The sequence below is a fragment of the Zingiber officinale genome, chromosome 5A, assembly GCF_018446385.1.
Source record: "Zingiber officinale cultivar Zhangliang chromosome 5A, Zo_v1.1, whole genome shotgun sequence".
In the NCBI taxonomy this organism is placed as follows: domain Eukaryota; kingdom Viridiplantae; phylum Streptophyta; class Magnoliopsida; order Zingiberales; family Zingiberaceae; genus Zingiber; species Zingiber officinale.
The window spans coordinates 65,157,841-65,229,929 of NC_055994.1; the positions used below are offsets into that span (position 1 = coordinate 65,157,841).

General features: G+C 37.7%; 1 protein-coding gene across 2 annotated transcripts; it reads right to left on the minus strand.

Annotated features, from left to right (window-relative positions):
• Nucleotides 1-25,003: 25,003 nt before the first annotated feature.
• Nucleotides 25,004-58,848, minus strand: LOC121980534 (sister chromatid cohesion 1 protein 4-like). Of its 2 annotated transcripts, none has more exons than XM_042532611.1 (14): nt 58,253-58,848; nt 50,881-51,139; nt 44,659-44,756; nt 44,519-44,568; nt 42,445-42,512; nt 40,821-41,923; nt 40,301-40,708; nt 39,964-40,105; nt 39,136-39,272; nt 27,572-28,644; nt 27,287-27,320; nt 25,916-26,030; nt 25,701-25,830; nt 25,004-25,463 (listed from the first exon to the last, which is right to left on the minus strand). In XM_042532611.1, the coding sequence occupies exons 1-14, from the start codon at nt 58,374-58,376 to the stop codon at nt 25,365-25,367; spliced, it is 3,840 nt and encodes a 1,279-aa protein (XP_042388545.1). In that variant the 5' UTR covers nt 58,377-58,848; the 3' UTR covers nt 25,004-25,364. The 2 variants fall into 2 exon arrangements, with proteins under 2 accessions (XP_042388545.1, XP_042388544.1); XM_042532610.1 differs by having other exon boundaries at nt 40,301-40,738.
• Nucleotides 58,849-72,089: the final 13,241 nt, after the last annotated feature.

Genomic DNA, 72,089 nt, shown 5'->3' on the forward strand with positions numbered 1-72,089 from the left:
ACACTTCCAGTGTGATGTAAATCTGCTGTCTCTGTCTGAAATGATGGTTCGTGGGACTCCATGTAGTCCGACGATCTCGGAGATACAACCGAGCTAGCTTCTCCATGGAGTAGGATATCTTGATAGCTAGAAAGTGGGCTGATTTAGTCAACCTGTCAACTATTACCCGGATGGCATCAAAACCATTTGTGGTTCTGGCCCCACCATGAAGTCCATCGAGATATCCTCCCACTTCCATTCTGGAATCTGTATAGGCTGCAGAACTCCTCCGGGTCGCCGATGTTCCGCCTTGACCCTCCGGCAGGTGAGGCAGATGCTAACATATCTGGCGATGTCTCGCTTCATCCCGGGCCATCAAAAGCGTTTCTTCAGGTCTTGATACATTTTGGTGGAGCTGGATGCATCGCGTAAGGAGTCCTGTGAGCCTCATCTAAAATCTTCCTGCTCCTCGATCTGGAGCACGGAGTCTATCACCAAAATACAACACCCCCATTATCGGACACTCAATTCTCTACTTTCGATTCTGCTAGCCCTTGCTTGATTTTCCGAATCTCGGGGTCCGATCTGACTGAATATCACCAAGCAAGGTAGACTCTAAGGTCATAGTAGAGGCTGTCCCGATGAGCTCGAGACCGAAATCCACGATCTCCTACGTAGGGGCGTGACATGGTCAGAAGAGATAATAAGGTAGGATTTGGCTAAGTGCATCCGCTACCTTATTGGCTTTCCCCGGATGGTAGAGGATGTCTATATCGTAGTCCTTGACCAGCTCAAGCCATCTGCGCTGTCGCATATTCAGATCCTTCGAGTGAAGAAGTACTTCATGTTGGAGCAATCTAGTGACCCTAAGTAATGTCTCCAAATTTAAGAGGTCTATTGCTGCATTTGAAGGCATGGTGAGTAGTAATTCTTCTCATAATCCTTGAGTTGTCTGGAGGCATAGGCAATCACCTTGCCGTTTTGCATCAATATCGCTCCTAGTCCCAACTTAGAGGCATCACTATAGATGTCAAAGCCGCTGGTGTCGTCTGGTAGAGCCAAAATAGGGCACTGGTCAATCTCCTTTTTAGCTCGCTGAAGCTGTTCTCACAGAATTTCCTTCTGGTAAGAGCTGTCAGTGGGGAGGCTACCTGGAGAAATCCTCTACAAACTTCCTGTAATATCCTGCTAATCCTGAAAGCTCCCGATTTCACTGGCGTTCTTGGTCGCTTCCAGTTACTTACTGCTTCTATCTTGCTGGGATCCACCATAATACCATCCTTTGAGATGATGTGACCCAGAAAGGACACCTGATCCAGCCAAAATTCACATTTCGTGAACTTGGCGTAAAGCTGGTTCTGCTGAAGTGTCTGCAATACTAGTTTCAGGTGCTCTGCATGTTCTTCCTGAGTTCCTGAGTAGATAAGAATGTCATCGATAAACACAATAACAAACTTATCTAAATACTCCCTGAATACTCTGTTCATGAGATCCATGAATGTAGCTGGAGCATTGGTCACGCCAAAGGGCATGACCACGAACTCGTAGTGTCCGTATCTGGTTCTGAATGCTGTCTTTGGTATATCCCCTTCTTTAACCTTTACTTGATGATAACCTGATCTGAGATCTACCTTAGAGAACACTGATGCCCCCTTCAGTTGATCGAATAGGTCATCTATTCTGGGAAGAGGATACCTGTTTTTGATTGTGACTTGGTTCAGTGATCTGTAGTCTATGCACAGTCGCATGCTTCCATCCTTCTTCTTCACGAACAACACAGGCGCTCCCCATGGTGAGTGACTCGGGGTATGAAACCCTTGTCAAGCGGCTCTCAGATTTGCTCACAAGTTCCTTGATTCTGCTGGAGCCATGGTATGGTGCCTTGAAATTGGATTTGTCTGGGAATAAGCTCTATCTCAAATTCAATCTCACATGCGGTGCTAAGCACGGTAGCTCTTGGGGAAGGCTACTGGTAGTCAGCGACTCGGACCTCGCTAGCGTTGGTCCTGTCTGCCGAGTCTTGACTACGTGTGCTAGGAATCCGTGCATCCCTGAATCCAGAACTCGTGCCTTCATACCGAGAGAAACCTCTTGGCCTTTCTCCTTGGTTCCCCGACGAATTCGAACTGTGCTTCCGCTTCAGGTTGGAATACGACTTTCTGTTTACGGCACTCGATAGAGGCACCGTATTTGACCAAAAAGTCCATTCCGAAGATAATGTCATAGTCGGTCATTTCTAGCACTATCGGATCGCAAAAGAGCTCCCATGCGCTATAATGACCCAGACCGCCTGAGCCCGTGGGCCATGATCTCTCCTCAAGGTAGCGTCGTCAAAACCACCATGAGTATCTCGAGGTACCTCTAATTTTTCGGAGAACATCCCGGCTATATATGAATGGGTTGCCCAAGATCAAATAAAGCAGTAGCACTATCTTGAAAAATGCTAATCGACTGTGACAACCGTCGAGGCATCGCTCGTCCTCTCGGTGAGTCGTAGATCCTCGCATTCGCTAAAGCGGAGGGGCTTCTAATGCCGGCCGATAAGTGGACCTTCTAGAGCGGCCTGCATCGATGTAACGAGCTGACCGCTGCATACGGAATCTGTGTGGTGAGGAAGACCGGTCTTGTTGGATCGCTTTGCTTGCCATGTCCTTCTTGTCCACATTCAAAGCATCCTCGTGTGCCCTTACGACAAACTCCAAGATGGAATTTCCCACAAGTAGCACACTTTGGATATCTGGGCTGCTTGCTGGCTGGTCCTCCTTTTGGGTAACCTCCTGATTTGCGCTTGTTGCTGGAGTTCCCTTTCCGGTTAGAGCCGTGAGAGCTATGGCCCTGCTGTTTCCGAGTGCATGAGCCTCCTTGACCTTTAGCTTCTGTGAGGACTTGCTCCTGCTGCTGATTAGCCCTGAGGGTGGCTATCTCCTGCTGCTGTTCAGCTAGCTGTAATTGAGCCACTAATGCTGTAAGATCTGGAGGAGGCACTGAACTGCCTGCCTCTTGCTGGGGCTCACTGGCTAGTGCCCTTCTAGATGGGCGTCCTCGTGCCATTTCTAATGACATAAGGAACATATGTATAACTAATACTATCACGGTTATATAGTTTCTGATATCATGTTTAACCTATCACATACTAACGAGCAATAAGCATATAACATGAACTGTAACTATAAGCAAGAAGCATATACCATGAATTGTCACTATAAACAAGAACAATAAAGAGAGTAGAGGTATTCTTACTTGGAAGCTGCAGGTGCAATGCTGATGTGTGTGTAGGAAGTATGGAACACTGCTCTGATACCACTCTGTAACGACCCGCCTTCTACTACTAGGCTGTAAGGCGAATCGCCACAGTTTATGCTAAGCTATACTGTGCGGAAAGCTGGGCTAATTAAAAATTTTGCTAATTATCTGATTAATGTTAACTCTGACCCTAACATTTGCTAAGCTGTTACTTTTCTTGATTCTATACTTGCTAAAGGGTGTAACTCGGAGTCGTACACATGCTAGGGGAGGGATTTACAACTGGTAACACCCTCCGGACCGGTCCACAGACCGATCTGCTGATACTGGTACGGTCACAAGACCCTGGACCGGTCGGCTGTCCGATCCGCAGCTACATCGCTTCTGTCCCCAGCTGGATCGGTCGGCAGACCGATCCAGGTGTGGCTGGATCGGTCGACAGACCGATCCAGGCACTCGAAATCTCCTGGGACGCTACTGTCTCGTGCTGGATCGGTCTGCTGACCGATCCAGGAGGATACAGTAGCGTACTGTATTCGTCTGGATCGGTCGGCTGACCGATCCAGTGGCACTGCTCAGGCACTGATCGGTCTGGAGACCGATCAGTGTCTGATTTCGGCCGGGAACTCGGATTTCAGGACTCCGGTGTGCCAAAATACAATCCAACAACTACCTACTGCATAATAAACTGTTCTGATAACATGTAGTGACAATTCTAAACTGGTTCATGGCATTTCACTCACTAAAACACATTTTAACAACTTAACGTGCATGAAAACGACAGTATCAAACTAATAAACTGAAAGTGCTGAAAGTAAATGCTAAAGAGTTCTAATGTATAAATAAAGCTCGTTAGATCCCTAAGATCTTTCATTCCAGTTCCACACACACACACCATCTCCGCATTGACCTCCAGCCTCCGCTACTGGTCCACTTTTCCTTTACCTTTATCTGCAGTATAAGAAAAGTAGTATCTGTAAGCTTTCGCTTAGTAAGAAACCATCTACCTCACAAAATCATGCATTCGATGCAATATGCTTTTAAATCATGCTATTTGAAAATATGCACTGAACTTGCTAAGACATGGAGTACTGAGGTCATAAAGCATAACATATAAGCATGGCATGTGATCATACAAGCATAACGGTTAAGTCTAATCATGGCATACTAGTATCTAAGCATGATAACATGAACTAAACATAAGCTAACTAACGGAAACTAAATCTGTAACTGGAAACAAACTCAACTAGCATAACTGATTTTGAGTTTTGAAATCTAATACATAATAAGTGAAAATAATAAACATACTGTTGGGCCCGGCATCCCTAACTAGACCCGGGTTTGCAAGTCCCGAATTTAGTAGGGTCTACTAGGTTATCTAAACCTAGCGACTAGGTTATCTGAACCTTACTAGGATATCTGATCCAGTACAGTGCCACTGAAAATAAAATACTGATATCTATAGCTAACTGATATAACATGCTGTTTCTAGGTTATCTGAACCTAGAGCTAGGTTATCTGAACCTAGAGGCGACTGTGGGAGCCCACCCATTGGATATCTGATCCATATAAGATATAATAAGCTGAACTAAACTAAGGTACTGTTTTAAGTGCTCCTAATGCACTTAACTGAGCTATTAAACATAACTGAAGTGGTATTTAGCTACACCAACAATTTACCGAACACTTGGCGTGCTTCAACTCTCTCCTCTAATCGGGAGATCACCTCTAGGCACCCGACAACGTCTAGAATCTCCAACTAAAGGAGAACAACGCGTCCGGCCCGTCCAGAGGTGGTCAACTAGATCCCTACATCCTCGAGGAGGGTTTAAACACACCCTACGTGCCGAAAAACCTGCATATAGCTAAAACCAATGCGTAGAAAACCAAACGGAGCTATTATACCGCAGGTGAGGGGTCTCTTACCTCTTGATCGTAATTTCTTACGATTCTAATCGCTAGGAATTCCGGTGGAGACGACTTCTCGACGTTTCGCTCGCGTCCACGTGCTCTACTCGCGGAGGGGAACGTCCTTGTGTTGAAATCGTCGCCGGAAAGTGATCTTGGGACCCTAGGAGAAGAACCCTAGGTTCTCCTTGGTGTGGCGCCGAAAGAAGGAGAGGAGGGAGAGGAGTCGGCGTTGAGGGTTTGGAGAGGGAGAAGGTTGTCGAACCAAGCAAAAATAAACCAAACCCACTTAAACCTTCTATTTATATTAAGTGGTTAATTCGGCTAAACCCAACTTAAATATAATCGTTCCCCTCCTCTTTCAGCACAGCCCTGCTGGGTCAACTGGTTATGACATTGTCCCTCTAAATCATAGGTTTCGGGTTCAATCCCCGCCTAGGCCGTTTTACGCTTATATTTCTTTTTGCTACTTCCGCTACTCGGAAAATTCCGGAAAAATATCTAAAAATTCCAGAAAAATCCTAGAATATTTCTAAAATAAATTTGGGAATTTTTTTCGGGCTTTACAAGAAGTTCAAGATATGGACCATAGCACTGAAGCCTTGATGGAAGTCGAACTGGAATCACAAAGTGTTGTGGATGATGAGAATATTCCACAAGGAGTTGAGGAACAACAACTAGTTCAAGTAGACATACCTCTTCGGAAGTCTGATAGGGTACGTCGTCAGCCTGAGAGATACTCATTTCTTTTGTCTGACCATGATGACGTTATGCTCGTTGAGAATGAGCCTACCTCCTATCAGGAGGTTGTGATGAGACCAGATTCTGAGAAGTGGCTAGAGGCCATGAGATCCAAGATGCAATTTATGTACATCAACCAAGTATAGACTTTGGTTGATCCACCTGAAGGGGTCAAACCCATTGGGTGTAAGTGGGTCTTTAAAAGAAAGACTGACATGGATGGACTTATATATAAGGGTCGTCTGGTAGCTAAAGATTTCAAACAAATTCATGGTATTGACTATGATGAAACCTTTTCTCCAGTAGGGATGCTTAAGTCCATTCGGATCATGCTTGCTATTACAGCATACCACGATTATGAGATCTGGCAGATGGATGTCAAAACTGCGTTTCTGAATGAAAACTTGCTCGAGGATGTGTACATGACACAACCTGAGGGTTTTGTTGATCCACAACATACTGCAGAGTATGCAAGTTGCATAAGTCCATTTATGGACTAAAGCAAGCTTCTCGGAGCTGGAATCTTTGATTCGATGATGCGATCAAACAGTTTGGTTTCATCAAGAATGAAGATGAACCCTGTGTCTACAAGAAGGTTGTTGAGAACACAGTTGTCTTCCTTGTATTGTATGTGAATGACATACTACTTATTGGGAACGACATCCCTTTGCTGCAATCTGTTAAGACTTGGCTGGGGAATTGTTTCTCAATGAAAGACTTAGGTGAAGCAGCCTGCATTCTAGGCATAAAGATCTATAGAGATAGATCTAAGAGATTGCTTGGCCTAAGTCAGAGTACATACATTGACAAGGTATTACTACGGTTTGCCATGCAAAATTCCAAGAAACGATTTCTGCCGATGTCACATGGTGTGAGTCTTTCGAAGACTCAAAGTCCCTCTTCTAGAGAGGAGAGAGACCGCATGGATAAGATCCCTTATGCTTCAGCCATAGGATCTATCATGTACGCCATACTATGTACTCGTCCTAATGTTTCGTATGCTTTGAGCATGACGAGTAGATACCAGTCAGATCCAGGTGAGTGTCACTAGATAGCGGTCAAGAATATTCTTAAGTACTTGTGAAGGACTAAAGAATATTTCTTAATATATGGAGGTAATGATGAGCTAGCAGTAAAGGGTTACAGTGATGCCAGCTTCCAAACTGACCAGGATGATTATAGATCGCAGTCTGGGTTCGTGTTTTGCTTGAATGGTGGTGTTGTGAGCTGGAAGAGTTCGAAGCAGGACACAGTTGCTGATTCTACAACAGAGGCCGAGTATATTGCTGCATCAGAAGCAGCAAAGGAGGCAGTTTGGATTCGCAAGTTCATTGCTGAGCTTGAGGTGGTTCCTAGCATAGTCGATCCTATAGAGCTCTATTGTGACAACAATGGATCAATTGCACAGGCTAAGGAACCTTGCTCACACTAGCGGACCAAACACATACTACGGCGCTTCCATCTCATTCGAGAGATCATCGATAGAGGAGATGTGAAGATTTGCAGAGTACCCACAGAGGCTAACGTCGCTGATCCCTTGACCAAGGCTTTGGTACAGAGAAAGCATGATGGTCACACTAGGTCATTGGGCCTTAGAGCCTACACTGATTGACACTAGTGCTAGTGGGAGATTGTTAGTTAGAGCCCTAGAGCCAATCATATGATGATTGTTGTATGGACTCGTTGTATCATATTCTTGTATATAAATAAAGGTATTTCTTTATGGTTATTATACTTACTTGTATTGGTGTCAAATAACTAAGTATAATAGCGTCCTTGAGTAGAAGGTTCTTATCTATATCAATCGATTGGTTGAATCGATAGTGAGATGATATAGAGAACACTACTCCTAATCATTCCTAGTCAAGTATTAACATTTAGGGACAATGTTAATGTGATGAGACTAGCATGTAGGTCAACTTGATGACTTGATCTCACAAGTCATGGATATATAGATATCAAGTTGACACATGGTGTTACGCTCCGCAAGTGTACGGAAATGTCGCAAGTAATATAAAAGATTATCATATCCACAGGGACTGGAATAAGCACTAGAAATGTCTCAATGCGAATTAGCCAAACAACTATCCAATTGTTTCAAATGCAAAGTGAAGGTAAACAAATCTAATATTAAAGATCAACAAACAAGAGTTTAGTGTTTTGGGTTATGATAAAGGGAGATTCTAGGAGTTTCGGTTTCTTTGTAAGATTTCTTGAATGTAAATGGTTCACCAATTCTTATCCCTCAATTGCCAAACACTTGTAGAAAGTTGTCGGTTCTCTCTTGCAATAGATAACCGGCTAAGGACTGAGAAATGTATCTAAATATGATCAATTAGACGTGAACCTACGTTGTCCTTACACAGAAGCGCACCTATTACTATGCCTTCCTCGGATATCAACATAGAAGCCCACAACTTATTAATCTATCAAGATACAAAAAACTAATCACAAAATCCATCCTACTCTCTTGAATATTCCTATTTCCTCTTCAAGATTATCTCTCAAACGTCCTTACACGGGCTTGCACCTGTCACGTGGATCCCTCGGATGATCGAGTGAGAGTTTATCTTTACAAAGTCCACAAGAAATCCAAACAATCAATTAAGAATGAGAATTAAGCACAAATCACCATTTATCATTCAAGATCTAATTGATACAAGCAAGACAATGTCATTGAAACAAGAAAATGGCAAATCCATATGAGATTACATCAATCCATCATACAAATACTCCCTTAATCCTAGAATACAAGATCTACTCCATGAATCGAGGAAGAATACCCGAAGAAATAAAGATTACAAGCATTTCTTAAATCCCAATCAAGAAACCAAGAAAAGGGAAGGAGAAAACTTATCTACGAAGAAGTCTTCGGATCCAATCCTCGCTCCGGAGTCGAAATCATCAAGAACTCCATTAGAATCGCCTGAAATCCTCCCAAGAATGGGAGAAACCACCAAATCTTGCATTCTCCCAAAGGAGAGATCCCTTTCAATTCATGAAGGAAGGTTTAAATAGAGGAGGAAATCGGGCGCCACACTCACGACACGGCAGTGTGAGATTCACACGGCCATGTCTAGTTCCCTCTCTGGTGCACAGTCGTGTGATTCCACACGGCCCCCTACTGTTCTCTGGAAGTGCTACACGGTCGTGTGGTGCACACGGCCACCACCGCTTGGTCTCTGGAAACTTCGCACGGCAGTGTGATGCACACGCCACCACCGCTTGGCCTCTGGAAACCCACGGCTGTGTAGATCCATACGACCATGTAAGGCATCTGCTCTGATTTCTTCAAATCAAGACACGGTCGTGTGAGATTCACACGGCCATGTCCTCTTCCTTCTGTTAAGACTACACGGCCATGTGTGGTACACGGCTATGCTCTTCAATTTCCAAGCTTGCCCGAGGGCGCATAATCTTCACCAATTTCGACTCCTATACAGAAAATGCACAAAAGCGGATCTCCGACCCAAAGAGTAAATATGCTAAAAGGAAATGGAAGTATAAAATGCATAGATCAAGCATGCTCAAAGTATGTAAATGTGCGTAAAACATGCATAAAAGAGTATATAATCTACGCACATCACCAGGACTTAAACCTTTGCTTGTCCTCAAGCAAAATGCTGCAGTCTAAATTCATATGTTCTACAACACATTCATAAAACCTAGCGCACTTTCCTAATTCTATCAAAAAGTTTCATTAACAAGAATGATCATGGAAACAAGTAAAGTATGGTTCAAGCATAAGAATCTTGTGCACAGTGTAAAAGTAACTCAACACCCTTCAAGTTTTCAATCCATGTCCTAGTCAAGTCGTCATCAAATTTGAATTCCTAATGTTTCCAGTGAAAGACAAGTAACCAGTGATAGGCACTTACTCACCATTCACTTGGTTCATATTTCTCAACTAACCCAAGGTCTCAAAGGTGTGCTCAATCTCAAGGGAAGCTAAGCAGTCATTTCCCCAGTAACCTAACCCGGTCTCAAAGGGGTGACTTGCTAGATTCTACTCATGACAACTGTTTTTTTATATCCTTTTTTTTTTATATAAGTGTTTGCATTGTGCAAAACTTATTCACAAATGTACTTTTAGCACATATGTTGGGATATTTTGATTTTTCCAAATAAGCTTTAATGATTTGAGCCTCATCCAGTAACCAAAATGAAAGTTGAGAAATCACCATGGAAACCAAGTACTAAGCAAACAAGATGAATCATGACTATTTCAATGACATCAACTATTCAAGCATCAAGCACAAGTGTAGTGAAGATAAAATCCTTAAGGTTGAACCAAAACTAAAACTCATCACCATAAGATTCTTAGCTTATTAATGCTTCCCAAGATAGAAAAAAGAACTACACAAAGTTTACTACTAGCATTATTCGAACATCATGAATCAAGACAATAATCGTACTAACATTTCACTTGAATCCAAGAAAGCATATAAGTGAAGATTTGATGTTCTCAAAAAAAATTTTTTTTCCATGATTATTTCAAAAACAAGCAAAATAAAGCAACAAGCAATGAAAATAAGAACCAACATGAAAAACTAACAAAAACTAAAAACTGAAAACCAAAAACATGAAAAACTAACAAAAACTAAAAACTGAAAACCAAAAACATGAAAAACTAACAAAAACTAAAAACTGAAAACCAAACTAAACAGTACATGACACCCCCCCAGACTTAAACTTTTCATCGTCCCGATGAAATCAATATGGTGGAGGAGGTGGAAAATTAGGAAAATCAGGGAAGGAAGATGCAAAATCTTTAACAAACCATTTAACTTCGTTTCTGAAAAAATTATGATACTCAAACAATTTATCAATATCATCCTGCACAAATCTCATAAAACCTCTAAGATCTTCATGAAATTCCATTTTAGCCCTATAAACATTCATCATTTTAGAAATCTTATCACACAATTCTCTTTCACTCTTGAAACAATCTTGTAGCTTTTTAAATAGTTCCTCCTCCATAAGCTTCTTATCTTCAAGAAATTCATTAGTTGAATCTAAATCACTATGAATATTCTTTAAAGCAAAATTAAGTTCTTGAAACATAAAACTATGAATCTCTTGGTTACCCTTAGAAACATTTCTTGGAGTAAAAGTTGACAAAGCTCTAGATTGTTGCCTAGCTAACTTTAAACACCAATTCTCTTTATTATGAATTGTAGTAAAATCATGATTGGGCAATTTTAAAGGGAAACCATTTTAATGACTAAACTAAATCCATGCTCTTCATGCTTAACCATTTTCATTGCTAAACATGAATTGAAATCCAATGTACAAGAACTCTCCACCACCTCTAATTCACTCAAATCACATCCTAATACTAAGGCCAATTGAGTAAGTAATCCCCCCAAAATAATAGGTGTGGTAGAATTTGATTTCCCTAATTTTGCCAAATGTCTAAGAAAGAAATAACCAGAATTAATTTGAACATTTTCGACCATTGCCCACAAACAATACAAATCTATAAGTCTTACTAATCCCTCTTTGTTCTCCCTTCCAAATATAGTGTTTTTCATGACTAAGTAAGCATATTTAAAAATAGGATTGATAATTTGGAAAACTCTAGAATTATGAGGATCAAATAGCGGTTGTTCAGAAATTTGTTGCCAAAAATGTGAATTCTCAAATTGGGGCAAAATCACACACACATCATTCTTTGGCAATTCATAACAAGTATTAAAATCTCCCAACGTCCATTCATAACTTTCATTAAACAAACGAAATTTACACTTCCCCCCACCTTGAACATTATCAACCTCTATTGAGCTTAAAAATTCAAAAATAATTCTAGGATAAGTAGGATATTTCATGTTCACTAAACCACTCCATCCTATCCTTTCAAATAGCCAAACTAAATCATCCTTAAACCCCAAAGTTTCTAAAATTTCAACATCAAGAAACCTAGTGCCTAAAAGAGGTCGTTTACATAAAGAAGAATATCTATACCGTTGCTCATCACTAGAGAAAACAATACCAAAGTCATTAGAAATACCTTTAAAGCAAACATTCCTCTCCTTTCTTGCAACCACCTTCTCCTTCCCTTTTCTTGTGGCCGAAATATCCTCAATCACGTTTTCCATAGAAGAAAATCAAATCTCACGGCCGTGTGCCGCCCCACACCCCGTGCCCTAATTCCTTAAGAAGATGTAGATCAGGCCGTGTGATATCACACGGCCATGTTCATTTCTCGTCGCACGGCCGTGTCTGTGACACGGCCCCGTTCCCTTTCTTCTCTGGATTCCAGACACGGGCCGTGTCCGAGACACGACCTAAACCTCTTCTTTCACGGGTTTCTTCGCACGGCCGTGTCTGGGACACGACCTCTCCATCTTTCTCCTCGGGATTCTTTACACGGCCGTGTTTGGGTGACACGGCCCAAGCACTTCCCTTCCCTGCAACCTTTGCCTGGCCGTGTATAGCACGACCGGGCTTTGTTTTGCACCTAACCTGAAAACAAAATCAAGAACAAGTAAAAACCAACAAAATGAATTTATACTAGCTAAAAGAATTCAATCTGGAGGGCGGGGTTCAGAAAAATACAACCTTTGTACCTCTTCTATTTTCGTACCATGAATATATTTTTTCAGACGTTGACCATTTACCTTAATTATCCCAAAATCTTTGTTCCAAATATCTACAGCTCTAAAAGGGTAAACCTTCTTTACCTCATATGGACCCGTCCACCTTGACTTAAGCTTCCCAGGAAAAAATTTTAATTTTGAATTGAACAACAAAACCAAATCTCCTACATTAAAGTCTTTACGAAGAATGTGTTGATCGTGCCATTTCTTCGTCCTTTCTTTGTAAGATTTAGCATGCTCATATGCATCCATCCTTAATTCATCAAGTTCGTTCAACTGAAGCTTCCTTTTCTCCCCTGCTTCCTTTAAATCCATATTCAAATTTGCAATTGCCCAATAAGCCTTATGTTCTAGTTCAACTGGAAGATGGCAAGGCTTACCATAAACTAATCGAAATGGGGTCATCCCAATAGGAGTTTTATAAGCAGTTCGATATGCCCATAAAGCATCATCTAATTTCAACGCCCAATCCTTTCTTGAAGTGGATACAGTCTTTTCCAATATGGACTTAATTTACCGGTTAGATATCTCAGCTTGCCCATTAGTTTGAGGATGATAAGGTGTTGCTACTTTATGCTTCACTCCATATCTTCTAAGTAAGTTTTCAAACTGTTTCTCTATAAAATGTGATCCTCCATCACTAATGACTGCCTTTGGCACCCCAAACCTTGGAAAGATAATACTCCTAAATAATTTGATAACTGTTTTCGCATCGCACGTAGGAGATGCCACAGCTTCTACCCATTTGGACACATAATCTACTGCCACAAGAATATACCTATTCCCATATGAAAGAGGGAAAGGTCCCATGAAATCAATTCCCCAAACATCAAATAACTCAACCTCAAGAATGTAATTTAACATCGTTTCATTTCTTCTAGTTATATTCCCAGTTCTCTGACATTGATCACAAGACTGAACAAACAACTTAGCATCCTTGAATAAGGTTGGCCAATAAAATCCTGCTTGAAGAATTTTCGTAATCATTTTTGAACTACCCAAATGTCCTCCATAGGACGAAGAATGGCAATGAAACAAGATATCTCTAACTTCTTCTTCAGATATACATCTTCGATAAATCACATCATTGCATTTCTTATACAGGAGAGGTTCATCCCAAACATAATTCTTAACTTCTGAAAAAAACTTTTTCCTTTGTTGATGAGAAAAATCCGGAGGTAACACTCCACTAGCAAGGAAATTCACAAAATCTGCGTACCAAGGAGTTTTCACACTTGATAAGGCTAATAAATGTTCATCCGGGAATATGTCATCAATAAGCAAATCAAAATCCACCTCATTTTCTGACTTTTGAGATATTCTAGACAAATGATCCGCTACTACATTTTCAGCTCCTTTCTTATCCCTAATCTCAAGGTTGAACTCTTGCAAAAGTAAAATCCACCTGATTAACCTAGGTTTAGCGTCTTTCTTTCCAAGTAGATACCGGATAGCTGCATGATCAGTATATACTATTACTCTTGATCCCACTAGATAAGATCTAAATTTATCAATAGCAAATACCACTGCCAATAATTCTTTTTCTGTAATAGAATAGTTTACTTGGGCTGCATCAAGTGTTTTACTTGCATAATGGATCGCATGTAAAATCTTATTTCTTCGCTGTCCCAAAACTGCTCCTACAGCAAAATCACTAGCATCACACATTATTTCAAAAGGAAGATCCCAATCAGGTGCTTGAATGACTGGAGCTGTTGTAAGAGCACTCTTGATTTTATTGAAGGCTTCAATACATTCGCTATCAAAACAAAACTCAACATCTTTAATCAACAGATTAGTTAATGGCTTGGAAATCTTTGAAAAGTCCGTAATAAAACGTCTATAGAAGCCAGCATGTCCTAAAAAACTCCTAACTCCTTTTATATTGATGGGTGGGGGTAATTTGTCTATTACTTCCACTTTTGCTGGATCTACCTCAATACCACGCTCTGAAATTTTATGCCCCAAAAATATTCCTTCCTTAACCATAAAATGACATTTTTCCCAGTTCAACACTAGGTTTGTATCTTCACACCTTTTTAGAACAGTAGAAAGATTTGACAAACAAGAATCAAAGTCATTCCCATAGACTGAGAAGTCATCCATGAAAACCTCCATAATTTTTTCTATTAAATCTGAAAAAATTGCCATCATGCATCTCTGAAAAGTGGCTGGAGCATTACAAAGCCCAAATGACATCCGACGATAAGCAAAGGTACCATAAGGACAAGTAAAAGTAGTCTTCTCCTGGTCTTGAGGATGAATTGGAATTTGAAAAAAATCAGAATATCCGTCCAAGTAACAAAAGTAGGAATGTTTAGCCAATCTTTCAAGCATTTCATCAATAAATGGTAAAGGGAAATGATCCTTCCTTGTTTCTTTATTCAACTTCCGATAATCAATGCACATTCGCCACCCCATCATTGTCCGTGTTGAAATTAGCTTATCTTCTTCATTCTTGATAACAGTCATTCCTCGTTTTTTGGAACCACGTGGACTGGACTCACCCATTCACTATCCGAAATTGGGTAAATAATCCCTGCATCAAGAAGTTTAATCACTTCCTTCTTTACTACCTCTTTTAAATTTGGATTTAGTCTCCTTTGATGCTCAATTGAGTTCTTGTACCCCTCTTCAAGTAAAATTCTATGCATACAGAGAGATGGACTAATCCCTTTTATATCATCAATTGTATATCCAATGGCCTTTCTATGCAACCTTAACTCATCTAACAGTCTCTTTGTTTCAAACTCATTTAACTGAGCATTAATTATAACTGGATAAGTAGAATTCGGCCCAAGAAATTCATACTTAAGATTTGGTAGTAATGGTTTAAGTTCAAGTTGAGGTGGTACTATTTCTGGTAAAACTGACTCTTGTTCTATCAACATAGTCTCCCCCTTAGCCAAGCTTTCTTCTAACAACTCTTCATTGTCTAAAGACAGATCATCCTCCTTATGATCACCAAGACATACCCCCTTTTCTGTTGAAAATACTTTTTCACCAAACATTTTTTATAATGATTCACAACACCAAGGAAATAATGTTTGGAAATCATTTTGATTCAAGATAAGCCCTTTTTCAACATCATCCTTTTCTCTAATGATATCCATTGTTAAGAATGAGCTATCTTGCTCTGCCCAATCATTGGAATTTTGCGTAATTCTGCCAACTATCTCAAAAGTTTCTTCTAAACTTTTTTTCAAAAATGATCCTCCAGATGCTAAATCCAGTTGATTCTTATTTGAGAAAGAAAGCCCAACATAGAACAAATGCATAATTAACCATTTCTCAATTCCATGATGTGGACATAACTGGAGAAGAGAAGAATATCTTTCCCAGGCTTGGTATAATTTTTCTCCATCCAATTGCTTAAAATTTAAAATTTGACTTCTCAAATAAGTAGTTTTCCTTGGAGGGAAATATCGGTCAAGGAATTTTTGCTCTAACTCATCCCATGTTCTGATACTTTGAGACTTTAGAGAATTGTACCATCTTTTTGCAGCATCCTTCAGACTAAAAGGAAAAGCAAGCAGCTGAACAATATCAGATGAAACTTCTTCATATTTCAAAGTATAACAATATCTATAAAACTCCATCAATGGGAATAAGGATTTTCAATCTCCAATCCTCCAAACTGAGTTTTCTGAACCATGGAAACAAAAGATGGTTTGAATATAAAATTTCTTGCTTGTATGTTAGGGTAAACAATTGCTCCCATTTGTTTTGCAGACTTCGGAGCTCCATAATCTTCTAGTGACTTGCTCACCATGTTTAGATATTCTTGTTCTTCGATTTGCCTTTGCAGAATTCTTCTTTTATGGAAAGTTCTGTCAATCTCAGGGTCAAAAGGAAAGAATTCCCCTACAAAGTTAGATCTTCGCATACACAAGAACAAGATAGCAAATGACAATTCAATAGAAAAAGAAAAATAAAAGAATAAAAATACAGAATTGAATTTGTACAAAAAGAATTAACAAGAAGTAAAAGTTATACAAGAAAGTAAAAACAGAAATCTAATGATTAGTTACAACTATGCAATATGAAAGGAAAACAAATGTTATGTTTAGTCTAACTCAATTGATAATTCCTAATATTATAGCGCAGTCCCCGGCAACGGCGCCAAAAACTTGTTACGCTCCGCAAGTGTTGCAAGTAATATAAAAGATTATCGTATCCACAGGGACTGGAATAAGCACTAGAAATGTCTCAATGCGAATTAGCCAAACAACTATCCAATCGTTTCAAATGCAAAGTGAAGGTAAACAAATCTAATATTAAAGATCAACAAACAAGAGTTTAGTGTTTTGGGTTATGATAAAGGGAGATTCTAGGAGTTTCGGTTTCTTTGTAAGATTTCTTGAATGTAAATGGTTCACCAATTCTTATCCCTCAATTGCCAAACACTTGTAGAAAGTTGCCGGTTCTCTCTTGCAATAGATAACCGGCTAAGGACTGAGAAATGTATCTAAATATGATCAATTAGACGTGAACCTACGTTGTCCTTACACAGAAGCGCACCTATTACTATGTCTTCCTCGGATATCAACATAGAAGCCCACAACTTATTAATCTATCAAGATACAAGAAACTAGTCACAAAATCCATCCTACTCTCTTGAATATTCCTATTTTCTCTTCAAGATTATCTCTCAAACATCCTTACACGGGCTTGCACCTGTCACGTGGATCCCTCGGATGATCGAGTGAGAGTTTATCTTTACAAAGTCCACAAGAAATCCAAACAATCAATCAAGAATGAGAATTAAGCACAAATCACCATTAATCATTCAAGATCTAATTGATACAAGCAAGACAATGTCATTGAAACAAGAAAATGGCAAATCCATATGAGATTACATCAATCCATCATACAAATACTCCCTTAATCCTAGAATACAAGATCTACTCCATGAATCGAGGAAGAATACCCGAAGAAATAAAGATTACAAGCATTTCTTAAATCCCCAATCCAAGAAACCAAGAAAAGGGGAAGGAGAAAACTTATCTACGAAGAAGCCTCGTCTTCGGATCCAATCCTCGCTCCGGAGTCGAAATCGTCAAGAACTCCATTAGAATCGCCCAGAAATCCTCCCAAGAATGGGAGGAAACCACCAAATCTTGCCTTCTCCCAAAGGGGGAGAGATCCCCTTTCAATTCATGAAGGAAGGTTTAAATAGAGGAGGAAATCGGGCGCCACACGACCCCACGACACGGCCGTGTGAGATTCACACGGCCATGTCCAGTTTGTTAGGATCCTTCGTACGGAGGCTAGAGAGGGGGGTGTGAATAGCCGACCCCAAATCGTCGTTTCTTTCTACAAAACGTGTTAGCGCAGCGGAAAATACAAGGAAGAAACTAAGGAGAAGAAAAACAAACCGATGTAACGAGGTTCGGAGATGAACTCCTACTCCTCGGCGTGTCCGTAAGGTGGACGAAGCCTACCAATCCGTCGGTGGATGAGTCCCCGGAGAACCGGCTAAATATGAGCTCCTTATGGGTGGAGAAACCTCGCCACAACTACTTCTTGCAACAGCAAGAATGGAGTACAACCAATAGAGAAAGAAAACAAGAACAATATAAATGTAAAAACACTCGCTTGCCTTCTCCTCTTCGACTGGATGAAGCAGCAGCTTCACAAGACGCCTACAGCAGCAGGGACCAGCCGATGAAGATGAAGCTCACACGAAGCTCGAGCTCAGCAAAGCTCAATACACAGCAGTAGCTCAGTAGGAAGAAAAAGGAGGAAGCAGTAGCAGCAGAGAAGCCTCGATCTCCTTTTATAACCTGCAGAAGACAGCGAAGAAGAAGCCAGAAGCTAGCCGTTGTGTCGCAACGGCTAGGATCTGGACCGATCAGGCTCCACCCTGATCGGTCCAGAGTCTCTCTGATCGGTCATGGGGACCGATCAGACTCCATGCTGATCGGTCCCCAGACCGATCAGTCCACTCACAGAGAGTCTCTGTTCGTCTCCTGATCGGTCTGTGCACCGATCAGGATTCATGTGGATCGGTCCACAGACCGATCCCCTCCTTTTCTCTTTGCCTTCTGTTCACTTTCTGATTGGTCTGCAGACCGATCAGATAACACTCAGAAGGCTATGTTTGGTTACTGATCGGTCGCCAGACCGATCCAGATACCCAGTGTATCACTGGATCGATCCACTGATCGATCCAGAGCTTGGTTTTTGCCCAAACCAAGTCCCAAGTCTCTCACACCAACATCCGGTCAACCTTGACCTGTTGGTACATCATGCTTAGCGTCCGATCACTCCCTTGACCTGCTAAGACTCCCCACCAAGTGTCCGGTCAATCCCTTTGACCCACTTGGACTTTTCTCTTCGTGTCAAGTATCCGGTCACTCCCTTGACCTACTTGACCTTCTCAGCACCAGATGTCCGATCACCCTTGATCCATCTGGATTTTCCCTTGCCCGACTTCACTCACCCAGACTTTCACCTGGCTTCACTCACCAGGATTTTCACACTGCCTAACATCCCAGTTAGGACTTTCTCACTGCCTGGCTTCACTCACCAGGACTTCCCACACTGCCTAACATCCCAGTTAGGACTTTCCCACTGCCTGGTTTTACTCACCAGGACTTTCCAACTGCCTAACATCCCAGTTAGGACTTTCCCACTGCCTGGTTTCACTCACCAGGACTTTCCAACTGCCTAACATCCCAGTTAGGACTTTCCCTCGTGCCAAGCTCCCTGCTTGGACTTCTCCGTGCCAAGTCTCCATACTTGGATTTTTCCCGTGCCAAGTCTCCACACTTGGACTTTTCGCGTGCCAAGCTCCCTGCTTGGACTTTTCCAGTGCCAAGTTCCCTGCTTGGACTTTTTCGTTGTCAAGTCTCCATATTTGGACTCTTTCCCGAATCAGGTCAACCAGGTCAACCTTGACCTATGGTTGCACCAATAATCTCCCAAATTTCTATTCTTGTCCCATATCAAGAATACAACTCTTCCACGAGTGTCAAACATCAAAATACAACTCAACTAGGTCAACCTTGACCTAAGGTTGCACCAACAATCTTCCTAAGTCAAACATCAAAATACAACTCGAGTCAGGTCAACTCGAGTCAGGTCAACCTTGACCTATGGTTGCACCAACACAGTTCCCTCTCTGCCAAAGCTGCACGGCCGTGTGACTCCACACGGCCAGGACCCTACTGTTCTCTGGAAGTGCTACACGGCCGTGTGGTGCACACGGCCACCACCTGCTTGGTCTCTGGAAACTTCGCACGGCAGTGTGATGCACACGACCACCACCTGCTTGGCCTCTGGAAACCTCACACGGCCGTGTAGATCCACACGGCCATGTAAGGCATCTGCTCTGATTTCTTCAAATCAAGACACGGTCGTGTGAGATTCACACGGCCATGTCCTCTTCCCTTCCTATTAAGACTACACGGCCATGTGTGGTACACGGCCTGATGCTCTCTCCCTTCAATTACTTCCAAGCTTGCCCGAGGACGCATAATCTTCACCAATTTCGACTCCTGTGTACAGAAAATGCACAAAAAGCATATCTCCGAACCAAAAGAGTAAATATGCTAAAAGGAAAGCTGGAAGTATAAAAATGCATAGATCAGGCATACTCAAAGTATGTAAATGTACGTAAAAACATGCATAAAAGAGTATATAATCTACGCACATCACATGGGTATGCATTGGAGAATGTATATTGAATGACCCGCCATAAGAAAGTATCATGGATCATTATATGAGTGTCATATACTTTCTCATGTGACTATTAGTATGACTATCAGTCCTTGGACCTAAAGTCACCATGGTTCCCTACATAAGGAGTTACATACTTTGGCTTCGTCAAATGTCACCCGTAACTGGGTGGACTATAAAGGCGATTATTGGGTATGTAACAAATTATGCGGAGGAATGTGAGTGATGTAGATGAGATTTATCCCTTCTATATGACGGGAGTGACATCATCATTCTTGATAGAGTGAGACCACTAAGTGCATGCTCATGCCCAAATGAGTCAATATGAGATATTAAGCTCATTTGTTTAGAGTGAGTCTACTTGGAGTTCAAGATATAGATTGATTAGAGGATGACACGGTCTATGTCTCAATTTAATCAATATAGATGTCAAGGATAGAAGGACATTATCATATATTGTGAAGAGTCACAATTAGTAGTCACAAGATGATGTTGGATCTCAACATTCTTGTAACTTGGGTAGTAATGATGTGTTGCTAGATACCGCTCATTATTTATGCTTCTAAATGGGTTTAGGAGCATTGCCAACATTACAAGAACCTATAGGGTCACACACAAAGGGCAATTAGATGGAGAATGGGTTCATATGATGAACCAAGAGGATTTGGTTCATATGATAAACCAAATTGGATTAAGAGTAATCCAAATTAGACTAATTGAGTTGGACTCAATTTGATTCATGTATTGAATGAGTCTAATTTAGATTATGACTCATTGAATCAATTTAATTTAATGGATAGAGATTCATTAAATCAAATTGATTTGATTCAATGGTTAGATTTGATCATCCATGGGAGAATTTAAGTCAAGTTTGACTTGACTTGAAAGGAAAGATGAAGGGTCAAGTTTGACTTGACCAAATGCCACTTCATTGGTCAAGTTTGACTTGACCAAAACCACTTGGCAAGGGGTCGGCCAATGATGGTGTTCCACATCATCATGGCTACATTATGTGTGTGCGACCTCATGGAGAAAAACCAAGAGGCATGACTCTTGGTATCCCAAGAGTGGTCGGCCACTTAAAAGGGAGAGGAGTTACATTTTTGGTAATTCAAGGCAATTGATTTAATCTTCTTCCTCCTCTCCCTCTCATCCTCCTTGGCTGAAACATCCAAGAGTGCTAGCACACTCTAGGTGTTTTTCTTCCATCTGTTGTCCCGTGTGGATACTTCTAGAGGTGTGTACAATTGAACATACTAGAGATCCGAAGAACCTTGGACGAGCGGGATTTGCGAAGGGCTTCACTTCAAAGGTATACTTCCTTTCATGTAGATCTAAGGTAGATCTAGGATTACAAACATGTACATGTAAAATTTTAAATATCTTCGCACGGATCCGATGGCAAGACTTCGGGGTTTCCGCAACACAAAAAGCGATTTTTGCGGCCCGAAAGTCCCAACATTGTTGGCACGAAGAAGGCAAGGATCTCAGAGTCGGGGGCAAGCAACACCTTATCTAACCAAGATGCGAGTCTATATGTAAACCTAAATGAAGAAAAAACTCATCTAATGGGTCAGAAGGCAGCAAAAAGAAAGGGAAAAGGCAAAATGAAATCGGGCATTGAAGGTATGACAATAAATTTGGACAATATGTTTGTAAAAGTTACTGAGTATACAAGCATAAAAAAGGCTAAAGTTGAAATGAAACAAAAATAACTCAAGGTTTAGAAGATGAAAGCAAAAGCTGTCGAGATGAGAGCAAAAGCTTTCGAGATGAAAGCAAAAGTTGCCTTAGCCAAAAATCAACTAAAGGAATACACAACCCTTTCGAAGGACACTTCGTAAATGACAGAGGAACAACTTATCATCCACGAACGTTTATGTCAAGAGATTAGGGGGAGATGAAATATATAATTTTTATTTATTGTAATTTTTAATTATTGTACGTTTTCAATTAATGTAATTTCGATTATTGTATTTTTCAATTAATGTAATTTTCTATTATCGTACTTTTTCAAAGTACCCGTTGAAATATAGTCGTTGTAATATAGCTATTGACAAGAAATAATAAATAGACACCTTGTGCTCTATAATTCTTCATTCTAAGAACATACCATTTGCCAAACACATACACTTGAATTCATTTCCTCCAAAATGTCTCAATATTCAAGTAACACCAGCCCTGACTCGACAAATGAAAATGAAGTCCAAGTTGAAGTTGCAACGAAGGTTATGATCCGAGGAATGAGCTAATGTTATTGATACTTCAACAAAGCTGACAAATAGTCGAAGAATATTAAAGTAATAATGAGATGCGGCGAAGAAGAAGGTTCATCCAAAGAAATCATGAAGTGGGGCATGCGAGACTCTTCAATGATTATTTCTCCACAAACCCGGTGTACCTAGATCAAATATTTCAAAGACGACTTCGCATACAAAGAGATTTATTTTATCGCATAGTGAATACACTTGAGAGTCATTCATCATATTTTCAATAGAGAGACAATGTTGTGAGAAGAAAAGGCTTGTCACCACTACAAAAATGTACGGTTGTGATTTGCCAATTGGCTTATGGAGTCCCAGTAGACCATCGTGACGAGTACCTATGCATGGGTGAATCAACCGCCATCAAGTGCCTTTTCAAATTCTACGATCATGTAGTTGAACTATTTAGTGATCGATACTTGAGAAGGTCAAATGATGATGATGTTCAACGTCTTCTTCAAATGCATGGTGAGAGGCATGATTTCCTTGGAATGTTGGGCAGCCTTGATTGCATGCATTGAGAATGAAAAAGTTGTCCAATTACTTGGAAAGACTAGTTTACAAGGGTTATGGATCACCAACAATTGTACTTGAAGTGGTCGCGTCTCAAGACTTGTGGATATGACATGCATTCTTTGGTGTCGCAGGTTCACATAATGATATTAATGTGTTGTACGAATCTCTCATATTCAATAACGTCTTGTAGGAAATGCCCGGAGATTAATTTCACGATTAACAGGACTTAATATAAGAAGGGGTATTATCTAGCAAATGAAATATATCTAGAATGTGCTACTTTTGTGAAGATTTTTCCTTGCCCGGAAGATTCCAAGAGGAGGTTGTTTAAGAAAATACAAGAGGGGGAAGAAAAGATGTTGAACGAGCACTTGGGGTGCTCCAAGCTCGATGGGCAATTGTTAGTGGTCCAACTCATTATTGGTATAGAAAAAGTTAAAACATATTATGTTAGCATGTATTATTTTGCACAACATGATTGTTGAGATGAGGGGGGTCACGTGACAAATTAGTACAACGATGAAGGTGATGAATCCGCACAACCTATCCAAGGATCAAATCGAGGATTTCATAATTATCTCTAAACAAATTCTGAACTACATGATAGTCATGTACATCACCAACTTCGTGTCAACTTAGTTGAATATATTTGATCATAATACAATAACCATATGTAAATTAGTATTTTTATAGTTTCACTCTACGTTTAATTTATATATTATTTTAATTTTATACCAGTGTGATTTTTTTATATGTTGGACTTCTTCATTTTAAGTTTATAATAATATCTTAATTTTAAATAAATGACACTAATAAAATTTTAAAAATTATTTTATATAATAAATATATTTAAAAATAATATGAGTATTTATTTTAAATAATAACCATTTAAATTGTGTAACAATAACAACAACAACCAAGCCTTTTCCCAGTAGGTGGGGTCGACTGTATGAATCCTTTTACGTCATTGAGCTCTATCTCCTATTATATCATAATCTATATTTAAATAAATTTTATCTTGTTTTATTGTTGCTAACCAAGTTTTTTTTGGTCTTCCTCTTACTCGTTTGATATGCATGTTTATCATAGTTTCACATCGTCTAACTGGAGTATTTATTGGTCGTCTAAGTACATATCTGTACCATCTTAAATGTGTCTCTCGGAGTTTATCCTCAATAGATTGTGTAATAAAATTAAAATTGTATTTATTTAATGTAAACTAAGAATAAAGATGAATGAGTTGATATGTTGAGGACGTTAAATGAACGATAGTATATGTAGCGTAATATATCATATATGATGTCACTATATATGAATCTTAATATTAAATGAATATAATTCAAAATATGTTAATATATATATATATATATATATATATATATATATATATATATATATATATATATATATATATATATATATATATATATATATATATATACACGTATATATATACGTTAATGTTTGAATTTGAAGACATAAAATAATGTTAATGTTGTGTATTTAAACCCATCATAAATGATGGATATTTAACACTAATCTAGATGTAAACTACTTATGAAGTTAGCAAACGTCATAATCTCAACTACATTTTAAATTTATCTAGTTGATGAAATATGGAACAGCCAAACCGTCTATCTTAGAATTAATATTGTGCTAGATCTTGATTCTCCTTACCGCAATTAGTGTAATGGCACTAAACTAATAGTAGATAAATTTATTAAAAACAATGGCGGTGTAGTGAATGTTTCACCAATGAACTTCAAAGGTACTACTCTCGATACACATCCAGTTCATTTGGTTTGAGTTCAACTTCCGCAAGCATCATCAGCTTAGTTAAAGGCCCTTGGATCTTTTAGAAGCACATGTTCTTCGTCAGAGTCAAGTAGGACGCAAACGGTAGCCGTGTTTCGGACCACCTACATGCCAGCAACAAGACTCACCGTTTCAACATCTTCAAACACTATGTCGATTTCTGAAAGTATCATATTAACGAGATTAACAGAGTCCATGAACAACCCCAAACAACAATCTGTTCTGATTCATTCTTCCAAAGGGAAAAAAAAGTAATTTGAATAAAATATCACTAGTGATACAACATTACATGAAGTTGAACGAAGAACTAAAATTCTACTTCAGACAATTCTCTAGCTGCAATCTGTAGAGACTGACTTGTAGTAACTACCAGCATGAGATGATTTAAGTTACACAGAATTACAATTGTGTAGTTAGTGTACTAATAACACATTGAGCTAACTATGTTCCACCCCGACTAAGAGTTTACAAGGAGCGAAAGGGTAAACAATAAAAAGATTATTTCATATTAAAAAAAGGGAGTAACTTGACAATTAATGGGGGTGGAGTAAACATATGGATGTAATAGAAAACTTAAATTTACATGAACATGATTTTTGGGACACACCATTGTCAGTTAGAACTCTGCCTTGAGAAGCTTTGATCTTGGTAGTATTGTGATGAACCCGGAAGAGTTCTCTTGCTCGACATGTATATAATCTTTCGTTTTTAGCACCTGGAAATATAGAAATTGAACAGCGAATATTTTTTTAAATTTTCTTCAGATACTGGCAGTATATCAAGGGATTTCATATTTAATGTCTTGGGAGAATATCATGAAAGAGTAGGATATTATCAGCCTTGAAGCATTTTCAAGTGATGAAGTGGTATCAAGGAGAAAAGTAAGTAGATAAAACCAAACGACTGGAATAGGTTTGAAAGCTAGAAAGGAGATAGGAAAACACTTGCATACCAGAGTTTCGAAGAACATTCTTGATGCTTCTTTGCGACTTTTGCCTGTGATAAGGTGGTCCAGAGCAACAGATTTCCTCCCGTGCCCAGATTCTTCATCAAACACCTTTTTCAGGAAGCGAGCAACGCCTCTGATGCATTTTTGTTAGTGCCTTAGTCGAGGTTAAGGAGTAAATAAACTAATTAAAGACGTGGAAGGTCGACAAAAAGACCCACCTTGTCCTTGAAGACCAACCACTGTTCTCAAGTGATGCATCTTCAGCATGTGCTACATCATTTTCTTCATGATAATCATTGTCGTCGTCGTCGTCGTCGTCTACGTTAAGAAACTCTAGGAACCATACAAGACAAAGTTATGTGAAATGGAAACATTATCATCAATTGTTTAAATTACAAAAGTCAATTGGCCTCAACAATTTTTTGAATGATGCAGCCAGCATCTCTACAATTACAAATGACATTTCTACAAATGTACATGTAACAATGTAACGTATGAGATATGTCAAAATGCATGAGGTTTTTTGAAGGTTATATCTGAGTTTATTGACCCCACTTAATGGGATAAAAAGCTTGGTTTTTATTGTTGTTGTATATCTGAGTTTATTCTTTATTCATCAAAAGCATGTTCCACAATTGAGTTTGCAGAAAAGTTTATACCGAGCCTGTTCAAGAGTTTGTGTAAAAGCTAGCACAAGAACGTGAGGTGAGCTTGTTCATGAATTAAAATGATCAGTTTCCTATTGTTGAAACTCAACTTAGTTAACAATATGATCCTAAAACTAAAGCACAAACTTAGATCATTAAGAAGCCAAGTCAGAGTGAACTTTTATCGAAGCAGAAATCCAAGTCATTGTTGGTGGTTCAGTCATTTGATGTGGATGTCGTAGCCATAAATTTCAGACAATCTGAATCAAATATTTTTTTAAAAAAAAAGAGACATACGTAGCAATTCCATGCCTATCTACTAAGCACTCTCAGGTCAAAGAAATCCTCACATGATCACATCGCCATAGTCTTTGTTATAATGCATCACAATCAAGTTGGTGGTCTCCCTGACATTTCTTCTTGAATTGCAATAATTACAGTACTAGAAGGTGTGCATGTTAAACCTGAACTTAAAACTGCATCTACAATAAATCCTAAACCGAAATATAGTACCCTTTTCTCACTCATGCGCTTTCAGGGGATACAATAGAGTCATGAACAAAGACCGAGGTATCGAGCAATAGGATGCTTCCCTATCAATGGTATTATCCAAAATTATCTTCAAATATTATGAATAATTGAGATACTGGACAAGCAAAAAAACAATTTCCAAACTACATTGGATCATATCAGAATGCTAAAAGGCAATTTGAGCTAAGCAAGTCAACTTTGAATGAAAAAACAATAAATTCAAATGTCAAAGCTCCATTATGTAAGAGTTGAGCAATATGTATAGTAAACTGACTGATCCACTGATTTTGACTAGATATCATAAGTGGCAGGTTATTAGTAATATAGTATGTTTCACATTACTTCCATCATGATTACATTACAGAGAAAATGAAATAAATATTGAACATGAGGAATTAGATAAAAGACTACCTGTGTCATTGTCGTCAATTGTGTTGCAGAAGTCCTGCATTGATATGCAAAAGTGAGTCAGTGTAATTGACACAAAAAGCAAACAGCGCACTTGTACAAAAATCCTAACTGCAAGTGTGAAATCCTTTCAAGCAAACTTTATGCATACTGCATAACATAGACATGGAAAAAAAAGACTTGTAACAAATATTTACAAACTATTCCCCAGTAAAATTAACACTATTAATGTGCAGAAATATCTAGTTGGATCATACTTGAAACTAGAGATCTCTGTCAGGAACTTACACTATAATCTTTTGCAGTAACCAAGTCCATGGGAGTGCTTTCAACAACCATACCGCTCTCCAAGTTAAATTCCTGGAAGCTAGAGTTTTCACCCACGGCTGATGGAACATTTTCACTCTCAATATTTGTTTTAGGAGACATTTCCGGTCTTTCCAAGCAGATAGCATCAGTAGTAAAATTTTCCTCACTATGGATGGATCTCTGCCCTTCATTGTCCACTAAAGCATTTAAAACACTTCCATTCTCATATTGATTAACAATTGCAACAAACTTGTCAACTGCAGCATCCATGATGACATCTTGAGAAGTGTTTCCTTCAGAGATAATAGTTGATAAATTGGTTGTCAAACTAGGATCAGACTCATGGAACGCATCATCTACTGCTGGGCCCAGAATTTCAGCAGTCAAACACTTAGCAACTACATTGATATTTTCTTGTTCATCTAGTGATGCAGTGTCCAGTGGTTGTGTGCTTGTGGCAACAACGTTCGTAGCTTCTTGTTCATTTTGGGATTCAGTATCCAGTGGCCCCACGCTTCCGTGTATTATGGATGCACTAATAGAATCATGAGCACCTGCATCCGTTGTAGGATCATTTGCAATTGAAAGCGCATTGTTATCAACAATCCCTCCCTTTGAATCATCATGGGCATAATCTAAGCTCACAGCAGAAGCATATTCAGAAATGTGCTGTGCCTCATTCATCACAGAAGAAACATCTCCAGCTTGGAACGTTTCATCAACTAATTGCCGCACAAAAAGTGGGTAGTCATCATTACCTTCTGCAAATACAGCAATATGGCTGGTATCATCAAGAGAAATCTTGTCATCTTTAGAAGGAATTATCATTCCCTCAGTAGTTAAAGAAACACATGATGGAGCCCTGGTTTCACCGACACCATACTCTGGTGTAATTGAAATTTGCTCAGTTGTTTCTATTTGCTGAACTTCCTGAACAAATTCCAAGGCTCTGGTATTGTCAGATTCTTTAGGTGGTTCATCATAGGAATTATTTTGGCCAGTTGCAGGAAGAAATCTTTGCTTGTGCAAGCCATTCAGTTCCGATGATATACCTAAGGAAACAGTGATCAAATACTCGTGAAAAAGGATACCAAGGATAATGTAAAGGACTAAAATTTCTTAAACAAGAGATACGGATATAATGATACAATAATAAGAGAAATAATAAAGAATGCAGTCAGAAGAAATTAGAATATCAAAATATACCTGACATTTAATATTAGATTCCGTAACCTTTTCTATAGAATAAATACATTTGCTTCAATGTCACTTCGTACATAATGTCTCTCAAACCATAAATATACAAATTGAAGTGGTCATCTAATTAAATCTATAACATGGAAGCAAAGCCAGTCCTAAGTGAAAATACTGGTTAGACCAGCACAACTCTTTTGCTACTGATCCCACCAGTCATGCAAATGTTATGGCCCTAGGATATGAATCGCGTAATGGGACGGTTTACCGATTGATCAGTGGAATCAATCTGTCTTCTTGGTTGTACAACCTTGTCGGCCTATGGTGGTAGGCATAATTTGAGGCTCGTTAGGATTAGAGAACATCTCGATCTAGGGGGTTTGATTTCTTTTTGTAAACTCAATAATCTTTATTGTATTATTCCATCCATTTAAATAATGTTCCTTTTCGACAAAGGAAGAAAACAAACATTGAGAAAGGTTTTATTCTTACTAAAAATAAGACACTAGACTCAATCCTACTTAAAAATAAAATATACTTGACTTAAATAAAAATCAATTACTATAGCTAAATCAATTTTCTTGATGTGCACATAGCTAAATCAATTACTATATATATATATATATATATATTGACATACAATCAATGAAGATCCACAAACCGGAAGGCATGAATATGTAGTTTGTGGAACATCCTATCAGTATCCAGTATATCATTCTCAAAACGACATCTATTGCGGCATTCCCACAAAAGATAAATCATGCATGAAACCGCCACTGGTTGCCTCTATAATGCTGGAAAATCTGCATCAGTTTTCCAATCGTTCATATCTCATATTGAATGTTAAGTCATCTTCTCACCTTGTTCCATAGAGCTTGGGTAATGGAGCACTCAAAGAAAATGTGTGCATTCAATTAGTCCATCAACCGATATAATGCACAACTCTTGTAAGACATACAAATCTGTCCGCAGTCTGTAGCTTCCCATGAGCAAGTAGCCAAACAAAACAAATGATCTTTGGGCAAGAATTCCAAATCACTGATGTCCAAGTTATCGTAGGTCCCTTTGGCCGTAAGAACTCATATGCATTGGTTGTCCCATTTTTCTCCACAGTAAACCAGTCCAACAGCTTCATGTTTGTTGTTCCTTGTCCGTTCAACCCTTGAACCAACTGAGTTCAAGTCGTTTAGCCAAGGGGGAATTCGAGGCTTTCAAACATCATTGCCAGAAGTCAGTTCCTTTGATGTAGCGAAGTTCCTTTGATGTAGCGATGATGGACCCATCACACCCATAATGAATTTGTCTTGCATTACATATTCCATAGTGTCTTGCACAATAATGCATTATTCCATGCTTGTAAATCCCCAAGTTCATAACCTCCCTCTTACTTCAAGAGGCACATCTTAGCCTAAGAGATTGATGGGTTTTTGGAAGACCAGACAAAAGTCCAACAAATTCCATAGATTTTATCAATCACCCTGCTTGGTATGGGAATAATGGAGAGCCAATAGCATTCTACACCTTAGAGGACTGATTTGACCAATTCTAAGCATTTAGCATAGGATAATGCGTGCTTTGTCTATGTATTTATATTCTTTGTTATCGCATCAAGCAATGACCCATAATTGGCAATTTGTAGCTTCTCTGTAGCAAGATAAATACTCAAATACCAAAAAGAAAAAGAACCCAGAAAATCAGTAATCTGTAGTAATTGTGCCCTAGTTGTGCCATCAACTTTGATATACATGGTAGACTTCAAGGGATTAACTCTCAGATACACTTCATCATCAAAATCCTCCAAACAACCCACATCAAGCAAACTATAGAGGGAATACACAACAATCGCAGCCGGTAGGAAATACAATGGGCAGATGCTCCCAATTTGTGAGAGGTAGATGTCGTTCAAGGCATGGATGGTATCCAAGAGCCCCTCCACAAGCAAACGGTGAAGAAACAAATGAAGAAGCTCTAGAAAATGAACTTGCCATAGTAGAGGTGGTGGATGCGGTGGCGGTGGAACACCCAACTGATCCTGGCCAATTTGAAAGACAACCGGATATTTCCCAATTGCATTCAGAGCAAAGCACCATTGGCTCAACCTCAACGGGGTGAGGTGGCAAGTTCGGTGGGCAAAGATGATCAATTGGAAGTGCCTAGCATCAAAGCTCCCGACGGGTACATGTGGGGCAGAATCCTACTGCGCAGAGCTCAACCCTCAACATAGGCACAAGCAATGAGGCAGTAGAAGTTGCTGGAAATATTCAGTATAGCAGGCAATTGCACGCGTGAGCATCCCGAACAAATGCTCAATGAAGGTCGCCACTTGGAGTGTAAAGGGCTTCCATAAGTCGCACAAAAAATTGTAAGTATTGACACTTCTAGAAACTAAACTCAATGAGGTCGCCCTTGATCCAATTCTACAACGAAAATTCATAGGTACGGGAACTGTAAATAATTTCAGCTATTCTAAGCGTGGATATATACTGCTTCTTTGGGATGTACAACAAGTTGACATGGACACTATTATGGTAAGGGATGGTTCATGCACTACCATATCAAGTGTCAAAATTACAAGGAGGGGCTTCTTGATTACTTTTGTTTATGGATTGCACGCTATAGTCACTCGAAGACCGTTGTGGGAGGGTCTTACCCAACTTGGTGAGAACATAAACGAACCTTGGTTGCTCCTGTAGGACTTTAACTCAATATTATCTATCCATGAAAAAGAAGGGGAGTTGCCGGTTATAAATCATGAAATGCGAGATCTTCAACTTTTTGTTCAAGCTTACAGCCTTGTGGACCTTCATTCAATTGGTTGTCATTTAGCTTAGACAAATGGTGTTGTATCTTGCAAATTGGATCGAGATCTAGTAAACTCACAATAGTTATCGGCTAATTATGATAGTTATGTAGAATTCATGGCTCTGGGATGCCTATCAAATCGCTCTTGTGGTATAGTACATACTCTTGGCCAGGATCGTGCCCCTAATCAACCCTTTAAATTCTTCAACATGTGGGCACTACATGGAGAGTTTCAAGGCTCCTGTATAAGGCAATGCCCAATTCAACCTTAAGGCGAAACTCACTAGATTCGGGCCGATTGAGAGGGCTTGATAAGAAGCATTTCTAGCACATTTCCGAAAAGGCTCAGAGGGCAAAAGATGAACTAGAGGCAGCCCAACATATCATACTATTAGGAGGGAAGCACCAATTGACTATGGACACTTAAGGAAGAAGGTCACGCTACTTGGAGAAGTAAAAAATCTATTCTATCAATAAAAAGCAAAGAATGTATAACTCAGAAACTCAGACCGGTGTACAAGGTTTTTCCATTATCTAGTGAAGAGGAACAACAAAAGGAATGTCATTATCACACTCACAAAACAAATAGGGGAACAAACAACAAGTGTACAGGAGGTGGCTAGCGAATTTGTGGAGTATTTTCATGACTTGTTTGGTAAATCGGCTCAATGTAAAGAAATGGATAGCTTGTTGCTTCCGAGCTAGCTGTTAAACAATATCCAAGTAGCGGATGTTACCAAGCCAATCATGGTAGATAAAATCAGGAATGCTCTATTTGATATAGGTGTGGACAAGGCCCTGGGATTGGATGGGTATGGTGCAAAATTCTTCACTGCTGCATGGGAAATGGTCAGGCCAGATTTCATTGTTGTGGTTTCAGGAATTCTTTTGATCTGGTAAACTTCTCAAGCAATAGAACCATACTTTGATTGCTTTAGTTCTAAAGGCCGATCATGCCCCGGGGGTTGCGGATTATAGACCAATATCTTACTGCAATATTTTATACGAGGTTATTGCCAAAATCTTGGCTGACCGATTAGCTACAGCTATGAGCAACTTACTAGATCCGGATCCGGCATAAGCAACTTTTGTGTTGGGGCATTCCATAGGAGACAACATCAATCTAGCACATGAATTGCTCCGGAAGTATGCTCGCAAAAGGATATCCCCTAGATGCATGATTAAAGTTGACTTGCGGAAGGCCTTTGACACGGTGGATTGAGACTTTATCATGTCGACACTTATTGGTTTTGATTTTCCCCAACAATTCTGAGATTGGATTTGTAAATGTGTTACCATAGTTTCATATTCTATAAGCCTAAATGGCAGCATTCACGGTTTCTTCAATGGATGGCGGGGACTAAGGCAAGGAGACCTACTATCACCCTTATTATTTGGCCTTTGTCTTGAAGTACTATCAAGGAGATTAAAGGTAATTTTATCGCTGCCTTTTTTTCATTTTCACCCCATGTGTGGAGAAGTTCGGATCACTCAAGGGACACACACCCTTCTTTCTAAATTTGTCGTGCGTGTATTTCTTGTATTTAATGGGCTCCAGATTTCCTTTTGTTGCATGGGCTTGCCCACGGTCTATAACAGCAAATTTATGAATATTTGGTTTGCACTTTCTTGAAATTCACTTCTAAGTTCAAGTTACCATCATGTATGACCCAGGAGGAATTAATAAGCATGTATGAACTGCTATTGGAGAATACAATTAAATGAATTTGATTTATCCAACACATAGCTGTCACCGACATCCCACTTCCTCCTTATTCAGAATAAATATATTTATGTACCTTATCTTAAAAATAAAAGTGGGAAGGGGAGCCTTGGCGCAACGATAAAGTTATTGTCATGTGACCAAAAGGTCACGGGTTCGAATCCTGGAAACAACCTCTTGCAAAAAGTAAGGTAAGGCTTCGTACAATGGATCCTTCCCCAGGACCCCGCATGGAGGGAGCTTTGTGCACCGAGCTGCCCTTTATCTTAAAAATAAAAGTGGACAATCCAGGGTAGGGAAAAGAATACCGTTTCGTGCCGGGCGGCGCGGACGGTTTTTACCGTTCCGTCGCCCGGCCGAAACCGGCACCCGACACTCAGCGATTTCGGCGCGTGATACGCGCGGGCGTGGGTTGTGCTTTTGGCGCGTGATACGCGCGTTGATGCTCACCAGCACAAGCGACACTCACGACAGAAGGAATCGAATCGATTCCTTCTGTCGCACGATCGATTACAGAAGGAATCGAATCGATTCCTTCAATTACAGAAGGAATCGATTCCTTCAATTACAGAAGGAATCGATTCCTTTTGTAATCGATCGCGCGACGGAAGGAATCGATTCGATTCCTTCTGTCGCGTGAAAAAATCCTATAAAACGTACCAGCGAGAGATCAATTAGCAGCAGCAGCGAGGCGGCGAGGCGGCAAGGCGAGGTGAGTAGCGGCGACGGTGAGGCGAGCATAAGGAAGGCGAGCAGCGGCAGAGGTACGATTCCCTATTCGTCCCGTCTCGTATGCATCGCTGGCGGTGCCGAAGGCGTCGCCGAACGCCTCCGGCGCCACCGGAGGCGTCTGGCGACGCCTTCGACGCCACCAGACCCTGCAATCCGCCGCTGCCGAGCGGCGATCACACTGAAGGCGTCCGCCGACGCCTTCGGCGCCGGCGGACCCCTGCGATCCGCCGCTCGGCAGCGGCGTGATCGCTCCCCGCGGCGTGATCGCGGTGCGTGCGTGCGTTTTAAGAAAATAAATTATAATTTAGATTTATAACAATTTCTAAGGTAGACGTGATATTCCAAACAGGCTTTTATAAATCCTAATTAAATTTTCTCAATAAAAATTAAAATATATAAAAAATATATTTAAAAATCAAATTTTAATTAATATTCTGAAAAATTAATTTTTAATGTTTTAAATTGTATTTAAAATTTTTTAAAAAATTATAAGAAATCTGTTTAAAATTTTTTAAAAATTATAAAAATTCAGATATATATTATAATATTTTTTATTTAAAATTTAATTTAATTTTTTTAAAAAAATAATAAAAATTCGGATTTATATTCTAATATTCTAAAAAAAATAAAAATTCTAAAAAAACTAATAAATTAAATTTATATTTTGATATTTTTATTATTTTATATGTTTAAAATAAAATAATAATTAATTAATTAATTAATTAATTAATTTGTATAATTATTATATATAAAATAACATCTTTATGCTAATTTATATATTTATTATAGATAATATTTTTTATCTTAGAATTAATTTAAAATTTGGATCCATGAATATTAACTTTTGTACTTTTGTAATATGTTTAGAAATATTACAAGTCTTTTATTTTAAAAATCTTGATAAAGGTATGTTGTCATGTTTATGATTCCTAATAAAATACTATTAATCTTGTGCAATTCTGATCAATCTAAATTGAGAAAGATGAATTAATATTTTTAGGAGATTGTTTCAAATTTCAGAAGTTGTTGTTTATAGTTTATATACTTAATTTGTAAATTTACAATGATAAATACATTTTTGACATTATAAAATGATGATCAGTACCTAGAAATGTATATTATCCTTACTTTTTGTATAATGCATAGGTAATGGCACCAAAACAACAATCTCATGATCCAGCTTAGAGACACGCACGTCGATTAAAAAATCGATTCCATTGGCAATGTTTGCATTGCGATATGATTGGACACGGCGGCAGGGTCACACGCCTAAAACAACATCTTGCTGGCGGATATCCGGATGTTTCTAATTGTCCAAAAGTTTCTCAAGAAGTTCGTCGTGCAATGAAAGAGGAACTTGATGGCAAAAAAGCATTAAAGTATAAACAACGAGAACGTGAACTTGTTGATAATCGAAGCTCTAAAGAACCAATCTATGATGAAATGGAAGGTCGTGGTGAAGTTCCAAATGACGAAGACTTTTTAGCAGCTCTCAATGTCTCTCGAACTCAATATGACTATGAGCAAAATATGCAACATAGAAGTGGCTCTGGTGCTAGTGGAAGTGGCTCAACTACTATATCAGCATTAGGAAGGAGTGCAAGTGTTCGTATTACTTCAACACAAGGTGGTATTGATCGTTTTTTTTTTTCTATGGGACGAAGACGTGCAGTTGATATTACTGATATTGATCCACTAGCATTTCCAGACCAAGCTAGCAAACAGACTAGGATTGATGATGCATATTCAAAAGAGAAGAAGAAATCAATCGGTAAAAGTATTACTAAATTTTTCCATTTTAATCATATTCCCCCTAATGCAGTAAATAACACATACTACCGTAGCATGGTGTCCAACATCCAAAAATCTGGTCCTGGTATTCAACCTCCAACTGCATATGAAATTGTCGGTCCATATTTAGATGAACAAGTGGAGGAGATCAAGACTTGGATCCTATCATGCAAGAAACAATGGAGCTTATATGAAGTTACGTTGATGTGTGATGGCTGGACAGGACCTACACAGATGAGCATCATCAACTTTCTACTATACTGCAATAGAAAGGTGATATTTCATAAATCTATTGATGCAACTACATACTATCATGATGCACCCTACATATTTCGTTTGATGGATAGTGTAGTTCACGAGATAGGTGCAGAACATATAGTACAGGTGATTACAGATAATGGTGCCAACTTTAAAAGGGCTGGAGAGATATTGGAGCAAAGGTATCAAACATTATTTTGGACACCATGCGCAGCACACTGTATCGATTTGATGATGGCAGATATCGGTAAACTTGATATAGTGAAGAAGGTAATGAAAAAAGGTCAATCTTTAACAAAATTCATCTATAATTATCATTGGGTTCATGGATTAATGAGGAAATTTATTGATGGGGAGATTCTGCGACTAGGAGCGACTAGATTTGCCACTTTGAATAAGAAAAAAGTCGGATTAAAGGCTATGTCTCTTCTGAGGATTGGGAAGCCTCTCGATATTCTAACACATCTGAAGGTAAGGAGATGCAAAAAATTATTATGTCTGCTAGATTTTGGGACTATATCGCAGATATTCTTATAGCAGTAGAACCATTGTACGTTGTTCTACGTAAAGTTGATATAGACAAGAAGCCGCAAATGAGCAACGTTTACCGCCTAATTCATGAAGCAAAAGAGGAAATTAAGAGGCGTCTACAATCACCGACCAAGTATCAACATTACATTGATATAATCACTACAAGATGGGATGATCAAATGGGAAAACCTATTCATTTGGCCGGTACGTATTTTTTAATGATAAAGAATTTTTAATATTGTTATTAATAATTATATATGTTTAATTATTATAGGCTATTATCTCAATCTGGCATATCAATATTGTTATAATCTTGGCACAAATGATGATTTATTAGTGACCCTCAGACATGTAATATCAAGACTACATACAAACACAGAATCAATTGCTGAGACTATTAATGAAACTCGATTATTTCGAGAGGCATATGGTTCTTTTAGCGATCCTATTGCAGTTTCATGCAGATATAAAATGGATGCAGGTAAATATAGTAAAAATTACTACTAATTATTGTCAACAAATATAAATAATTATTTTAATTTTGTTCTTATTTATCTTACAGCTGAGTGGTGATTACAATATGGAGGATCAACTCCAAATTTGAAAAAGGTTGCAGTACGAATTCTCTCACAGACAACGTCTTCAAGCGGTTGTGAAAGAAATTGGTCAACTTTCTCCCTCATTCATACAAAAGTACGAAATCGTCTTTCTTATCGTCACTTGGAGAAGATGGTCTACGTTCATTATAATATGCGTCTTCAACTAAGAGCAATAACAGAAGAGAATGAAGAACAGGAGTCTGGTGATGTAGACCCATTTGATATTGGATTTGTCCAAACTGAAAATGATCCAATGATGGATTGGTGGAGCGCTGTTGAGGCTGAGAATCCATTACTTGATGAAGCAGGAGACCCAACACGACCATCTCAATTTCTTACTCAAGAAATTGAAAAAATACAAGCTAGAGGAGATATTTGCGAGGAAGAAGATAATGATGAAGCATTTGATCAAGAATTTCGATTTTCTGGATCTCGGTCTAGGCGTTCTCAAACATCACAAACCCAACCAAAGTCCATAGATAAAGGCAAAGGCAAAGCTCCTGCAATTTTTACTAAAAAGAAAGAAAAAGGCAAACCTCCTGCTTTTATGGGAAAGGGTTAATTTAGTATTAAAGAAAATCCACTCGATGCAATTGATGAGCAAGAACATGATGACAGTGATGAAACATCATCATCTTCTGACATTGTAGTCCAATGAGAAGTTCGAAATGAAGATAGTAATGTTGATAGTAGTGCAAGTACTCATGGAAATGATGACAGTGGTGATGCATCTAGTGGTAAACATTATATTCCCCCTACTCTAGCACCGGAGCGATGAACATGTGAGATGCATTACACATATGCAACTCAAGATTATGATCATGGAGCTAGAAGTACCGTTATTTATCAACGTCGATATAAAGGTGACAAACCAAAAAAATGCATAATTATCAAGATATACGGGAGAATTTAGCTGACATTGATTATGGTTGAAGTTCATCATACTAAATCAGCAACCTTCTTAAGATAACTCTGATGCATCATATGGTGATCCGTCATACCGGAGCTCGGGGACGCTTATCCTTATCCTTATCATGTGCCTGCACTGTTCCGATTTCAGTGGTGCGATTCAAACCAACATCCAATGATGAATCGAGACACGCTGATGAACATGTGGAGAAATCAATATTAATATTGCATATCATGGGATGCTTATTTAATCTAGTCATTGGAGAACTATGGAGTTGACCTAAGCAGAATGTCGCAAGAACCAATGCTTCCATCTGATTCACGCCACTCCTTTTGGTATTAATAAGGTAACATATTATGATGTATCAATTTTAATTCAAGTTATTCATAGATCAATTTTTTTTAAAGAAAACTATATTTAATTATTTTTTCTAACCATATTAAGTTGTTCAATAATTGAGAATTTATATAAAATTAATATACAACTTATTTTTAAATTATACACAATAAACATATTTATCTAATAATTACTATATATAAATAAAAAAATACTGAAACCGTATCGGCATGACACGATACGATACCGAAACCGTATCGTTCCGGTCCGGGACCGAAACCTCAGCATGGGTCGAGATTTTAAACCTTGATCTAGGGCGAATCTCAGAAATGAGTTGTTTTGGCCCTACATAATGACTATTCTGAACTAAAATCAAACTTCATCATCTTGATAAATTTAGGTTGAGCTTGCATAATGCTTAAGTTCATGGTTGTCAAATGTAATGAGGATCAGATGTTTCAAAAACTTAGGTATCAGTTTGATTGGCCAAAATAACCTTGATGGCTATCAAGAGGTTATTTTGACAATGTGGACATTATGCTCTTACAATAATCAAAACAACACTAAGTATAACTAGTCTCAAAACTAATTCGAGTGTTTAAAAATCTAAGGTAATATTAGCAAAGTGGAGAAGATAATGAATATCTAACATAAAGATTGCCCTTACCAGTGATTATAAACTCATTAAAAATTTCATCTTCTAGTGAACACCTCTCGATCATCAAGATTTCAGGGCGTGTACAAGGTGCCTTCTTCCTCATGCGCTTTATGTCATCAGTACTTATTAATTGCTGCCTTATTACACTGAAAAAAAAACGAAGAAAAGAAATCATTAAATGAGCAGCAACATATGCACATTCTCAATTAGACAGGCGTGGATACATGTTTGAACTTTGAACCAATGATAGATGCATCATTCATAACTTTATTCAACACATTCATCCACAGTTGTCCATAGCTATTTTCCTAGTATATTTAAGACCTAGCAATATATATATGAAGCATCTTCCTGACAAGGAGAGGAAAGCTATAGCCCAGGCATCTACTCAGCCTCTTGGTGATTTGGATAAAAGCTAATGCTTAGCTGATCTTGGCATCACCAACTACATGTGCAGCTCACAATTTACCACAAATATTAGAGAACCAATAAAAGAAAAGTCACTGCACATAACTATATTTCATAAAGGTTGCACTTTCTATTCCTTTCTTTATCTCTTACCATCTGTGTTATATAATATAATGCGAAAATAACCTCAAAGAAAAGCAAGAATAAGTATTAAACTATTTTACTCCAACATACCAAAGATAAGTTTACATATTACCTTGTACCATTTGGTTGCTATTCTGATCCTTTTGAAAATTTCATGCAGTAGAAACAAAATTTGGGAAAATGATTCAAACTTTCTTGAAATTATTTAAAAACTACCTTTGCATGATCAGAGATTTAGGGGAAGACAGATAACAAAATACAGCAAGATATGTAAAGAAAGCATACTCAGCATATAAAACTGTAGTATCATCCAATAGCACCTTCCTCTTTGGGCCACTTGATCTCGGTATGAGTTTAGGGCGTTTTAGAGAAGTTTCTCTAAGGGTAGGTGTAGGTCCTATCCTCAAAAGTGAAGTCCTTCTACCATCTGAAAAAAACATGAAGTTTCATTAAAATTTCAACATGAATGTGAATACTAATCTGGATAAAAATCTGATAACATGAAATATCTTGACACAACATAGGAATAGTTTGCCTAGAGGCATGCCTGAAGGATAGAGACTTAATCAGATAGAGAAAAAAATGCATATATAGTCTAAGCAACATAGAACCATTCACATACCTAATATAGAAGCTAGCAAATCATCATCATCTGGAACATAGTCAGTGTTTTTTCTAGATTGTGATCTTCCTGAGACTATGCCTGAGCTGTCAATTTGCCAAGCTGATGTGGTTTCCATTATACAACGCTTTTTCCCAGAGAGACTGGTGATCCTATTAACACTTCCATCAGACTCTATCACCCCCTTTTCTTCAGTTACCTGACTTAATTCATTTGTCTGATCACCATCTCCAGTAGGTGCTAAGAGCATCTTTTCAGGTTCAAGGAAATCAGAGCTAACAGAACAATTCAATTTATTCTTTTCTGTGTCTTTCTGGCACGGATCAGCCAGTAACTCGTTTTTGTTGCTATCCTTGGCAGATTCTGTAAATAAATCATGTGGATTCTGTTGCGACTCCAATTCAGTATCTGTAGAATTAGGTAAGTGAGAATCATTTCCTGGAAGGAAAGAAAAACAAAATCAGATGCCAATTCTTCAGAAAGAACTAGCTTGTTGGAAAGAAATTTATAAACCACAAACCTTGCAGCTCAAAGGAAGAGTCATTTTTATGAAGCTTATTTTCTTGCCTGGGTGAGTTTGAACAAATAGCTGGCTCTTCAACTGAAACTCCAGAAACATTTTGTGTTAAAGTTTCATCTGGTTGGACGATTACATTTGCTTCATTGGCCTGCGAAGTAGAGGATAACAAATGCATATTGGAACACAATGCAGATGAATCTCCATTGAAGCTTGGACTGACTTCTATATAATCTACACTGCAACAACTTGATGGCTGAGTTTCAGCCCCACATGAATTGCTATTTTTGACACACACCAAACCATATGCATGTGAATTTTCATCAGATGTTTTGGGAGTTGCAAATATTTCAGTATCAATTTGTGATATGTGAAGAGAGGATATAGAAGGAATTGACTCATGCAAAGCACTGCAGGATTCCAAACCTTCAACTTGAGTTGTTTCACGACATATGGCCTCCCCATGATTTTCCATTTGTTCATCAGCTGTACGAAGTTTCTCTTGACCAAAAGTGCATCCATCCTGCAAATCACTCATACTCTTCTGTCCACATTCCATTTGAGTTTCATCAATTGAAACTCTTTGTTCTCTATGTTTGGGAGGTTCTGAAAAAGAGAAAGGAGCTTGCCCTGTATTTTCTGAATCAAGCTCATAAGTCGCTAATTGTGGATGCCCAGGATGTAAGAGAGAATCAGGTCTAATCAACACTGTACAAGGTGAATCCGAAGGGTCTGGATGGGAACTTATAGCAGGAACTTCATTCATGTTACCTGAAAATATTTCCTCCCTGAAACCATCAGTTGAAGGAGCATCTGCAAAATTAACCACTAGTGCTGAAACACCAGTAGTACTTGATGACATAAAAGATTGGCAAGGTTCTCTAGAAACATCTTCAACAGCATCACTAGGAGAAAAGATTTCATTGAGATCAGGAGTCTGAATGTTGTACTCTTTCATATAGATCATACTTTGAGGATTAGAAAATTGAGAAATATCCTTCGAATCTGCAACATCTCTATCTTTGACTATCCCACTTTTGTCATCATCATCAATATCCATTGGAGTTAGAGGAAAAGAAAATAAAGATTGATCATGATGCACAGCACTGGAGAAAGACAGTCAAGAAAATTTAAAAACAAAAAATCAGAAAAGGAGGATGGAAAAAACATATACATTGCTAAAAAATTTCAAACTAGTATCTTCCCTATAGATCAACAGCAAAGTAAAAGTGTCTTATCAGCTTCAGTATAGATAAAGTAAACCATTAAATCATACACACTGAAACAATCTTGAAGACATTTAACAAAAGTGACTTCATGAAAATTTAAGTAAATAGCACATGCCAACCCAATTGTATATCTAAAGTGAACCATCTATTCGAGCAGATAACCTCAATGAGTTTTGAACAGCTTCGTCGTCCATAGTTGGCAGACGAACCAACTAAGGTAGCATGAACAAGGAAACGATAGAACTAGCTTTATAATGGTGATCAAATCTAGAATTCGATAACACCAAAATGGAATAAAAATGCCAAAAAAAGTATCTGCAAAGTCATGATTGGAAACAAAAAGAACTAAATGAACTTAAAAACCATAAGTTACTAAAGTCTTCAGCAGGGGAATGTACCATTCATCAGACACCAGAGTACTTGCATCATGCTGAGAAGGGTGATTATCCTCCACCAAGAACAGGTCCTGTGTGGAAAAAAACGTTAATAATACAAATATTTGGCATTTCTGACCTATGCGAATCAGCTCATAACCAGTCATGGTGGAGCAGAACAAAATTTGTTTGGCTAACAATATGAAACAATAATTGTTTAAACCATGGTTGTTAAAAGGATCAGATGAATAAAAACATGTACGTATCAGTTTATTGGTTGGGACCAACAAGATGGAATCATTGGGAAAAATAGAAAGTGACAAATTAAATAATTGAATATAAAAGATGACAAATGATGTTCAATCCTAAAAAAAAACATGTCATGAAATAACATAAAAACACAATATAAATAATAAACACTAAATTTAATTAATTGGAATAGTCATATTATTAGTGATTTCGTATTATTGTTATTATTAGGTTAACAAAATCATATTATTATAATTATTTAATAAATAATATTCCAAAAAAGACAAATATTATTATATCATTAAACCACCACATAGCTTTCACATTATTGATGTATAATAAATTGTATTTTACCAATATAGAATCAATAATTAAAAATATATTGATACGCACAATTGCATGTATTAATATGAAGTATTAAGTAATATTTGATGAAGAGAAGCTTTGGTGCAGCAGTTGTTGTGTGACCTTCCTGTCACAAATTCGAGTCGCAAAATTAGCCACTTGTAATGTTGGGTAAGACTGTGTATAATAGAGCCAATGTGGTCCAATCCTTCTCCGGGACCGCATTAGCGAGAGTCTTCGTGCACCGGGTTGCTCTTTATTAAGTAATATTTGATATTATTATACTATTTGTTAAAATAGATTGTTTACTATTCCATATTATTAGGTTGAATTGAGAGGGTTTTTTTTAGCAATATTAATCTAGAGAGGTAATAACAATCAATATGGAAAAAAAAGAGATGGATGAAGTGCTTTGCCTAAGTAGAAGTAACCAATACTAATCTAGCTATGATGCAGGAAACTACAAAGTTTGAGAAACCTGTTTTCTGGGTGTGCACTCGACAAGGAAATGGACCAAAATGAGGCCAAGAACTTAAATGGATGAGCCAACATAAGACAAACAAAATGGAGAGGTGAAATCAATGGCTAAATCAATACAAACCAAATTTGCCTTTGTGTTTAATGTTTTTTTTCCCTTTGTTCCAATGTGTCCACCCTTTCAATGTACAAGGTTATCTACACTTTGTTAATCAAGTAAACCCAACCTTACAAATTTAGAAACAAGTAAATAAACAAGACATAGGGTTAACTTCCTGAAATTTAAATCTAGATTTGAACTAGATAATTCACCAAATTAAGATAGAAGTTCAACCCCAACATTAAGTTCCATTTGAAGCAATCAATTGAACTCTGTGAAATTGAATAGCACATGACCCCTTTTGGACAAAACCTAGTTTTACTAGACCTTAACCCATTTCCCTACACTACTAGAAAGAAAAATAGAATATGGTTACATCTCAAACCAAAGCTATAATACAGAAATTGCAAGTATAATTAAAACAACACTTAATGGTGGTTTCTAAATTGAATAAAATCTTTTCATGCATAACAATTCAGTGCAATGTAACTATACAAGAACCACAACCAAAATATTCTAAAGAAAATTGTAACCTCTGTATCAAACTAGTCACTAACAATTCTAATTAACAGAATAAATGAAATTTCTTTGTAAGTTTTCTTTTAAAATTTTTGCAGATTAATAGCCATAAAATGTTTCATGTTTAGAGAAACACTTGATTGCCAATATGTTGCTTCTAATGAGAAAAAAAAATCTATTTTGCCCCTAAAATTTATCCTTTTTAGCACAATGTCATCATAAATTTAATAACATAGTATCCTTCCACACCCACTATGATGCCATAACAATCATGGTAAGCTTGAATGATTACTTCAACAATTACATAGGGAATCAAAGGGAAAGACTTGAAATAATTTTTTCATCACAGGATAACCACAATATGGTTGTGTTAAACTATACATAAAGACATACAAGACTTGGAATTACCTCCTCGAGCTCTAAACCAATCTGGGAAGCAGTTCCATCACCAAATGTTTCTGTTGAAAACTACCAATTGATTAATCATTGAAACTTTAACGGGGCCAATGACTGCTGACTGTATTATACTGTGTAATCTAGATACAAACCATCCAATCCAAATTGTAATGTGGAATATCCTGTTCCATCCATAGTATCTTGAAGTGTAATCTGTTCTTTTGTACTGACATGGTGATCAACAAAATCACTGCAAAACCCACAAGTCAATCTTGAAAATTATCATAAAACAAGAGAAGTTGAAAAAAACAAGAGAAAAAACAATTTATCAGATACAAATATTTCTTATAGAACTCCAATCATAAGGTGGAGAATGCCACATGGCACATAACTAGATCAAGTTGGATCACATGTAACCCTCATGAACTCCTCAAATAAGATATGAGTTATCTATGCTTTAAACCCTAGCTTATCCCTATTCTCTGATCCTCCATTCCTGCTACCCTTCTTGCTCACTCCTTGCTCACTGCCCTCCTTCCACACTACCTACATGCTCAGAGTGTCACCTTGAACATTGACTTCTACTTGCTCCAATCCTAAATAATTGGAAATACTTTCAAAATGGATTGGTTCTACAAAAATATGTGATTTTGAGAGAACAGAAGAATATTGCCCATAAAAATTATAACATTCATCGGTACCAGATTATTTTTAAAAGCGATTTCTATACCTTTTCAACTCAAAACATGTACTTCTCACAGAAAACAAAATAAAAAGCACCTGACCGCACAAGGCATCCAATGATCATTAAGCCTACACCAGAATAAAACCTTTTCACAACAACAAAACACATTGGTAGAAAGTTTTGAAAGCTAAATAGAAAGTATGTTATTGCCAGGAAAACAGACATGATAAAGCAGGAATTAGGAGGGGAAAGTGTTGGAGCAATCCCAATGGTCCGCGGGACCATGTGTTTTGGTGTTTGGGCAAAGGGTTTAAGTTAGGTTTACCCTCGTTATTTGATATGTGTACTTGAGTTGTGCAGGACTGCAGGTGACACATGTGACTCAGGTTGACGGCTTCGGGTCCAGTGAAGGATGGAGCATCCGAGGGACCGTGGACAAGGCAACAAGGACAAGGGCCGAGGGAAGCGACTTCGAGGCATACGCGAAGGATGGCATTGGGGACGAGCCGCGGGCTTGGATGCATCCGAGGGACGAGAGCCAAAGGAAGTAGGCTTGAAGGCTAGAGGTCAAGGCTGCAAAGAAGAGTCAAGTGAGTCGTGAGGGTCCGAGTGCGAAAGAAATGTACTCGGGATGGGAAACCCTAAGTTTAGGGTTGTACCAGTCGACTGGTACTGGAACCAGTCGACTGGTGGTGAGCACAGAAGCTTTCTGTGCCCAAAACGGCTGGGACCAGTCGACTGATAGATAGCCGTTGAGAGAGACGTTGAGTTGGCACCAGTCGACTGGTGCAAGGACCAGTCGACTGGTAACGGGCAAATCAGCAAGGCTGATTTCCCCAAGCTCTATAAGAGGGAGCTTGGGATGGCCGGTCAACCTGACGAAATTAGACTTGGTTAAGGTCTAATTAGTAGTCTACAAGTGCTCAAGAGTTTCCCTTGTGTCCAAGAGATCTTGGTGAATTTGTGGTGAGGTTTCTCCACCCACAAGGAGGTTTGAGCTAGCCGGAGGTCTTCCGGGGAGTAATCCACCGACGGATAGGGATCGTCCACCTTACGGACACGCCGTGGAGTAGGAGCTTTATCTCCGAACCACGTAAATCGGCGCGTGTTGGTTTGCTTGCTCTTTCTTGTTCTTTGTATTTGTATTTAGCTTTCGTATTTGTGTTTGTATTATTTGTATTCCGCTGCGCAACTAACAAATACGTAGAAAGCGAGTGATTTGGGGGGGCCGTCTATCCAACTCCCCTTCAAGCCGGCCACCGATCCTCCAACAAGTGGTATCAGAGCGAGGACGCTCTCCGTTGGACTAATCGCCAAGGAAGCATAAGATGGCCGGGTTTATTGTCCCTCCAAAATTTGAAGGAGGAAGCCTTAGGGACATCACGTATTGGATGATGAGGATGGAGGTTTTCTTCGACACGGATTGGGACACCATGATGGTGGTAAATGAACCATTCGAAGTCCCTAAAGACAAGAAAGGGAAGAAGCTCCGACCACGACATTGGACGGAGGAGCAAACGACACGATCGGAGGCAAATTCAAAGGTAATATCAATATTGATTGAAATTTTGCCTTCTAACGTGATAAGTCGTGTAGGTGACTATGAGAACGCCCACGATTTGTGGAGCAAGGTGAAGATGGTTCTACAGGAAGAACCTAAACCTACACAAGAAGAAGAAGAACCCAAGGAGATGAGTTTAATTGCTCAAGTTGAGGAGGAGCAAACGGAAGTTGAGTCACGCTCAACATCCGAGGAGATAGAGGAGAAGGATGAAGAAATGCTATCCACTAGTGTGGATGAGGAGACATCCTCAAGGGTTGAAGAAAAGTCCAAGACAAGTGAAGAGGATGAAGAAGAGGTCTTGGAGGTCAACCTAGTGAGCACCTCCACCGAAGCAAAATCAAAAGATCACATTGTGTGCTTCGGGTGCAATGAAAGGGGGCACTACAAAAGTAGATGTCCTATGGGTAAGAAGAAGGTATCTCCTAAACCCATTCAAGTTAATTTAAACACTAACAAGGGTTGTAGGAATGAAGAAGCCTAAAGGAGGAGATTGCGCATTGTGTGCTTCACGTGTGGGGAGAAGGGACACTACCACACCAAATGCCCCAAGAAGGGGGAAATCAAGAAGCTTGCGCATCTAAAGAAATGGGAGAAGAACATGAGCTCAAATCAAGGGGGAGCTTCAAGGGTAAGGGAGGTATACCCTAATTTGAAGTGTAATTCAAATTCAAATTTTTATGTTCCCATGCATGCTAGGAGAAATAATGATTATCATTATGTAGAAATGAAAAATTTTGGATTTAGATATCATGATATGAGTAGGGTAAATGTGAATCATAACCCTAGGAAATCTATGCATGATAAATTTAGAAATGATAGACCTAAGGAGACCCAAGGCATTAATCCCAAGAAGGGGAGACATATGCCTAGAAAGGGTAGGTCTAGGAATGTCCAAGGTGGACATGTTGACTCTAGGTTTAGGAACCTAGAAAGGGAGAATCAAGCTTTGAAGGCAAAGCTTGATGGTTTAGAGAAATTCCTTAAGAGATTCACTATTGGATCTAAGGGATTAAATATGGTGTTGGGTAGCCAAAAACCCAACAATGATAGATCGGGTTTGGGATACCGATCTAATCCCTCCAAGGCCAAAAGGAGACCATGTGCTAGGGTGGCACATGATAAGGGCAAGGGAGAGTCATCCAAGGCCAATAAAAAGAAATATGCTAGGGTTGCATATGACTATGGCAAGGATGATGTGTCCAAGGTCAAGAAGATAAGGAGATCTTCTAAGGGACATCATTGTGGCCTAGCCATTGTGGATGAGTCACCTAGGGAGGTGACTAAGGCAAAGAGCTCTAGGGGGAGCTCTAAGAGTCAATTTGGGACCCATGGCCAATGGATCTCAGGTGGGTTTTACTTGGGAGTCTAAAGGAGCCATGGAGTGTGCCAAATGGTTTAGAGACGGACTTGAGTCTCAAACCTAGGGATTTGGCACACATGGATTATGTTTCATGCAAGAAATATGACATTTGGGGTCATATAGCATGATAATTGATTTTGGATGTATAGATGCCATATAAACCAATGCTAGGGATGCATTGTGGGTTGGTATGGGCACATACATCAAGAGGAAGCCAAAACTAGGACTTTAGGTCAAGGTTAAATTGAACCATTTAGCTAGTTTTGGATTTTGTGTCAATCTTGGGATTGGTGATAGATACATTTTGTAATGTATTTTTCCCAAGTAGACAAAGGTACAATAGACCTCTCCACAAAATTTGGGAATTTTTGGAGGTCTAGGGAATTTCTGGTGCATTTCTGAAGTTGGCCTGAAAAGGCTGTTTTTTTCAGAAATAGGGTACCAGTCGACTGGTACAGATACCAGTCGACTGGTAACAGTGTTTTTCGACCACAGAATGGTTCTGTAAGGTTGTGTTGAAGGGGGCAGTCGACTGGCACTTAGGGCAGTCGACTGATACCAGTCTGAAATTGTTTTCAGCATTGGTTTGTGACCATGTCAACTCACTTAGATGTATGGGATCCAAGGGGGATTAATACATGAGTTTAGGGTCAGTTTGGATGATAAGTTTTCAACAATTGGGATATTGTTGGAAAACTTTTTGGATGTTAGGCAAAGGGGGAGAAGTAAGGTTTAATTGGGAAAACCTTAAGTGTCTTTGCGTAGGGGGAGCCTTGGGATAGGTTCTTAAAAAGCCCGTTGTAAAAATCCTAGCTCATTGGGGAGTATAGGTATAGGGGGAGCCTTGGGATAGGTTCTTAAAAAGCCCTGTGGAAAAATCCTAGCTCAATGGGGAGCTTAGGTGTAGGGGGAGCCTTGTGATAGGTTCCAATGCTTGGTGCATTCATTCGGCGGTTGTCAAGTGTGTAGCCTTGGCAACGTAAGTCCATTCGGCGGTTGCCAAGTGTGTAGCCTTGGCAATGTAAGTCCATTCGGCCGAGTAAGTCCAAGTGTGTAGCCTTGGCATCGTAAGTCCATTGTATTAGCATGTTTATTTGCTATATGTTTTCCCTAACTTAAACGTATTGCCAAACACCAAAAAGGGGGAGATTGTTGGAGCAATCCCAATGGTCCGCGGGACCATGTGTTTTGGTGTTTGGGCAAAGGGTTTAAGTTAGGTTTACCCTCGTTATTTGATATGTGTACTTGAGTTGTGCAGGACTGCAGGTGAGGTTGACGGCTTCGGGTCCGGTGAAGGATGGAGCATCCGAGGGACCGTGGACAAGGCAGCAAGGACAAGAGCCGAGGGAAGTGACTTCGAGGCATACGCGAAGGATGGCATTGGGGACGAGCCGCGGGCTTGGATGCATCCGAGGGACGAGAGCCAAAGGAAGTAGGCTTGAAGGCTAGAGGTCAAGGCTGCAAAGAAGAGTCAAGTGAGTCGTGAGGGTCCGAGTGCGAGAGAAATGTACTCGGGATGGGAAACCCTAAGTTTAGGGTTGTACCAGTCGACTGGTACTGGAACCAGTCGACTGGTGGTGAGCACAGAAGCTTTCTGTGCCCAAAACGGCTGGGACCAGTCGACTGGTCCAGGGATCAGTCGACTGATAGATAGCCGTTGAGAGAGACGTTGGGTTGGCACCAGTCGACTGGTGCAAGGACCAGTCGACTAGTAACGGGCAAATCAGCAAGGCTGATTTCCCCAAGCTCTATAAGAGGGAGCTTGGGATGGCCGGTCAACCTGACGAAATTAGACTTGGTTAAGGTCTAATTAGTAGTCTACAAGTGCTCAAGAGTTTCCCTTGTGTCCAAGAGGTCTTGGTGAATTTGTGGTGAGGTTTCTCCACCCACAAGGAGGTTTGAGCTAGCCGGAGGTCTTCCGGGGAGTAATCCACCGACGGATAGGGATCGTCCACCTTACGGACACGCCATGGAGTAGGAGCTTTATCTCCGAACCACGTAAATCGGCGCGTGTTGGTTTGCTTGCTCTTTCTTGTTCTTTGTATTTGTATTTGTATTTAGTTTTCGTATTTGTGTTTGTATTATTTGTATTCCGCTGCGCAACTAACAAATACGTAGAAAGCGAGTGATTTGGGGGGGCCGTCTATCCAACCCCCTTCAAGCCGGCCACCGATCCTCCAAAAGAAAGGAGATCAAGAAAAGAAAGGCTGACCATTGCTGATAGGCGTGGTCACTTAAGCCTTGGCCTAGGCGACAGTTATCAACATGATGCCAAGGAGGACCGTTGATGTTGCCATTAGACTAATAGGAACCTGGGCCAACTCCAATTTCTCTCTCCACTTCAACACCAACACTATCAAAGAAACCATAATATGGTAGAAGGCAAGTAGGATGCTTACTGTTTCCCTTTTTCTCTCCTCTTCCTTTAAGTGCTTTTAACTCTACTTGCCAAGTATGCACCAGGTATGCACTTTCTAGATGTAAAGGCCACCCATGATCCAAAACGGTTCCAAATGTCATGTGGCATTTCCCATCACCTTATGATAGGGAATTCAATGGAGGCATGGATTTGCCATAGTATTGAAAGATCAGCTACTTAAATTTTGGAAATATTCGTTAGAGAATGAATTTGTTATCCCATATAAAATCTAAGTACCAAGAGATGTTTTCTCAAGAAAAAATCTATTACATTTGCACAAAGCAACAAAAAGTGCAGTAATAGGTAATAGATGCACAACACAAGTATATAGGAAGGCAACACTAACCCGTGAATAGCAGAATCTGGTAGTTCAAAATCATCTAGATGAAAAGTCTCTGGCAAAGTAATGGAATGATAAGGTGCAATAGATTCTTCCGGAGGAAGATCCACTGCAGTTGATCTGAATGCCTGCTTTACCTTGAGCAAAGCCTCACTGCAGTCATGGAATAGATAGTTCACCTTCCGAGAATATATTCTCACAACACCTAGAAGCAGATGGCTTGATAGACGAAGTGCAATTGGAACTTCAGGGGAGAGAATAGAATCTGCACAAAAGTTTTAGAGAAACAGATAAAGCCAAAGCAGCCTAACAAATAAAGATTAAAGATGTTAGGCAGCTTAAATTCAGTAAGAACTTACATTGTAAGTATTAGGTTAAAAAAAAATGAATTATTACTTTCTCTAGCTCATGAAACATTATTCAGTAGCATGTCTGGAATCATGTTAAAAATGAATATTAGGCTACTTACTTTGAGCATTAATACCCAGATGCTCTGATAAGCATTTTACACACCAATTAGCACTATGCAGTGCAAAATTGTGAGAAAAAAACACCTTTTCTTTCTAAACATATAATTGTCTGCATGAAATACTTTCAGTTGTTCCAAAACTTTTTGTGCTCATGGAATCAGGAAGGTTTAATCCTAGCCTTGTTAGGTACTCCCTTTAATTCTCAATCAACATTCTGCTAAAAAGTCCACTCATATTCATTGACCAACTCAAACTAGTTCTCTAATGTTGTTGTAAAACTTCATGGAACATCCAGAACAAAAGAAGCAAAGATATCGAATAAAATTTATAGCTAGTCCAAGCAATCATGCTTACAAGACAATGCAAATTTTGACCATATAATACGGAGACATACTCCAGCAGCCCGTAATCTCATTATTCACTCACTGAATTAGAAGGAAATGAGAAGGTTTTTATTTAAAAGTATAACAAAAATAGATAAGATAATGCCAATTGTTGTTCTTAGGCTAAATAATAAAGTTCCAAAAACTAACTGAAAGTTTATTTGCCTGTATATGCCACATTCATAAAATTTTTAACAAATTGGACCAATATCAACTTACTATAACTTATTGTGACTCGCTCATGGAATGCATCTGATAAGTAAGGTTTTCCTTTAACAATTAAAACTACAACTCAAAACCAAAACACTTACGGAAAACGAATATGCTCACGAGGCAGTCATTAGTCTCACGGTTACTGTCAGAAGAGAATAACACTTAAATTGTGATTATCAGCCAATGGAATATTCAAGGACTGCATGAGGAGTATGTGACTATTATGAACGTGTGCATAGGATCGGGCCCATAGGCAGTTTGGCTTCAAATCGGACACAGATGGGTGTGAAAGGTCCTTCGATTCTCCTTTGAAAGCCAGTGTGAAAGTGGCCAGTAAGGAAAACCAGCATCGACAATTTCAGAGATGGATGGCTTTGATAGAAAAGAGGCAGCAGTGAGTATGTAACAAAAAAGGTGGGAAGCAACTGCAAGAGAAGAGAGGAAGAAGAAAGAGAAATAGAGAAATAAAAAAGGAGAACTTTGTTAATTTATATTCTTTATACAATTACAGACCTGCATCCCTTCTCCTACTGAGAGTTATTTACAACTATTTCAAAATTTTGCTAACTATTTTTGCAGAACAATTCCTGTTGCTTCTTCAATTTATTTTGTTCCGTATTGATAGATTCTCCTTTTCTTAGGGTGAGATTTATTTGTTGTCATTCATTCAAATTTTTACCCAGTCCTCTCAATTTGCATATGACTTGGTCTATATCATTGCCCACCCATTTAAAATGGTGTTTGTCCTAAAGCAATCAAACCTTTTTTTTGTATAAATCATTAGCTTTGTTTTGTGAGTCTTCTGTTGGCACGGCTCTCTTGTCTCATGGAGTAGGTGATCATTGGTTTGGTGCTATAGTTTGTCCATATCTTCGAAGGATTGTAGTTTTGATCATTGTTGAGTCGATTTCAATTTTACTTGTTGTCTATATGTTGTAAATTATATGCTCATTGCATAGAAGTTCATGAGGACTGGACCCAGTGTGCTTATGACAAAACTTTGTTAGATGAAGAATAAAGAAATCAACAATTATATATTCCTTGCCTAGTAGTAGGTGGACCCTTAGCAAACCCTATCCCTTAAGAGTCGTTCTCCATTAGTGATGACCACCGAACATTGAGGTTCTCATCTTGTTCTAACTTTGATATGGCGATTAATTGTTTGAAAATAAAGCTATGTGCATTTCCTAAGTCGATGAGAATTGAGACAGAGTGTGAACAAATGGTAGTTGACACTCACATTAGTTGAGAATGAGGAACCCCTTCAATGGTCATTAGTGAGTATTCAAGAGGTTTCTCTAGGGCTTCTTCTTCATCTACCCTGACTAGCACAAACCAACACTTGCACGTATGGACGGATGAGAATGCTTTATCACAGTTTGAAGAAGCGATCAACTCACGTTTACGGCCTTCTTATCATTAGTCAATCATCGAATGGTTTGTGGTTTGTGTGTTGTTGAGTCTTTACGCCCCCACGAATTTTTTCATAAAGGCAAGAAACACATGCTACACTATAAAATCTAGAGATGGATCCAGGGAAGGGCTATCGTGGGCTATAGCCCAACCTAATTTTTTTTTAAATTATCTATATAAATTTTCTTAAGTATTGGATTTTTTAACAAAATAAATAAATAAACGAATGGAATCATCGAACACGAAGTGAAAGTGCTGAATTAAAATCGGATTGAGGTCGAACAAAATCTATTGGGTAGGTGCAGAGATAAAGAGTATGTTGGTCCAAATTGGGGTTGATTTGGCCAAGTTATGATTGGACAAAGTTTAATTGGGTTAAACCGATTCAATCGATTTAAAACGAGTTACAGAATTTTTTAGAAAACCTATTATCTTCACTCTTTATTTTTATTCTCTTCCACGTATGCGGCGTCTCTCCCATTGCCTTGCCTCCATGCACCAACTTCTCCTTCTCCCTGTTTTTTTCTTCCCATATCTTAGTGGTTTTTCTTTTCTCCTTCTCCAATAGCAGCTCTCTTTTCTTCTTCCTCTTCTCAAAAGTAGCAGCCCTCCTTCTTCCCTTCCTTTTGTTGTTTTCCAGCCAACCAACTGCAATCTTAGTCCTTCTTCCTCTCCAACAAGAGCAACACTTATTTGCCTTTTCTTGTCGTCGAAACTAGCCCAGACTATCGGAAAAGAGAGTAAAACTTCCATTCTCTTTTCCTTTCATCCTTGTAGTTATTTTGTTGCTTATTTTGGTCTTTTGGTTTACTTTGTTTCTCGTCTTCGGCCTAATGCCAATAGTGGGAAGAAAAAATCACCATAATAATTAAGATTATTTAATAAAGTAATTGAGTCATTGATTAATTATACTTGCTTATTCATTTGATTGTTATTTTTAGGGATATAACTTGGAACTATTTCAAAATGGAACATCAATCTGCTGCAAAGAAAGGAAAGACATTGATATCCTCTTTCTTTAAGAAGAGAGATCGTCAAACTAGTGAAAGTACTTCAATTCCTACAGTCTCTACAATGCAACATCAATCTAATAAAAGTCTTCCAATTCCAGTGTCCAAATTCCTTCAATTTCCTATCCTAGCAACAAGCATCTATCATCCTCTACTTATATTGAACGAGATCATGGTAAAAAGAAAACGGATATGTGAATATCATGTTAATGTACAAGATGAGATAAGACGTTCATATCTAAAAATGGGGTCTTATCCAAGGTTTAAAATCTCGACCCGTGCCGAGGTTTCGGTCCTAGACCGGAACGATACAGTTTCGGTATCGTATCGTGTCGTGCCGATACGGTTTCGATACGATATATATATATATATATATATATATAAAAGTTGGTTTATTAACTTTATGTAACATGATAGCATATATTTATCAAAACTTCCGAAATAAAACATACGTAATTTAAAGTATTTTCTTTAATATTTATGGTTTTAAATCTTTTATTTTAAGATAAAAATATATATATTATCTATAATAATTATATAAATTAATAGAAAAATTCTAATTTATATATACTAATTATATAAAATTTTAATTTATTTAATTATTAATTTATATAATATACATATTTATATAATTATAGTTTATAAATATTGTAAATAATCTATATTAAATATTTTATATAGAGAGAATTGTTAACTTGTGTTGTATTCTAAAATCAAATTTATTTAAAAAAATTATATATTATTTATTTTTTTAACAATTAAAATTTTATAATTATTTATAGACTTTTAAAATTATTTATCAATTTTTAAAATTATTTTAAATACTTTTATAACATTTTAATCTATTTTTAATTTATAAAAATAATTTAAAGTGTGATTTTAAAATTATTTTAAATTATATAATTATATATATATATATAAATTATCTATTTTTTTCACTTTAATTTTTTTATATTTTTAATTAAAAAACAAAATAAAATAAAATTATATATTATAATTATATTAATTAATTAACCGTTTATTTAATTAATTAATAATTTATATAATATATATAATAATTAATTTGAAATTATATATATATATATATATATATATATATATATATATATAATAACGATTTTAAATTCTAATTATAAGTTTTTAAAAACCCTACTTTTTCTTCTCATCATGCGTGATTCGCCGCCTCCCTTCGCACGGGGCTCGCTGTCCCCTTGCCGCCACCGTCCCCTCGCCGCCGCCATCCCCTCGCCTCCGCCGCCGCCTACTGGTCTTTCACCAGTGGCCTCACCGAGACAGATGTTCCAGATAAGTGATCCGCAAACTATCCCAAAGATCCATTCTTTCTTCTTCCTCCTCCTTCCTTCTATCGCACGAGCACGCACGATTCCTTTTGTCTCGCGACGGCAGCGCACACGATTCCTTCTATCGCGTGATGCACGTCGAAATCATTGCTCTTCTGATGCTGGTTTCGGTGCTCGGGCGGAACGGTAAGTTTCGCCCGTTCCGCCCGGCACGGAACGAAACCCTAAACCCTGGTTTTATCAACCAGATATGTTGGAGTATTCGGGTACAAAATTTGAAAGTCAAAATTGTCAGTTTCATAAAAAAATTGCTTCAATTGAATGATGTTAATTCGTCTAATATCTCGACACTAGTCAATGAAGGATTTGACAATTGGAAAAGAGTAAACTAAGGAAAAACATGTGCATTTCTTGGCCATATTGCTATGTGCGATAGAAGGGCTGAAAATTTAATGAGTCCCTCGCAATATATTAATAATGTGATGCATGTTCAATCTAAAAAAGAAAAGGAGAAAACTCATTTGGCAACCTCAATTGTAACGGTTCATTGGCTACCACTTCAAGGTTGTGCCTTTAGAGGTAACGATGAATCCCTATCTTCATCTAATTGTCGGAATTTTCTTAAATTGGTGAAGACTTTTGCAAAAATGAGTACAAAAATTGATGAAGCTGTACTTGAGAATGCTAAAAAAAAATGCCCAATATATCACTCCAGAAATTTAGAAAGAGATTTTACATATTATGGTAAATAAAGTACGACAGATGATTGATAGAGAAGTTGGAGATAAATGCTTTTGTATTCTTGTTAATGAAGCATGAGATATATCTAAATGGGAGCAAATGGTCATTATCTTGAGGTTTGTGAACAATCATGGGATTTTGATAAAGAAAAATTTTGTCATCATAAGTGTTAATGACATTGAATATATATATATATCAAATGTTCTTGTGCATCATGATCTCCAAGTTATGAAAATCAGAGGCCAAGGAAATGATGGTGTTAGTAATATGAGCAGCGCATGGAATGGGCTTCAAGTATTATTTCTTAGAGATTGTCCTTATGCATACTATGTCCGCTGTTTTGTCTATCAATTACAACTAACATTGATTTCTACAAAGTGTCATTTGGGAATTCTCTTCTCATTTGGACAATTTTGTCACTTCTTATACTAAGCGCATTGTTGAGTTATACAAAAAAAATGAAATTGAGCATATGTTGAAAATTGGAGAACGTGATTTTGGAAGTGGGGCCAATCAGATTCCAGATTGGTAATTTACAGCAAGAAGGAGCTACTCATTGGAGTTCTCACTATTACTTAGTAAAAGATAACCATTCTCCAAATGGAAGAGCTAAGGCTGAAGTTTGGGGGATTTACAAAAACATGACAAGCTTTGAATTTGTATTCATTTTGCACTTAATTTATAAAATTATGAGAACAACATATACTCTTTGTCAACTTCTTCAAAAAAAAAATCTCAAGACATTTTAACTGCTATTACATTTGTCTCTACTACCAAAAATATCCTTCAAGAACTTAGACAATGAGTGTGGGAAGAATTTTTTCATGAAGTGAAACTTTTTTGTTCGGGAAATGGAATTAATATGTCTGACCTTGATTGTCTATATAAGATCAATTGTTCCCGTCAGCAGATCTACAGTTGAGCATCATTACCACTTTAATATTTTTAATGCAGCAATAGATTTCATCTTGATGGAGTTAAATACTCGGTTCAATGAGTCGTCAGTGGAACTTCTTTCTCTCAGTACAACTTCATATCCTAAAAATTCATTTGACTCCATTAACAATGATGATATTTGTCTATAGTAGGCTCTAATACCAATTTGTTATTGACGCTTGGGTCCATAGGTGGTTTTAGCTTTGGATCGAGCTTGAAAGGCCCGATAATCTTTGATTCCCTTCCAAGGGCCTAGTGTAGGAGTGTTTGCAATTGGCAAATGATGCTTGTTGCTTCTTCAATTTATTCTGATCCTTATTGACAATTTCCCCTTTTTTATGTCGAGATTTATATGTTGTTGTTAGTTCAAGTTTTTTCTTAGTCCTCTCCTCTCCCTTTGGATATGACCCAAGGTTTATATCAGCAACCAAGATAATTATCCTGAAGCTAGTACTCCCAGCTGAATTGTTTGTTAAAAAAAATATGATATGGAAGAAATTCACAGCAAGGCAAGGTATTCCATCGCATCATTATTTTTTTAGTATGTCTGACTGTTTTTATATCACTTTAGTTATTCAAAAAACTTTACTAGTTTTATATCATTGTACATTATTTGAAATAAATGAAAAGCAACACAACCTGATTAGCACATGATAACACTACCTTAACTACGTGTAATTCATTTTTTTTTGTTTGGCGATGAAATGCACAACCAGGATGTAAAAACTTCAAGTTGGGTTCCCGCTATCACAAGTTGTCGACACATTAGCGGAAGTCACTTTATATATGTGTTATTTGTTAAGCAATGCAGAGTACTGAAAGGTCACCACCACGCTAATGATAGCTTAGCATGAGAGTAGAAAAAGATAAAATGGGGGGAAAAACTATGTGATGAATTGAGAGATACCAACCTACAGAGTCGCCAATATTAGTATCTGCAACTTGATTCTTCCTTAGCTTTCGCTCCAAATGGGCGGCAATCCATATAGTACCAAGAGGACCCTTCTTGGCCAAGATAAACTGAGAATAGAACATTTTTCACTCTTCCTCAGCTTCCAAGAAGACGCTTGTAAGCCATGAAACACAATGAGATGCCTTCCACCCAACCACCGACGGAATTGAGAAATACTGCCCAAACCCTAACCAGCAAATTCCTCACTGAAACATCCCCAAAATCCCAACTTTTGAAGCTTGAGCTAGCCAAACCAACACGAAGCTCACTAACCCTTACTCAATCACTATAACTCCCAGCTCCCCTCCAGCAATCTGTAGTAACCCGCAAATCGGGGATTCTGAGCTGCACAGCGCGGATCTCGATCCAGCCGAAGCCTCCGAAAGGTGTGATTTTGAAATAGGTGGGAGATTGGAGGAGTGACCCGCAACCGCCCGAGAGATTGGAAATCGAACAATTGCGCGACAGGGCTTCGAGTTGGGAGAGGTGTCGTCTGCTGCCCTTCTCCAAAAACACACACGGGGAAGCTTCGGAGCCTCGTACCTCTAGTCGTGATAACTTGTCGTAACGCAGTCTTGCTCCTCAACTAATGGCCTAAGGACACGTGGGCACCGCGTTTTAATCCTTCTTTTGTTTAGGGCGAGGGTGAGAGAAAAGGGAGAGCCAGAAAATAATTGGAGATAGGAGTAAGCATTCGATTAATTTGATTAATTTTGATATTAAATTTATATAAATTTTTATTATTATTATTTTAAATAAATTTAATTAATTTATTGTTAATTAAAATAATTAATTCGGTTAATTTAGTTTTAATAAAATTTTGATTTAATTCAGTTAATTAACACTAAATCAGTTTTTGGTTAATTCGATTAATTTATGGACCGAATTAACCGAATGTTCACTCCTAACTGAAGATGCTTTGTCTCCGGATAGTTTAGCCGGGCCAAAAGTATTAGGGTGTCAAGTTTAATAGATCGGATCATCGAATGAATTTTATTTTTTTTAATTTCAATCTAAATTCGAACTCATTCAAATCTGAATTCAATCCAAACACCTAAAAATCCAAACACCTAAATTTGAATCTGATCGACCCAAATTCAATATGAATAATCTAAAAATTTTGATTCAAAATATTTTTTTTAATTTTTACTATTTCACTATAATTCTTTATTTTTATTCATTATTATTATTATATTAACATTAATATTAATATATTTAACAATATATTAATTTTTAAAATAAAATTTAATTTAATCGTAAAAAAATTCACTAAACTCTAAATTCGGATCAACTCAAATCCAATGTCAATTCGATCCAAAAATTTTCAACTCACGCCCTCTAATTCAAATCTGAAAATTTCCAATCCGAAATTGATTATTTTGAATCGACTCAAATCAAATCGTCGGATCAAATTTATTTTTAACATCCCTATAAAAAACCTAAAACCAAAAGCATATACATGGATCATACTCAACAGTTAACTTCTTATAGTTTTGGTTCTACTTTACAAAAATATCATGCAATGCTAGTTAAGATTCGAATCATGAAATCGGTCAAATAGAGTGAGCAATTTCATATTGCAGAAGAAGTGAAATATACGTGTTTATGTCAGGGAGGTCCTTCATTGGTCCTTCATTTTTTATACTTTTATATTTCTTACATTAAAAAACTTAAGCAAAGGTCGGCCTTGCTGACCAAATATTCTGTCGTTGCATGATAGATAGGCATGGGGTCCCTCGTAATACTGATCGATGATTTGTCCTTTTTTTTTTATCTTAAACCAGCTATATATATGTCAAAGCTCGCATGTGTCAAAATATTAAGCGTTGATACCAGAAAAAAAATTCTTACTGTGTTTCAAAACGCACAAAGTTTGATGTAATCGAGCGGTGACACAAGAAAAATTTCTAACCGCTAGAGAGGAAAAAACATGAATAAGAGAAATTTAAATATTTCATGGACGAATCCCCTTCCAATTTTGGAGGGCTATCAAGATTTATGATTTGGATCGTGATTTTTCTTTCTTGTTTGTGTTTGATGAGAGAGAGTATCAGATCTCCTTGGGACGATGTTGAAACATGGGATATTGTCATATAAAATTTTGGAATCGAAACTAAATATGTTCGAGCATATCTTCCCTCATGCCTTGGTTATAGCTAATAGTCATTCATGATTTTATCTCCTCCGTGTTGACTAGAGACAGGTTGATAAAGACAATGGATAAATAAATCGCCTTATGTCATTTGATGAAAGTATTAAAAAAAATTATCTCATATTTATTGTTGGATTCAGTTATCATTTTTTTTCTTTATTCCTGTGATTTTATTATTACTCAGTTATTTGATTGGTCTGCTTATCTATTCGATTGCATTAAGAAGCGAAAAAAATTTATTTATTTGATTATATGACTTTTTGAATTAGAGATTTATTGGTTTTCCCAACAAGTTTAGTGATTATTCTTGTGCTAATTAATGGGAGTCAAATAATAGTGGTAATACTATGATTAAACTTATGGCTATCAATTACGAATGGAGGATTTAGTTGATTGTGAAGTTACACTTTTAGACTATACAGACAAACTCAAAGATAAGTCTGATAAAGATTGAGCCAAGTTGAACAAGAAAGCATGGATCCAAGAAGATCTTTGGAGTTTTAACGGATTATAGTTTTTGATTTATGTATTAGAACGGGACACTATTTAGCTTGAATTAAAATTCATTCAGAAATCTAGATTTATTATTGGATGGAACTCATAACAAGTCAAATTTTAAATTTAAAAAATATCATTTATGGTATTTTTAGAGGCTTCGAATATTTTTTTTACTATGTTTAATCATTTTTATTTTTTTAAAAAATATTTAAGGTATTTTTTGGGTATTTCAAATATTTATGGATTAAGATTTATTTAATTATTTAAAGAATTATTCTCAATTATTAAATAAAATTTTAATTTTTGATAAAATCTTAAGGACGATAATTTCTCTCTTTATTATTTCTTCTTATTTTTTTCTATAAATCCGCCCACAGGATAATTAATATTCCACCGAGTATCACAATTGGTAAAATTCAATAAGGAAGTGACAACCGTTATCAATATATTGCTAATGAAATAAAAGTTAATGTGGTCATCTATATATATCTATAAAAAAAAATGTACAGTTCGAAGCTTTTCTTTTCAAGAGATGAAACTCTCATTTCTAATCATTTGAATCTTTTTCAGGAGAAATTAATTCAGTTGGCAACATTAGACATGAAGCTAAACGATGAGATTCATATTTGATCAGTTTCTTGCTTGATAGTTGGGATACTCTTTTTGTTTCTCTTAGCAATTCATTCGAGATGGTGTACTCACTTTGAAAATGATGAAAGAAAGCATGTTAATTGAAGAGAAAAACAAATGAGCAAGGGATAAATACATGGAGCAAGAATTGTGTTACATCAATAATGAATTAAATGATGCACTTATAATAAGATCTAGCTATTATTAATCTTTAAAGTAATATTAAAATTGAAATAATAATTAGCGAAAAGTTGACCTAAATCTATTACAAGGCTTACTTGTCACTGGAGATACTGTAAGTGTAACGAAAGTCTTTCATAGGATTGAACCGATAATCTAAGGTCCTTTTCAATGAGGGAGAAGAAGTAAGAGAAAGAAAGCTAGGTTCAGCATACCCTAATGAATCATATCTCTTCCTATATATACTCGACCCAACCTATAGGGACTATCCACCATAAAGCTCATCTATCATTAACAACTCATTAATGTTAATGAACCGGGTTATTGGATCTACACATTAAATCTATATCCATTTAATCCACCCCCCCCCCCCCCCCCCTTTATATGTAATTAAGCATGAGATCACTGAAGGATCGAGAAAGTGCGATAGAGGAGGAGGGGAGGGGTGAATATCGCCTTTAAAAAAATTCTTTTCTTTTTAAACGTTTAAACCAAAGTAATGTAGTGGAAAAATAAAGAACACGATTCGGTTACTTGGTTCGGAGCCTAAGTCAACCTCTACTCCAAGACTCGCGATCCTTGATCGCACAGTTGGACAAGTCACTATAATTCTTTTTTTTGAAACATTCGGAAAGAAATAATTCGTACAATGAGTAATATAAGATAGTAATAGCCTACTATCTTATTGAGACTAAGTACAATGCAAGCAATATAAAATTACACCGACGGTAGATGAAAGCTGAAGCTTGATTGAAGTAGTAGCTTGATTGAAGTAGTAGCTTGCTTGAAGATGAAGCGTAGAGTAGTAGTACAAGTAACTTTGCACAGAAATGAATTGGTGAATTGATTCATTACTGAATCTCGAACCTCGAGCTCCTTTTATAAGAATGGTCAACGTTTAGTCGACCGATCCTTGGGTTCGGTAGACCGAACCCGCTCCCTTCTTTCTTCGCTGAGATCCGATCTTCGGGCATTGATGACATTGAATGGTTCAGTTGACCGATCCTTTTGTTCGGTTGACCGAACGGTGCACTTTTTCGTTCATCGAGATTCTTTATTAATGTGCCTTTAATGTGATAATTATTCGGTCGACTGATCTCCACGTTCGGTCGATTAATCAGCCTGACTTCCTTCTCTACTTCGGCTTGGTTTGATCTGTGCCACATTATCAAGGTTTGGTCGACTGATCCCCTTATTCGGTCGACCGATCAGACTTAGATCGAACTCTACTTTGTTCTGCTCTGATATGATCTTTGGTCTGAGTCCACCTGGTTCGGTCGACCGATCTCTGCGTTCGGTTGATCGATCAGGCCGAATATGCAAAATAGTGTTAGACAATATAATCCTACAAAATAAAGGTTAGCACAATAATATTATATTTGATGCATGAGTAGTATTAGACAATAGAACTATCTTGATCTCAACTTGAAAACTTTCCCGATTTCTTCAGTTGGATCAACGATCTTAGGTTGTTCTTTTCAGGAACATGACCTCACTGTCACTCCTCCAGTTGCTTACCTTAACTTACCTGCCAAATTTTAGCCCTTGAAAACTACTTGGACTTTGCCTCTTAGCATTGGATCGGCCACCCAGGACTTTCCCTCGATCTTCGGTCCTCCAAACCTATTGAGCTTCCTTGCCAAGTGTCAAGTTCTTTTGACCCACTTGGGCTTTCCACCTGGCTTCTACGATCTGATAAGTCTTTCCTGCCTAACCTCTAATTAGGACTTTCTCGGTTGAGTAAACAGTCTGTATACTTGGTCAACTTGTTAGATCACAACAAGATTTAACTATGAACCTTTGATAACATCAAAACTTAGGTTTGATTCTGATGCAACCTATACCAACAATCTCCCCCTTTTTGATGTTTGACAACTTAAGATTCTCAGTTAAGTTTAACATATAGAGTTAAATAAATAAACGAATATTTTAACTCTTTTCTCCCTTGAATTATATAACTCCTCTTGAATTCCTTATCTATTCCCCTTTGACACACATCAAAACTAGGGGAAACAATTAGACTTAAGTAAAATTAGATTTTGAAAACTAGGTAAATACTCAAAAACATTAAAGCTATGAAAAAGTTTTAAGATAATTAGTGTAGAAAATTGATAAAAAAAAATTTGAAATTATGAAAATATAAAATAAGGATAAAATTGGAAGAAGATTAGAAAATTTAGGTAAAGGCAAAATTTGAAAATTTATAAAGAAAAAATGAGAAAAAAATTTATAAAGTAAATAATTTTGAAAATTTTAGTAATGACAAAATTTTGAAAAGCTGATAAAGGAATATAACAATTGTGTAAAATTATTTTTTGAAATTTTTTATAAAGGTAAAATTTTTAAAAATTTATAAAGGAAAAATTTGTAAAGTAAAAATTTTTGAAAATTGAAAAATTTTAGTAATGGTAAAGTAAAATTTTGAAAATTGAAAATTTTTAGTAATGGTAAAATTTTGAAAAGTTGATAAAGGAAAAAAATTTAATAATTTTGTAAATTAAAGAATTTGAAAAATATATTTTGAAAATTATAGTAAAGACAAAATTTTAAAAAATTTGAAAAGAGAAAGAATATGGGAATTTTGTAAAGAAAAAATTTGAAATTTGTGAAAGATTTAATTTGAAGCTCCCCCTAAAATTGATAAGTACCTAAAAGTCCAAGCATGAGTTTTAAAAAAATCCTTATGATGAAATGTCCAACCTATATACTTAGCTAACTACCACAAGATAATAGCTTTAGATTCAGGTTAGTTAATTTGAGCATATCATTCTAACTAGTTTGTTACTAGTCAGATTACCCAAATTGATTAATATGTTTTGTTTAAACCTCATATTTATAGCGATGCACTGACTTAAGCATATGAAATCTTAGGCTAAGACCTAAGCATCTCACACCATTCTAGATTTCAAAATACACAAGCAAGGTACCCTACTGTGTTTGTGAGATGCTGGCTGCTAAAACTATAGAAACATGCATTTCTACGGTAAGACCTAGGCTACTCCAAAAAGATAAAATATTTTGAAATTTATTTTGAAGACAAAATTTTAAGGGAGAATTTTGAAAATATAATTTTAAAAACTATTAGTAAAAATTTAAATACATATACTAAATGAAAGGACCTATTCTATGAAATATTTGCATAAAAAATTACAGAGCAAAATAAAAATCACATAAAAAGTATGCATAACCAACAAGTACTAAATACATGAATAATCATGAGTGTATCAAAATAGGTAACTGGTCCTAAAATCACTCGTCCTCATCATCATCGTTAGCTCGAAGATAATCAAACATCCTACGTTGCTCCTTCTCTAAGGCATCAACACAATCAGTCATATCCTGGCGAAAATATGCAATTTGTCCTTAGAGGGAGTTGTATTGATCCATCATCCTAGTTTCGAGGGAGTCGAATCGGCCAAAAATGTCATCTTGAAGATGACTAAAAAAGTCACTAGTCAGTGGTGGAGGTGCGTAAGAACTACCCTGAGTCGTATCGAAAAGAGGTGTCAACGCAAATCTCGGATCAAAAGGTTGCTGATGGTGCTCTTCGACCGCAATCGACTCCTCTTCAACTACATCTTCCTCGGCTACAGCTGGTGTGTATTGGGGATGGGTTCGTTTATACATAAGTCCTTCTGCACTAGTCCTACTCCCAACCAAAGACAACTGCCTAATCCCAACAAGATCAAAATCGGACAACTCGATCAACTCACTGCGGTGAACACCTACCCCTAGAGAAGCAATGTAAGCAGTGAGAATGTAGCACTGGATCATGTAAACTTTATTCGAGGTGTTATACCCCGAGTAGTAGATAATAGATCTGAACACCCAGTAATCCAAGTCAAAGTCAAGTTGATGTCTTAGTGCGTACATAAGAAAAAGATGTACTGGATGTAGAACTCCCTGATCTCTAGACTACAATGGATGAATGCAAGAGACTACCATCTTATAAAGGGCGTTGTCATTTGGACTAAGCGGTATAGTGGACATCTTTTTAGGACATGCCCCTTCACAAAAATTGGCATACATAAGATCAAGAGTAAGATGAGCAAAAGGAGTGGGCAGTATGTCAAGAAGGGAAGCACTAAAAAAGATACAACTAACAAAAGGTCAAATTCTCAAAAATCTGAGAAACATCTCAAGGTCAAATAACATATCCTTGGTTGCAACCCTAGTTTTATAATGATGGGAGTCAATTTCACACAAATTATGATAAACTTCTGAACACAGAATAGGATTGTAAGCATGTCGATAGAAGACAACGCTATCAAGATGAATATGTTGAGTAATGTCAATGACCTTAGGACAATATGTTTGATAGAAAGGAAGGTCAAGACAACGAGTTCCTATAACTTTAATTTTTTTTTATGAGGAAAAGATAGACGTAGATCTTTAGTTGAGAATCTAGGGCCCTGGCTGGAATTTAAAGAGTCAGCCTCCCATTGTGCAGTTATACGACTCTTTTCACTATTATTAAAGAAATAAAATAAATAAATCGTAAATAGATATGAAAAGAAGATTCAGAGAGAGATTACTGAGACATTTTCACGTTCCGAGAAAGGTGGTAGGCGACAAAATAGGTGAAGACGATGTAGAAGGAGAGGAAGGTAAGAAGAGGTGGGGATGAGACTCGGCTGCTGCCAGAGTCTTTGTTTTATAAGCCTCGATCGGTAGATTGAAAATGGGTTCGATCGACCGATTCCTTAAAAACTGGCCAATCAGAAGTAGTTAGTTAGTTTTCGATCAACTGAACATGGTGTTTGGCTGATCGATAAATTTATCATGGTAGAATTTCGGAGAAGTAGATAAGGTTGAAGTTAGGTTTTCAATCGACTGAACATGGTGTTCAATCAACCGAACAACTAAAGATAGGTTGAATTCGCGACAGTGAAGTTATGTTTTCGGTCGACCGAACTTGTTGTTTGGTTGATCGAATAATTAATTGGTTGCCTTAGTCAATTAGCAATAGGATTTAGATTCATGGAGTGTTTAGTCGACTGAATCTGGTGTTCGGTCGATCAACCCAGGTTTTTTTTCCTTTTTTTTTTTAAATTTAGGTTTAATAATTAAGTTTTTAATTTTAAATTTAATTAGGTTCTAATTTAAAATTTTAAGTTTGAATTTTAGGTTTTGATTAGGTTTTAAGATAATAACTTTAATTAAGTTTTAGAATTTTAAATTAAGTTTTAAAATAATTTCATTTAAAAATAGTTTTAAGCACAAATTTTAATTATATGTTAGTTTGTTTTGATTGAATTTTTAAGTTTAATTTTGAGGTTAAGTTAACAATTTTAGATTTAATACTTTTATTTTAATGTATGTTAATAATTTTAATTTAAGCTAATAGCTTTAATCTAATTTTTAAATTAATAATAATTTTCTCATAATTTTAAGTTGAGTTCTAATAAATATATTTTTTTAAGTTGAATTTAGTTAAATTGACTTTGGATTTAAGTTTTAATTATTTTTCAAATTTAACTTTAAATTAACTTTAAAATAATTTTAGATTTAGGCTATAAGTTATGTTTTAAGTTCAAGTTAATTAAGTTTAAAAAATTAAGTTTGAGTTTACGTTTTCTTTTTGATTAGTTTAGAATTTTGATTTTAAGGTTAAGTTTTAGTTGATTTGAATAAAGAGCCTAAAAAATTATTGTTTAACCCATGTTAGATTCAAACTTAGTTTTGAGTTAATTAAGCAGACTTTCTAAGAATAAGTTTCCAGTTCAGTGGCGAGGCATATGACCTTCTTGTGTATCAACGGTGGACCACTTGCTGAATACTTTTCAAAATATTTCTGCCCAAAAAACTTAATACTAAGTTTTGGTCTAATTAGCCCATGTTTAACTAGGGTAGGTTTGGCCAGATCCACTAAGTCTAGTACACCAGGTAGAATACACAAGATTCAGCCTAGACATGCCTTAAACAAAGCTTCCTTGACGTACTATCATCCCAATCTATTATGATACTGTGTTATTAGGGTATGGTAAATCTTTTTAACTAACAATTCTAAGTTAAGCAGAAAAGTAAACCTAATCTTAAGCATGAATAGTAGATCAAGTTGGTTGCACCAATTTTTTATTTGCTTCCCTTGAGTCATAGCTTAGATACGATCTATCTAAGTAATGAATTTGGCTCTTAGGGATCAAATATTGGTTTGGTTTGATTGGTTTAGTTAAACATTTTTTAGGGACCCATGCTTGGACTTGGCTTCTAACATTTTGACTTATTAAAGATAGATATAGTTTGTTTGTTTTATTTGATTTATAACCAAGTCCCGATTTGTTGTACATGGCTCATTATGATCCAAGTACCATATTTAGACACTTGGATCTCAGTTTGAACTTTTCTAACATTTTCTTGAGTCGCTTGACTTGTCTTTTCAAGTTGAAATTTTCTTCCTCAAGTTTTGTAACTTGAGTTGAAGTTCTAACTTGAACTTGGTTAGTCGAATCACTTAAGTTAACTTGCTCCTTAAGGAGGTCTATTTCCTTAAGTAGCAAATTATTTTATTTTTTGGATTTTGTCAATTTTTTAAATAAACATTTAACTACTTTAAGTAAGTTTGATTTGTAATAAAAAGTTACCATATTGGGACATTCGAAAATGGATGCGAATTCGTGGCTTTTCTCGGACTCAATGTTGATCTCGGACTTAGTGTTGGTCTCGGACTCATACTCTTCCTCAGACTCGGAACCTTCGTTTCTTGCCATAAGGGCAAGATAGCTTAAATGCTTTGGTTCTTCTACATCGGTCTCTTCGGAAGATGCATCGTCCCACGTTATTTTGAGGGTCTTCTTTCTTTTGATTAGGGCATTCCTTTTTGAGATGTCTCTTCTTGTTGCATCCGTAACAAATTATTTCTAATTTATTTAGTGTCTGGTTGATCGGTGTCCTTTTGGTGCTCCTTTTGAACTTCTTCCTTGTTAGTAGTTTTTAGACCATGTTGACTAGCTCCTCTTTATTGGTTGAGTCTAAGTCAGACTCACTTTCTGGTTCAATCTTGGCTCTGGTGTTAGTTTCTTTGCTTGATCCTGCATACAAGGCAACACCTTTTTTGACTTGACTCAAGTTAGACTATTCATGTAATTATAATTCACAACAAAGTTCATCTAGTTTAAGAATTGAAAGATCCCTTGAAACTTTTTATACATCTACTATTGATACCCACAAAGTATTTCTCGAGAAGGCGTTTAGTATGTACCTTATTGTTGTGCAAAATGATGTCCACATATCTCCACAATGTCATGATATTGTTCACTTTAGGCCTAGGTCCTTATGACTTTGCTCTTGGACTCTCCCCAAAAGGCCTCATGTTAATGGAGATATCATGCATCCTTTTAATCCCATGATTTTTATCAAATCTTTCCAATGTGGGACTTTGATTGAACCCCAATAATCCTCCCCTCAAACAAATGACCATAATTACTCTTATGGTCTGGCCTCTCCGTGAGCATCTTATCACACTGATCTAGTTTGGGCCTTCCCGCAAGCATCTTGTCACACTGATCTACTTTGGGCCTTCCCGCAAGCATCTACACCCGGTCACCTTAACCTACTTCAGGCCTCCCCGTGAGCATTCGGTCACCTTGACCTGCTTCAGGTCTCCCTGCAAGCATCCGGTCACCCTAACCTACTCGCCTCCCCGCGAGCATCTAGTCACCCTGACCTACTCCAGGCATCCCCATAAGCATCTGATTATCCTGACTTGTCCCGAGCCTTCTCGCAAGCATCCGATCATCCTGACCTTCTTTGGGGCCTTTCCCACAAGCATTCGGTCATCCTGACATGTTCCGGGTGTAGGAGGATCGGTGGCTGGCTTGAAGGGGGGTTGGATAGCTAGGCCACCCCCAAATCGATTTCTTCTCTACAAAAGGTTAGTGTGTAGCGGAAATACAAAAACTAAAGCAATTAGAAACAAAAAAGAATACAAACGCTAACACGCTCGATGTAACGTGGTTCAGAGATGATGCTCCTACTCCACGACGTGTCCTTGAGGTGGATGAGCCCTTGATCCTTTGGTAGATCAGTCCCCGACAATCTCCGGCTAAAGCCTCTCCTTCTCGGTGGAGCAAACCTCCCACAAAATGATCTCTTCCTCTTTACAAGATGGAGTTTAGATTGGGAGGAAGAGAATTGAACTTGGAAGCTTTGGGCAAGACTGAGAAGGTTTACAATTAACACCAGCAACCTTCTTCAAGTCCCAAAGCATTCCTTAAATAAGAGGAGAGAGTTGATCAACAATCAACTCAAATCCCGACACCAGTCGACTGGTCCAAGCACCAATCGACTAGTCCAAGCACCAGTCGACTGGTGTGCCGTTGGACCCAGCCAACGGCTCTTTGCAGAAAGCCAAATTCTGCCAACGACTATGTACCAGTCGACTGGTCTCAGGACCAGTCGACTGGTCCCCATAGCCGCCAAGCACAGAATGCTTCAGTGCATTCTGTGAAGCTGGTCCCAGTACATTCACTCCTCTCATCCTTTCCGGAGTCGCCTTTGAAGTCCTCTTCCTCAGCCTTCGTCCCTCAGATGCACCCGAGCCCGCGGCTCCTCTCTGTGCCATCCTTCACGCTGCCTTGAAGTCCACTTCCCTCGGCTCCACCCCATTGCTCCTCGTCCGACGGTCCCTCGGATGTCTTCCACACCATCCTTCACCGACTCAAGGATCCGAGCCCTTGGATGAGTTTTCCACACTTGGCTGCACCAAGTTCTCATGTGTTCTACCAATTCCTGCAAGACTCAAACACATATCAAATACATATGAAAGCCTAACTTAAACTCTTTGACATACACATCAAAACGTAGGTCGATTGCACCAACAATCTCCCCCTTTTTGATGTGTGGCAATATGTTTAAGTTAGGCATAATAACTTTAAAAATTTGAAGCAATATGTAAACATGAAGCATAAAACCCAAGCTCCCCCTTAACACATGCTCTTAACCTAATTTTCAAAGATTTGCACACAAGTAAACCAAGTAGGTTACTAACTTAACCTTCCCTTTTCTCCCCCTTTGACACCATCAAAAATATTGTACCAGACACGTACACATACTATGGTATCAATTCTAACCAATTTTGGACCAAAAACTTGATTTCAAAAATCCTCAGAGTGCTGGAAGGCTGGTACCAGTCGACTGGTACTTGTCACAATCAACTGGTACATGTTGAACTCAAATTACAGACTTCTAAGGTCAACTTCAGAAATGCGTAAAAAATTTCAGAAAATTCAAAAAATCATGAAATTTTGAACACATATTTCTTGAAATGTCCTTTAACTAGTGAAAATATGTTTTCATGAAAAGTCAACCTATTTTTGAAATTTTGACCAAGTCTCAAGAATTCCAAAAGCATGTAAGTTTATATCAATTTAAAATCCAATTTTGCACTCATATGTTTCAATATAGCTATACCATAGTAAATAAAACATAGAATTGTTTTCAAAATATTTAAAATATCCAACTATGATCTATAGGCAAGATGTCCATTAATTAAACATTTGCTTTCCCCATAGTTGGTTTATGATCATTAAAAATTGATACATCACATAACTCATCAAAATGCCATAAGCATATGTGAATTATTTGTATCATCCTAATATCTCACATTTATGGTTAGAAAAGAAGACAAGTCATTGTGAGATAAAGGTAACATCTACTTAGCCCTCTTGATCATAAATCTCTATCAAGGCTAAGTGCTCCCCCTTAAGGTTTCAAGTGAACCATTTTTCAAAGATTTGAATTATGATTTCCATGATTAACTTGACCCAAAATCCTCTAATCCTTGAGGATTGATTTTGGTACCCAATAGAAATTCTTTCTAATTGGGTTAATCAAGTACTCTTTGGGGATCGATTTCCTATCTATGGTCTTTGTCTTGGATTGCCCCCTAGCAAGTAGACAATGATAGGTCTTTTCATTGTTTGGTTCATTATATCCTATCACATTTTTCTTAAAACTTGCCCTTTGGCTCCCAATGATCATATTTAGGGTTTTAGAGCCGATTTCAAATTTCCTAAGGGCATTGGTAAGGTATTCTATCTTTTCTCTTAATTCCCTATTTTCTTCTTCTAAAAATGATACATTTGAACTTGAAGAAGAAGAAGCATGCATATCATTGTCCTTAGAAGACATGGATTCTAATTTTTCTTCAAGACACATAATATCATGTTTCAAGGATTTATTTTTCCTTTTTGCCTTAAACAAGTCATCATTTGTGCTTGAAATAATTTTAATTAGAATATGAGGAGGAAGATTATGTACCTCACTTACCGAGAAATCCGAATCCGAAGTTTGACCTCCCCCTTCACTTGAGCTCCCTTCTTCATCTTCACTTGAG

Coding starts and splice junctions, on each gene's coding strand:
- LOC121980534 (XM_042532610.1), bottom strand. CDS start 58,376: ATGTTCTATTCTCAGTTTATCTTGGCCAAGAAGGGTCCTCTTGGTACT. Junction 44,569..44,658: donor ATTACAATTTGGATTGGATG/GTTTGTATCTAG, acceptor AGTTTTCAACAG/AAACATTTGGTGATGGAACT. Junction 41,924..42,444: donor ACTCTGGTGTCTGATGAATG/GTACATTCCCCT, acceptor GTCTTTCTCCAG/TGCTGTGCATCATGATCAAT.